Genomic DNA, 71674 nt, shown 5'->3' with positions numbered 1-71674 from the left:
AAGTGGAACATGAATATTTCACCCCAAATAAAGAAGCAATGACAGGCTAAAGAAATAATACCACCAAAGTCCGACTTGGAGAGCCAGTGAGTTTTCAGGGCTTACTCACAGGAGTGTGAGTGAAGGTTATCTACAGAGGAACCACTCAAGGGCAGTTGGATCCTCGAAAGCTCACCCATCGTGGCCCATGAAAGCTGGAAGACTAAAGGTCACCGCACCACTCTCAGGCACCCAGTCAGAGGTCAGAGGGTCTTTTAGCTGGCTGGCTTTTGTTTTCTCAGTTGTCCTTACTGCTTTTAGACCTTTGGGAGGGAGGGGTCTTGGGCATCTGGTTCATTTTAGGGCCTTCCTGATACTTCTGAGTTGTTGACTTCCTGAGTCTTAAGGAGCTCCTTTCCCTGGCGTAAGGTTTTTAACAGGGCAAGTTGCTATACAAACCCCTCATCCAGTCTTGCTCTATAAGTAACTATGTTAGTGCTCACCTTCAATCTTTTTTTGAAATCATATTTTATTATTTTATGTGTATGAGTGTTTTTTCTGTGTGTATGTATGTGTACCATATGCACACCTGGTGTTCACAGAGGGGGGGGTGGGGAGGTGGGGGGGTGGGGGGTGGGGGAGTAAGGGGGGGGTGGGGGGTGGGGGGGTGGGGGATTGGGGGGGTGGGGGAGTAAGAGGGGGTGGGGGGGTGCGGGGGTGGGGGGTGGAGGGGTGGTAGCGGGGGGGGGGGGGGGTGGTAGCGGTGGGGGCGGGGCGGGGCAGTAGATTCCTTTCTGCTCTCAGCCTCTGTCTCTCTGGCCCTGCACTCCCCAGCTTTGCATGCTGAGGGTGCTGACCTTGCTCTGACAAAATCCACCAGCGGCAGGCACCACTCATCAAAGGCCAGCAATCCTGGCTGAAGCCCAAGATGAGGAGGCCAGGCATGATGGTGACTCCACAGACCACATGCTTCCTCCCACCGTGGCATTAAGTAAGCCGCAGGAGAATTAGATACCACCTGGCAGAGAAGAAACGTCAAAACTGGACTGAGATTTCAAACTCAGTCTTCCTCTACTTCCGGCCCTCCCCTCCCTCCATGTGGCTCCTCCCACCGTTTCTCCTAGAGGCCAGGCGGTGCTCCAGCTCCAGGATCTTGTACCTCTGCCTCTCGCTCAGCTAAGCCCTTTGTCCCTGGGACTTTCTGAGCCTTCTGCTCTTCCGCTGTAGGAATAAGTGCCACCCTGTTGGTGCATTTCCTCTCACCAACCTGTATCAACCTATATAAAATGATGGGACTCCTTCATCAGCACCCGTCCTAACCCTTGCTTTTTCTTTTCTTTTTCTTTTTCTTTCTTCCGTGAACAATTTCATACATGTATACAATGTGTCTCGGTCATCTTCGCCTCCCTTAGCTAACTCTGACATTCTCCTGCCAGTTCTGCTGAACCCCCTATTCCTTCCATCAAGGCTTCTTCTAACCCTCCTATTTTCATGTCTTTGTCTTGTGACTCACTGACTTTAAACAGCCGATCACACCACTGGGGGTAAATGAGCCCTTCCCCTCCACCCTGGAATGTCGATGGTCTGAATCTTGTGCAGGTGGCCACAGCTGCAGTGGGTGCATTACTGTGTCTGCGATGTTGTGTCCAGAAGACAGATTTTTACTCTTTGCCCTCCTCACGAGTTTCTCATTTTTCCTGGCCTCTCTTCTGCAATGTTCTCTCAGCCTTGGGAAGTGATGTGGATGCCCATCTAGAGCTGAGCTCTGAGCAGTCATTATTTCCAGCTTTTGACCACCGATAAGTAAGTCTACATTAACGACTGCCCCTGCAGACAGAAAGGTCTCTGACCAAGGCTGATGGCAACACTTCTTTCTATGAAGGTATTTTGACATGTCCGTTTATACAGCAATGGTAATAGGTTCTCTGGTTCCCTGTTTGTGTCTGTGACCGCCCCAGCCAAAGGCTTTTGACCAGGTTTTCAGAACCAAGCCCCTTGCTTGGTTTTTCTTCAGAATATTCATCGCTGTTTACAGCAGTCCGTCAAAATTCATCTGTTTGCTTCTCCTCTGTCTCCTCCATTGAATTACAAGTCAAACTGCAGAGTGTAGAGATTTCATCTAACGTGTCTGTGATCACATTCTTGTTTCCTCCCCTGCTAAAAATCTTGGGACATGGAAATCCTGGAGAAACAGCTGTTGAATTAAGTCTCTGCTGCCTGTATATATCACCAGACATTGCTTTTGTATATGACATATGATGAGTAGGGAAAATTATACCTATCAGAATGTGAACCTGACTCACCTATCCTTGGAGTCGAGATAGATTTGTTTAGAATTGTTTAGGTTTCCTAGTACAGGGATCGAACCCAGGGCCTTGCTCATCTTAGTCAGGCACTTTACCACTGAGCTATGCCCCGCCCCTCTTTTTACCTTTTATTTTGAGGCTCACTTCACAGAGCAGCTCCAGCTTTGGGGGATAATTGGAAAGGTGATCACCAGGAAATTGTTTGCAGGGCGAGCATGATCTAGGCACAGCCATCACTGCCTCCAGCTCCTGCCTGCTGCTTATTTCTCATGAGCAATTATTTACACAGAGAAAGGTGGGCCCAGCCTTGTGTGATAGGTTTACGTCTCCCTACAGTACAAAGGGAGCATCCACAGAAGCAGGGATGCCAAAATCATCAAGAAGAAGGGATGGTCCTGAGAACATGGTGCCCAATGAGGAAACTAGATGGCTCCAGCCTATGATCACATAGCCACACACTCATGGCAACCTGGCAAGTGACGTAACAGCTAGTTGGGGGCCAGGCATATCTGTCTTTAAGGAGGTAGCTCTGACCAAATCTTGCCAAAAAAGGGATACAGGCCCAGTATGGCCAGATTTTCTGATTTCTCACTGAAAACCAGAAATCCAAATGTGTCCATGAAGTCTCCCAGTTTTAAATGTTGCCTGCAGATTGAGAACTTTTAGAAGCACTGTTTCCTAGCTAACATTTCCATGTAACAAACCACCCTGGACTTTAGTGACGCGAAACAACTGTTCTGCTATGCCCACAAACTCTCTGTGACAGAAGTTTGGACAGGATGAGTGGAGATGGTTTGACTCAGCTCCATGGCGTCTGGGGCTTCAGCTGGGAAGACTCAAGCACTGGCGCTCGGACCATCTGGAGGCTTCTCCACTCGCATAGCTGGTGCCTCGGCTGGAATGACTCAGGCCGTGACTCGGCTGGGACAGTCCACTAAAGCCTCTACACATGGCTTCCCATGTGGCCTGAGCCTACCATGCATGGCTCTGGGTTCTGTGACTGTGTGTCCTGGGAGTGGACTCTGCAGGAGAACCAGGCGGAAGTCTCCTGGCCTTTTACCATCTGGCCTCCAGTCTCACAAAATCACTTCCACTGTATTCTACTAGCCAAGGCAGTCACCCCTAACCCCCCGAATTCAAGAGAAGAGGAACCCAGCTGCCATCTCTGCATGGAAGCACATCAACAATTTTGTAGGCTCCACATGCTGGGTGGGCCATGCCTGTGCAGGCCAGACTGGCAAGAACATTGCCAATAGTATGCCTGCAAGGCATAAAGGGATAGGGATCCGAATGAGCCACTGAAGACCTGCAGTCAACAGTCCCGGGGCACAGATCCGGAAATGGGGCCACAAGCAGAGGAGCTTTTCTGTGAGTGAGTTTCCTTGGATCCGTGGTTCAGATCTCATGCCAGGCTCTAATACTGCCTGCATACAGCCACACAGTGGGACCGCACACTCGGGTCAGTCCCCAGCCTCAGCACAACCCCAGAACACTCCTTCAAGTTTCATGGTTTGGATCTGGAAAAAAAAATCCCCCAAAGACCATGTGACTAAAAGTGACTTCGTTACAAACCAGGGGTATTTGGGGGTACTGGTGTGATTTGTAGAAGGTGGTGGGTTTTAGCTGGAGGAAGTGGGTCACTGGAGGCCTGTTCTTGAAGAGTAGATACGGTCCCAGCTCCTTCCCTCTTCCCATATCTCTCGCCTTTCTTGCTCTCCGCCCTGCTTCCTGGCTGCCATAGTCAACTTTGCTCTTGCCGTGCGTCCCACTGTGGTGCCTTACCACAGACCCAGTAACAACGGAGCCATAGTCTGAACTATGAGCAAAACCAACTCTTTCCCCTGCAAGTTGATTTCCCCATGTATTTTGTCACAGTGATAGAAAGACGACCACTGCATTGACTACCACTAAGGCGTCCTCTTCTATAAAGATCTTCCTTTCTAGGGAGATTTTTTTTCCTTCTTTCAATTCTCAGACCAAAAAAGCCAATCCCATACTTACTCCAGATGTCATAGACTGAATGAGACCCTTGTAAATCAGCATGTTGAAATCTACCCCTCGGGTGGTGGCCTTTGGTGGCTTGGGAAGGGGATTTGTGTCCTTACAAAATGGGCCCAACAGCTCTCCCTTTCCCCTTACACCATATGGGGACATATTAGAAACCATTTTGACCAGGAAGAGGGCTTCACCAGGGCCAGCATGGGAACTTCTAGTGCAGTGTACAGTCTGGGCCACCGAGGTGCCTGCACATAAGCACTCTCCCTTCTGCCTACAAACCTGGTCTCACGCCCACCCCACCTCCGGAACACACCCTCACATGTCAGGGTTACATTTGAAGTGTTCCCCATAGGCCACACGCTTGAGACTTTTTTTTAGCTACCACCTTGATCTCAGGCTCTCAGGCTCCAGAATGGTAAGAAAGACTTCTTTATTCTGAAGCCACTCCGTTGGTGGTTGTGTTAAAACAGAGCAAGATACAAGACCATCCGACGCAAGTGCTTCTGGAGGACCCAAATGTTCTCTTGTGGCAGATATCTTCCTCACCAATCTCCAAGGAAGTGTGAAAGAAAAGGCACTTGGGGAGACAGCTGCGGCCTCAGGCAGGGTGTGGATGCTGGGCCAGGCCTCGGGCTGGCTTGCCTATGTTCTTTCATGGACTACAATGACCCCGTGGAGCAATATTTTCCATTCAAGAGATGAACAAATTAAGTTTCACGGTAAGCGCGGCAAGTGTGAGGTGAGTGCCCGGGCTAGACGGACTCATGGACGTACCCATGGGGGAAGAGTGGGCTGGGGGCAGCTGAGACGGACAGGTGAGGAGGCCAAACTGTGACGAGGCTTGTAAACTCTGCAGTCATCGACTTGACGAGTCCGGTTGGAGGGAGCCATCCAAGGTTCTGCAGCAGAGGGCGGGCGACTCCACTAATTAAGGCCAGTGAGGATAAAGTGATTCCTTCCAGGGTTTGTTTTACAGATCCTCTTTTCCATGGGCTTCTCATTTACAGTTGCCATGTAAGCGAAGAGTCCTGGGAGTCACAGAGTCCAAAGTCCCAGCAGCAAAGCGAAGGCAGCATATGAGTCCACACCCTGGTTGGTGAGAGAAAGTAGGTCCCCTCATAACATACTGTACATCTGTCCCTCGTTGAAGCCACCTACCGCTGCTTTCTGTCACCTCATCTCGTACTCCCGGTGATTCTAACAGGGCTGTCAATCACTGGCTCTATGTAGGTCCAATGATTGACAGCATGAGGTCCAGCTGATCAGTCTGAGTGACTGTCTAGGACTACATGGATGCTGGAGGAGAGTCAGCCTCAGGCTGTCTCAGGCCGGTAGTCCCCAGCCCCTGGCCACCACCTCTACTGTCACGTGGAGAATCTCTTCCTAAGAATGAGTCCCAGTGATGATACTTCAGGCTTCTCCAGAAGCCAACCAAGAGTCCAGATTCCTTCTGGCCTGGGCTGCATTTGCAGGTCATTCTTATTCTTGTCATTTGTTCCAGACGCAGCCCTTACATCTGTGCCTTGTTTAAGCTGTAGCATATACAAGTTTACTCCAAACCTCGATAGCTTCAATCGTATACGGCAAAGAATCAAAATAACAAATGTAAGGAGTTTGTAGAGAATTAAAGGCATGTCAGACTGTGAGGTAGCAAAACTGAGAAAGAAGAGGAAAACACAAGAGGAAGGTATCATGGAAATGAATAGATATTACATGCAATTATATAAATGCTTAGGATGTATATTTATAATATGTTTATATTTATAATTGTATGCGAATGATTTTCACAGAAATTTCAAATTTTGGACTGTCCAAGTTTGTTTTCTATTGCCATGATAAGTAGCATAACCAAAAGCAATGGGAGGGAGAAAGGGTTTATTTCATCTTACAGTTTATCATGGAGTGAAGTCAGGGCAGGAACCTGGAGGCAGGAACTGAAGGGAAGATGGTGGAAGAATGCTGCCTGCTGCAACCCTTGGCTTGCTCAGCTTGCTTTTTTATATAACCCAAGACCACTCACCTAGGATGGCGCCGCCACAGTGGGCTAGGCCCTTCCATATCATTCATTTTTTAAAATGCCTTATAGTCTTGCCTACAGGCCAATGATTCCTCCCATCATTCCCTCTTATCAGACCCTAGCTTAAGTCAGTAAAATTGATTAAAAAAAATTAACCAGCACATAGACATACTGTTAGAACTCTTAAGAGTTCAGCAAAGTAACTGGAGAGGTAATCAACAATTAAACATCAATAATGCTTCTATATACCAGCAATGACAAATCAGAAAAAAAATCTTTGAAATAAAACAAAACAAAACAGAACCTTGAGCTGGGGTTGTGGTAGCGTACTCACTGCTATAATCTGGTGAGACAGAGGCAGGTGGATCTTTGAGTTGGAGGCCAGCCTGGTCTTCATGGCAAGTTCCAGAACAGCTAGGACTACAGAGAGAAACTCTGTCTAGAAAAAAAAAAACAAAACAACAAAGAGGGGAGAGAGAGAGACAGAGAGAGAGAGACAGAGAGAGAGAGAGAGAGAGAGAGAGAGAGAAGAGAGAGAGAGAGAAGAGAGAGAGAGAAGGAAGAAGGGAAGAAGGGAGGGAGGGAGGGAGAGAGAGAGAGACTTCATTCACTATAAACACACACACACAAATCTCTAGAATACCAGAAAAACCTGTATGTGTGCATATATGAGCTCTGTGGTGTGTGTGTGTGTGTGTGTGTGTGTGTGTGTGTGTGTGTATGTGTGTGTGTGTGAGAGAGAGAGAGAGAGAGAGAGAGACAGAGACAGAGACAGAGACAGAGACAGAGTACAACTCTCAGAAGTCTGTTCTCTCCTTCCACCACAGGCTCTGGGGATTATTTCAGGTCATGGGGTTTACACCGAAAGTTCTTTTACCTGAGGAGCACCTGCTAGATATCAAACCTAGGAGAATGGCTGGGGTGCCTATTTAACATGTCACAGTGCACCTGGCCTCCAGGTTCTCCCAGCATCCCTCAGTCCTTACCTTACAGGGTCCTCCTGGCTGGCATAAGGCCTTCTACCCTAACCTCCAGCCCCGGGACTGGGCTAGGCTGCCCTTCCCACAGCAGCTCTTCTTTATCTAACCCAGCTCCCTTCACTCCTCGTGCCCTCTTGGCTCTGCCCCTGCATCCCTCTCTACCTCTCGTCACATGGGCAGGCTCAGCCGACCAGCAGCGCCCACTCTGTCTCTCCAAGATAGTCTTGCCACTGCCTGTGCTCTCCCTTATATCTATAAAAAAAAGCCCTTTACCACTTAGGAACAGTCATGTCCTTGTTTCTTTCCTTCCTTCCTTCCTTCCTTCCTTCCTTCCTTCCTTCCTTCCTTCCTTCCTTCCTTCCTTCCTTCCTTCCTTCCTTCCTTCCTTCCTTTCCTTCCTTCTTTGTAATTCACCATCTTGACCACCCCATTGCTTTAATTTTATTTGATTATTATTCCTGTGGCAGGTTTGTTACAGGGTCTCTGGATGTGACCCTTGCTCTCCTGGAACTCCGTAGACCAGGCTGGCATTAAATCACAGATCTGCCTGCTTCTGCCTCCTGAGGACTGAGATTACAGAGGCGAGCCACCGCTTTTAGCCAAGGTTTTTATTTTAATAAGAGAATAGAAGGTAAAATATTGTGGTTTTTTTCAAAGACTTTTAAAATCATAGTTAGGTATGTTATGTGTGCCTGTATATAGGGATGTTTGTATGTCTATGTGTATCTGTGTATGTATGTGTATATATATATATATATATATATATGCGTATGTATTGTGTATATGTGTATATGTGTTTATATATGCATATATGTATATGTTTGTGTATCTGTGTATGTGTGAATGCATACATGCATGTATGTATGTATATGTACAGGGATGTGCACATGAGTGCAGGTGCTTGTGAAAGCCCCAGGCATTGGATCCCCTGTTGCTGCAGTTACAGGCAGTTACTGTTGGGTGGGGGCAGTGTAGGCATGCAGAATTGAACTCAGGTCCTCTGGAGGAGCAGTACATACTCTTCACTTTTGAGCCATCACTCCAGCCTGAAGGCAGTTTCCAAGCCTTCTCTCTTTGTCCTTCCTGTGCCATGGACATCAAGTCTGGCTTCATGACCAACTTTGGCCAGTGACTGCATGGACGTGAGTGATGTAATGGTGCTTGGAGCAGAGTCTTCAGCTGCGCCATGTTCCCACCTTCTCCCACCTCCCACCAGAGTATCAGAATCCAAATCATGCCGCCCCTCACCTGTGCCTAAAAAGTTAGGCCGGCACCATGCCACAGCCAATTGGAGTATAGGGTGAGCAAGAGAATATATATGTGGCACAGCTAGGGAGACATGCTGATTGTTTGCCATGCTGCCATAACTTGGGGAGTCTGACTAACAGAAATATCACCCACTGAATGAATGACTGTCATTTTATTTCATTTAGACAACAGGTTCTCAACCTGTGGGTCGCAAGCCCTTAACGGATTATATATCAGATATTTACATTACAACTCATAACAAAATTACAGTTACGAAGCCATAATGAAATAATTTTATGGCTGGGGGGGGTCACTAAAACATGAGGAACTGTGTTAAAGGGCCACAGTAATAGGGAGATGGAGCGCCACCGACTCAGGCAAACAGAGGCACTTTATAAATGGCACAGTGATGTCTCCTGCTGGCTCCACACTGCTCAGCTAAGCGTGAGCACGCCCCAAAGTATTTACAAGGATTTTGTTTGTGTGCTTATTGTGACAGCATCTCACTCTGCTCCCCATTCTGGGCTTGGACTTGCAGCAATCTTCCTGCCACAGTCTCCAAAGTGTTGGGATTGCAGGCATGCATCAAGACACACAAGATTTTTTATTTAGAAAAACAAAACTTACAAGAGATGATTTTGGGGGACTGCAGCAGGCCCTCTGCAGGCAATCCACCCTTCACATTAGCGTGGGAGAGAGTGCCAAGTCTCGCAGTGAAGGACTTTATTAGATCAGTATTTCCTGACACCACTTGAGGACAGGCCTCTCAGCCGGCTTAAGAACATCTAATGAAAGTTTGCTTCACGGGTTTCTCTCAAACTTTTTTTTTCGTGAGTTGACAGACCATGGAGAATTAGTGGGTTGGTTTCAAAAGCAAAATCAAATTCTCTCATTAGCACATCAGTCATTTCTTCTTCCACAAGCGTTGTCCTCAGTCTGAAAGCAGAGTCCTGGGGAAGAGGGCTCTTCCCTGGTCTTATCAGAAGATTAAGGCCAGGGCGGTAGGTGGGTAGGCCAGTGACTGGCCTCCTCTCCAGGACCGAGGTGGTCAGCGGTCAGCGCTTCTGGCTTCCTGACATTTGTGCTTTAATCAAGTCCCACTCATCCCTCCCATTTCAAAGCCCAGTGAGGAACCACAAACTCCTACAGCCTCTGGCTGGAAAGCCGAGGGGAACCCTTTGAAAGGTAATTAGCAGCCTTTGAATCCTAGACCCTTTGATTTTGCTTCCTGGCCTTAAACAGTCACAGGAGATTTTGCAAAATGGGAGAAAAACAAGGCAGCAAGTGGGGCCCCTTCCACTGAACAGAGCCTGAGAGGACACTTGTCCCTAGAGGGGTGGGAGGGTGTTGTAGTAATGTCCCCTAAATTGTTCATTCATTCATTCACTCATTCATTCATTCATTCATTCATTTATTCACTCATTCACTCAGTCAACTGTCACCCACTTAGTTAATGGGTCAGGCACAATGCCATGAATAGAGCAAATACTTTTAGTTATTCATTCATTCATTCATTCATTCACTAGTTCATCATGATGTGACATCTTTGTGCAGACTCAGAGCTGGGGTCCAGGTCTATAAGTTTATAGTTGGTGAGGAAGACAAACAATGCGAACAAATAAAAACATCACTGTTGAGAATAAAGTGCCAGGGGCTGGAGGATTTCTCTTGCCACCAAAGCCTGAGGAACTGAGCTCAGATCCCCTTAGGCATGTGAAAGACTTAGGGGAGGCTATCAGATCTGTAACCTGTGTAATCTGTGCTGGGGTGGATCCCTGGAGCTCACTGGCCAGCCTGTCTAACCAGTCTATTACCTCTAGGTTCTGTGAGGGACACTGCATCAAAAGTAGAGCATGACGTGACGCCACATGTCCTTATTCCCAGTAGTCAGCAGGTAGAGGCAGATGTGAGTTCTAGTCCAGCCTGATTTACAAAGCAAGTCCCAGCCAAAGCTACATACTGAAACCTTGTCTCCAATAAAATAAAGTAAAATAAAATAAGGTAGAACACTGCCATGAGGACTCCTGACATCAGCCTACCCGACCCCGCAAGCCCCACAGGGTTCAGTCCCAGGAACTAAGTGAATGGATCACAATATTTATCTAGAGAGGAGCAAGGAATTGTCCTTAGGGGAGACGTTATGATTTACATATCAAGTGGATGCTGCTCTTGCTGCTCTTGCTATAGAGGAGTGGTTGGATTACCAGGGTGATGACTGCTTAATGAGTCGTCATTGGCACAAGCTATCAGGAGGCTGGGCCCAACTGGAGGAGGAAGCAGGATCCAGGGTGACAACTACAGGAAGGGAATATCTTGTCCCCATCTTATTATTGTTGTGGTGGTGGTCGCCATCATTGTCCTAGTAGTAGTAGTAGTAGTAGCAGCAGCAGCAGCAGCAGTAGTAGTTCTTTTCTTCTTCCTCCTCCTCCTCTTCGTTTCCTTCTTCCCCCCTCCTGCCCTCTACTTATTGGCTACCATGAGGAAAGCAACCTTGTCCCACCACGTTTCTGCTGTAATATTCTCCAGAGAAACGACAGAGCCACATGACCACAGATGAACCATTTGAAGTCATGAACCAAAACAGAGTTTTTCTCCCTTGGTTGATGTCCTCGAGTATTTTACCATAGTGATGAAGGTTGTGGGTGCCCAGATTCAGTGTGCTCCAATCTGTTGTGTGGCTGTACAACTCAGCATAGGAATTTGTAAAGTGGTCTCAATTATTTTGGACAAGGGCACTGTTGCAGTTCTGAAGTACAGATTGGTTGGAAGGTAAGACTTGATAAGCAATGGTTCCAAGCAGAGATACTAGGACAGGACTGAAGAGTAGAGATGTCTGAGTCCAGCCGATGACCAGGAGAATTTTTTATGCTCCCTGTCAGTTAACACAAGGATGATGTCTGGGCCATAATGGAGGGTATTTTAAAAAACTTCCTTCTTGAAGTGTAGCTGCTCTTCAACAGTCCTAGTAATGAGCAGATGGGAAAATAGGAAAGAAGCCCTTTCCCATGCCAGTGCTGATATTGGCCAGCTCCTAAGGTGCTGACAAGGCCATTGGTGCCAACTAAACCATGAGCTCACATAGCACAATGGCCTTGTAGAGGATTCTGGGAGCACTGCCCCTTTGAATACACCCTTTGCTTCCAATTCTTTCTATTCCTGCCAGGCCAGTGCACAGCTTGGGAAAGAGCTGAATTAGTGACACAGTCCACCCGTAGATAGGTACACATAGCTCATCAGCTGGCAGGAGGCAGGAGGGTGAGGGAAAGGGAGGGAGACGCAGGAAGGAGGAGGAAGAGAGCGGCACAATGACATTGTCCTCACTCTTCAGTCTGTATCCCACTCTCCAGCAACCCAGTTCCCCCACCCCCAGCCCTGCTTCTGATCCCCAAAGCCACAGCAGGGAAAATCTTTTAGCAATCTCAGCATAAGTTTTAGAGATTTCCCTAATCGGTTTTCAGTTCCCATACCCAGAGAATGGTAGTCCAGAATCTGTGATTCTTTCTGATCGCCTTATGTCCTGTGTTCTCCCTTGTCCAAGAGTGAAAGATAGAAGGTGAGGGCTGGACACTGGCTGCTCTTCCAGAGGACCTGGGTTAAATTCCCAACTCCCACCTGGCAGCGCACAACTATGTGTAACTGTAGTCCCAGAAGATTCAACGCCTTCTTCTGATCTCCTTGGGCACTAGTCACACACATGGTACAAAGACATACATATAAGCCATACTCATAAAATAAAATAAGTAAGTCTTTTTAAGAAACAAGGAAGGAAGGAAGGGAGGGAGGAAGGGAGGGAGGAAGGGAGGGAGGAAGGGAGGAAGGAAGGTAAATACTCTCTCTAAAGCCAGGGCTTTGCCAGAAGGAAAGAAAATGTATGCCCAACAAGGAGACATTACAAGCTATAAACTATCCCTTTAAGGGTCTCCTTGGTCTGGACAAGCCCTGGATAGGTTGTCCAGTCCTTGATAGTCAGCTCCAAACACATATACATAAGTGCAACTCTAAGTGGGCTCAGTAGGTTGTCTGTGTGTGTGTGTGTGTGTGTGTGTGTGTGTGTGTGTGTGTGTGTCATGGACTTGAGAACGAGTGGTAGGGCCATGGGAGGATCTGGAGGAGGGGGAAGGGTGGAAATGATGTAAATACAGTAATCATGTATGACATTCTCAAAACGTAATTTAAAAAAGAAACACCCTCTGGAGAACTGATTGGCAATCATTTCTGTCTGACTCAAGCACTGGAAGCTGCAAGTGATTACTTGACACCCACAGTGAGAGCTGAGAAGGCCTGTTGAAATGGTTGAAAAGTCCCTTTCCTGTCCCTTCCTCTCAACAGTCCAAGAAGGGAAGGCTGCACCCACACACATCTAACATTCTAAGCTTCTAAGCCTGATTCTCCAGGGCAAGCCAGTAGGAACCAGCCCCCACAGGGAGTCAGTGGGGGCTCTGAAATCCCCAGGGAATATTTCTAGAGAGCATGGAAGGAAGAAGAGTTGCTGATCTTTGAGCAAGAGCCTGAGGGTGGCTGTGTGTCTGTTTGGAGGAAGACAAGCTTCCTCTGCACTGGCCATTTGTCAGTCTCTAAGAGAATGAGGCAGAGGGGCTGAGAGTGATCTGGAACTGCAGAGCACAGTAAGTCTAGTGTACAGACTCTTTACCAGCGTGGCATCCTGGAGTCTGCCTGGTAGTAGTGATGTTTGAATTTGAATTTAAAGCATAAACACCACTAGAAACAGCAGAAGGCCTTTCCTGTGATGGAGAGAAAGCCTATACAAGCTCCAGATAAGCTGTTAGAACAGCCCGATGCTCAGCATGGATGGATGTGCCCATGGGGGTGGGCAGATGCTATGTTTGAATGATCTCACCCAAACTCATATTGAAGTTCAATCCTTGGAACTGGGAAGAGAGACATCAGGAAAAGTGTTTGCCTTGCAGACATGTGGACCAAGTTTGACCCTATGAAAACATGTGAAAAAGAAAAAGAAAGAGAATAAGAACAAAAGAAAGGGAGGGAGGGAGGAAGGAAGGAAGAAAAAAGGAAGGAAGGAAGGAAGAAAGGAGGAAAGACCCAAGCATAGTGGACCATTCTTGTAACCCAGCACTGGACAGGTCCTGACCTGGCCAACTTGGCTATTTCTAGACCAATGGAAGAATATGTCTTAAAAAAATAATAAAGTGACTGTTTCTGAGGAAGGACACCTAGGTTATCTCCTGGACTCTACATGTGTATACACAAATACACACATGTGCATACACAGAAGAAATTTTATATTTTATATTATTTGTGCAGTATTAAGAGGTGGGGCCATATAGGATCTTGAAGAGTAGTTGGGTGGTGAGGACTCTGCCTTAAATGAACTATTCCATCTATGAATTAAGGAATTGATGGTTTCTCTTAGAATTAGGTTTCTTTTAAAACACAGCTTGGTTTTAGCTTTGCCACCTGCCCCTTTCTGTACACGTCCTTTTCTAAGCATAGAAGCATGATAACTTGTGCCACTGGCAGAAAAGTCTTTATCAGAAATAACTCTTCAGCTTTGGGTCATCCATACTCTAGGACAATGAGTTGAATCAACCTTTATTGCTTATAAGCTCTTTAGTCTCTGGTATTTGGTTATAGCAACAGAACCTGGACTAATACAGCCATGAAGCTATGGTTGTAAGTAGACCTTGTGACACTGTTCTCCTGCCAAGGCTGTTTAGAGCTTTGAGTGACCCTGATCTCACAGCACTGAGGATTTCAAGATGGGGTGAGACCGTGTGTGAATAAGCAGTGGCTCTGGTCTTGGCATAGCTGGAAAGGACGCTAGGTGTGTGGACCAGCCCTCCTGCTGGGAAGGGACAGAAGGTAGCCAGTTCTAGCCTTCTTGGCCCAAAGCAGAGTCTAGGTAGGATCCTGGGGTAACTCAAGTCATTGCTTCAAGTTGTGTGTAACATCTGGAAAGAGATGACACTATAACTCGGCATGTTCTTTCTGGAAGGCAATAGGCAAGAATAGTAAATGCATTAATAACCTTCTACCTGGAAAGTTCTCTTCAAAGAATGTACCCAAAGAAAATCAGTAAAAATGGGGGAAAAGAACCTTACCTCAGCAATTCTTCCCATAGCCTACTTAGGAAATAACAGGAAACAGTGTGAACACCACCAACTCCCCTCCAACCCTTGTCTCATAATGACTAGCAGCCTGCTGATGGGTTTCTCTAGCTACTTCATCAGCTGCTAGAAAAATGGAAAATTCCCACAGAACTGGGTGAGGATGCTGTTTGGAAGTTTGTGTTAGATCGTGGTGTACTCGGAGAAATGACAATAGAGGATGTTCACCACATCTCTGCTCTTCTTCTTTGGCTTCATGGTGATGATGGATGGTTATTATTTCTTCTAAAAAGGAAAAGACCCAGTTTAATTATGGCATAAACACAAAACAAAGTCTAGAGGCAGCAAGTGCTAGTGTAGAGCTGGTGTTCACCAAGGCCTGTGAGGTTCTGTGAGTCATTATTTCTCTCAAGATTCTAAGGGATAGAGCTGCTTGTGACGTAGTTCCCTTATTCAAGGCAGGAAGACAGGCATGAGAAGACACCAGTGACATTTTCCTTCTACAAGAAAGCAGTAGCTGCCTCCCAATATCTCCAGAAACTACTTAGATTCCACAGCCTCAAAGAATGTACAGGATATAGCTGCAAGAGAGTCGGCCAAGAATTCAAGACTTCGGGCAGTGGTAGTAACTCATAGTAGTCGAGAGTGGACTCAGTGTGGTAAGAGCACATTAGCATGAAGCTATGTATCCATCAGCAGCTCTGGTCAGAACAAACTAATGTGAGAGTTCTAATGTCACGGTTCACTCATTTACAATAATTTTCACATCAACCAACTCACCTTATGTACATATACATGGTTTTTTGTTTTTTTTGTTTTTTTGTTTTTTGAGACAGGGTTTTTCTATATAGCCCTGGCTGTCCTGGAACTTACTCTGTAGACCAGGCTGGCCTCGAACTCAGAAATCCAATCTGCCTGCCTCTGCTTCCCAAGTGCTGGGATTAAAGGCACATGCCACCACTGCCTGGCGTATATACATGTTAATATGTGTGAAAGTGTGTGTAGTGCCTGTTCATATGGGTGTACACACGCATGTCAGTATGTGTGCATGCATGTGCTATGGAGACTTAGAAGACAATCTCATTTTTTTTCCTTAGGTGCCATGTAATTTTCTGAGGCAGACTCTCTCACTGGCCCAGATATCACCAACTGTGCTAGGCTGACTGGCCAGGGAGCCCAGGGATGCCCCTCTCTGTGACTCCCCAGTGCTGGGATTAGAAGCGCATTGCCACCATGCCTGGCTTCTTGTGTAGGTCCTAGGGCTTGAACTCAGGGCCTCGTGCTTGTGTGTGAGCACCATGCTGACTGAGCTCCTTCCGCAGCCCCTGTTATTACCTCTAATACCCATTTCACAGTTATGCTCACAGTCTGGCCCCATGGGCGATTAGTCCCTGACTCCCGGATATACGTGGGTGCTAACTACAGCTCTCTGTGGATCATGGGTCATTCTTAATTTTTCTTTTTCCTGGTCTGTCTTTCCTAATTTTGATAAAATAAACAGACATGGCTTTTGTAATAAGGGGGAAAGACGCCATTTTAATTAAAAAGTAATAACTATGTGGCCTGTGACCTTGTGGGCTGTTTGGACCGTGCTCCCACAGCCCCTGCTGAGCCTGGCTTTTCTGGGCCTCTGCTCGTCCTGCTTCCCTGGCTTGTCTCAAATGTGCAGCCAAGTGAGAAGCAGGGTCACTGCCCTGCCCTGTCCTGTCCTGTGAGTGGAGCCAGGGATAGACACGTTTTGAGGAGCCCTCCTGGAAGGGTTTTGAAGCCCAGCTGGGGTCTGAGGGCTTTCCAGTGCCAAGATCCAATGTGGGGCAGCTGTGCCTGTCAGTGCCAGTGGCTGTGCTCTGTCCGGAGCTGTTGATAGATATATGGCTTCGTGCTAATGTGCTGTTATCACGAGTCCACCCTTGGCTACTGCAAGTCACCACCACATCTGGCTTGAATCTTTCCTTATTATGACCTAAAAAAATAAAATGAAAAAAGTAAAGACTGCAATCGCAGCCACCCCTTCAACACCCTGTCTCCCTTGCTCCTCTCTTCTCCTCCATGCCCACTCTCTCCTTTTCTCTGGCGCTCTAGAGACTTCAAGCAAGTTTGAAGGTGGACTTTAGAGCGTATCCCATCCAAAGTACTCTTGCTCTCATTTTACAGATGGTGACCCTGAGGTCCAGGAAGAACCCTAGCTTTCTGTATCACTATAATAATTACTAAGCTACTAGGTACTGCATGGCAAGCAGCCCAGACCCTTGGGTTTCTGATCTACAGGAAAGATGGGTGCTGCTGTGCTGTGTTCGTCACTTTTCTATCACTGTGACAAGGCACCATGAACAAGACAACTTATAGAAGGAAGGGTTTATTTGGGGCTTACAGTTATAAATGGATAGGAATCCCTCATTATGGTGGGGCTGGGATAGAGAGGTAGACAGCAGCAGGCAAACAGGCATGAAAAAGAACAGCTGAGGGCTCGAATCTCAGTCCACAAACAGGAAGCAGAGATACACTGAGGAGAATGGCAGAATTTGAAGCCTCAAAGTCTCCCCGTGACACACCTCCTTCAATCAACAGGCCAAATCCAATCCTTCCTAAACAGTTCCATCATGGGTGGAGCAAGTATTCACGCCCAGGAGCCTGGTGGGACATTTTCATCCAATCCACACCACATGCACCTTGTATCACCAAGATGAAAGGGCTTAAAAGGGGAGAGTATAGGGGGTTAGGGGAGTGTGGCTAGGCGGCATGGGGAAAGGTGTCTAGGCGGGCCCTTGCCCGGACACCTCTGCCCCTGAGGGACCACACACATGTAGACATGGTATAGAATAGAGTTTATTCAGAGTAGGGGATGGGAGTTAGTGGTAGAGAGAGGGAGAGAGAGAGAGAGAATAGAGAGAGTAGAGTGGAGGCTGGCCATGACCACGTGGAGGGGGGAAGAGCCCCAGGGGCAGGGAGGTGAGAATGTGGGAGAGCAGAGAGCAAAGAGGGAGAGGAGGAGCAAATAGCCCCTCTTATAGTGGGCCAGATCTCTGGGGCGGGGCATACCTGGCTATTGCCAGGTAGGTGTGGGGTGGAGCTTAGACAAAACCCAACAGTTCCATCATGGGTGGAGCAAGTATTCATGCACAGGAACCTGGTGGGACATTTTCATCCAATCCACACCACATGCACCTTGTATCACTGTCCTCCTACGGCCCTGTGTTGAAGGCTTGGTCCTCAAAATGGCGCGACTGGTGGCAAGTGGGGCTGGTGAGGGGTCGTTAGGACATTAGGGTGTGACCTGCTGACTCTCTTCTGCTTCTTGGCTCAAAGCACATACAGTTTGCTTTGACATTGCTTCCCTCATAATGTGCACTTTTGGTTGGAGGTCCCAAGAAACAAAGCCATAAAACTAGACTGTAATCACAGAAAACATGCGCAGAAATACACCTTTCTTCTTAGAAGTTCATTAGCCCCAGATACTTCATTTTAGTAAAGAAGTTGACTCACACAGGTTCCTTACAACCAGAGAGCCATGTTGTCCAAGATGGGTAAGAAAAACTGTAGGCATGAGAGGGATGGGGATGCAAACACTGGACTTGTCATTATTGCCAAGGGTTCCTAGTTTCCAGAACACAAGTCCTCTAACTTCTAACTGTAGTTTACTATGCATTTGGGAGGAAGATTGGGAGACACAATGGTAGCTTCCATCATCCTTTGTGCTGCACTGAATGCTTCATGAGTGCTTTAGGAGGCTCCCCACCCCACCTCAGGGGACACCCCATGGCTCTGCATGCTCCAACATCCTGGGGCTTCCACTGCAATTTTGGCTTCACCTTCATGGCTTCATACAATGGTCTCTCAGGGCTACTCCTCAGGGTCTCCTGGCACACACTGACTAGCCAGACAACACTCTCTGAAACCGTGGAGGGAGACTCAATGACCCTCCCCACCTTGCATCTTTCATGCCTATGAAACCACGTGGACAGTGCTGCAGGTTCTGCTGTCAGCTTGGGAAGAGCGGGGACCACAGTGGCTGCAGTCTCCATGCTGACTCTAGGGAACAGTCTCCCAAGCAGCTGCTTTCCAGGAGCAGGGAACCCCTTAGGCATTCCAAACTCCAGCTCCATCCTTTCCAATTGGTTTGAATTTTCACAAGTTGGAGCCTTTGATGGGCAGGGTCATGCCCTGGGCTCTTTTCTTGTTGTCCCAGTGAAAAACACTTTAACGATTACATCCTCTTTATTATGCCTTAGCCATAGAGTTCAACTTGTGTGAGTTCTTTTTATGGACAAACTGTACTTTGAAAAAATATTTCTGCCCTCTTGGTTTGCTCTTTTTCACTCTAGGCCTGGATAAATTCCGTAATGCAGCTGTGCCTCAGCCTGAACCTTCTGTCACTCAAACCCCCAAGACCTGGGTAGCATGTAGCCAGGTTCTTTGTCAGATCATTTAGACGCTAGTCCTGTCTGTGATAGAGTGCATGTCCCCTCTGAAACCTCGGGAACTGAGCCACTCACTTATTTCCAGACTCCACCCCCACCAGAATGGCTGATTAAACTCTGCTTACATGGTAAGTACTGGTTTTCAACCAGTGGGTCCCAAGCCCTCAGGAGACCACACAGCAGATATCCTGCATATCAGATACTTATATTACAATTCTTAAAGTTAGCAAAGTTACAGTTATGAAGTAGCAACAAAACAGTTTTATGGTTGGAGGTCACCATAACACCCTACATTAAAGGGTCACAGCATTAGGAAGGTTGAAAATCACTGACTTATAAAAGTCAAAGGATTTTTCTTTCCAGTCAAGAGTTCCAAACTCTTCCACATTCCTCTTGAAAACCAAATTTAAAGGCCAAGAACCACATGGTCAGGGTTACTATAGCAACAGTGGCACACATGAATTTTCTATATTAATTGCATTTCCTATAGTAATAAAATACGCTAACAAAAGCAAGTTCAGGGAGAAAGGGTTTATTCTGGCCCGCAGTTTGAAAAGATCATTCTGTCACTGTGAGGAAGATATCTGTCTTTCTTCTTCCTCACTTTTTAATATATACATCCTAGTATTGTGAAGTGATACCTGATTATATCTTAAATTAATATTACTCTAATATTAATGACATTGAGCATTTTTTCCATGTGTGTATTAGACATTCCTGTATTTTCTTTGGGAGTGTCTACAAAAATTCTGTTCCCATTTTGAATTGGTTTACTTAATTTTTTTTTTAATGGTTGAGTCATAAAAGTCCTGTATATATTCTAGGTGTTATACCTTTATCAAAAATACAATGGTAAAATATTTTCCTTTTGTGTATTAGCTTTTCAGTCTCTTGGTGGTATCTTTTAAAAATGTCTAAAGTTCTTCTTCCTTTGGTTGCGTGTGCTGGGTATTGTAGCTATTGCATGGTAATAAGATGAACATTAAAGCATTATTGAGAGTTTTGATGAAGACTATTCTTTCTCCCTGAATTATCCTGATACCTTTATCAAAGCTTAATTGCTCATAAACGTATGAACTCCAGTGACCTCTCTGTCTATCCTTAGGCCAGTTCCATAGATTTTGAAATAAAGTCTTAAGAATCTTATGATTCTCCCCCTTGAAGATTATTTGACCCTTCTAGGTCTTTAGCAATTTCATATGCATTTTAAAACTGGCTTATCAGCATGTGAACTTTTTCAGCTGGGATTTTGACAGAAATTGTATTGAATCTTCAGTTCAAGAACACAAATGTCCTGTGTGTACTCAGTGTTAGGATTCTAACTAAGCTCCACCCCCACAGCTACCTAGCAACAGCCAGCTATGCTTCTCCCCATGGTTACCTGGCAACAGCCAGGTAGGCCTGGCCCACTATAAAAGGGGATGCTTGCCCCTTCTCTCTCTCTTATCCTCTTACTCTCTTAGCCTCTCTCTTGCCGCTTGGGCTCTTTTCTCTCCCTCTTCCCTTCCCCCTCTCTCCACATGGTCATGGCCGGCCTCTACTTCTCTACTCTCTCCTTCTCTCTGCCTTTCTCTGCTTCTACTACCCTCTTAACCCCCCTCCCCATGCCCTAAATAAACTCTATTCTATACTATATCATCATGTGTCTGGTCCCTCAGGGGGAAGGGATACCTCGGCATGGCCGGCTGAGGCACTCTCTTCCTCCACACACCCATAGAACATATTCTAACGCCGCTTTCTCTTTTTCTTCTGTGTTCTGATCACAACACTCAGAAGGTTTAGACATGCTCCTTTAGATGACATTTTGTACTTTTCAGTGTTCATGTCTTCGCATTTTATTCTAATTGTGTTCCTTTTAAAGTTTTGGATTGCTCACTGTTGATACACAGAAATATAGCTGATTTTTATATTTCTATCTTATAGCTTGCTGAACTCTTAATTATTTTTGAATGTTTTTTGTGTATGAGTGTTTTGTCTGCATATCAGTATGTATACCATGTACATTTCTGGTGCCTGTGGAGGCCAGAAAAGAGCATCAGATTCCCTAGAACTAGAATTACAGGTCATTGCGAGCCACCATGTAGGTTCTGGGAACTGAACCCAGGTCCTCTGCAAGAGCAATGAAGTGCTCTTAACCACTGAGCCATCTCTCCAGCCTCCAGCCCTCCTCTCTCTGTCTCTGTCTCTATCTGTCTATCTGTCTGTCTGTCTCTTTCTCTCTTGTGTGTATGTGTATTTCTTGGAATTTTCTATAAGATTATGGTCATGTTATCTGCAAATAGAAATATTTTTCATGTTATCTGCAAATAGAAATATTTTTCATGTTATCTGCAAATAGAAATATTTTTCATGTTATCTGCAAATAGAAATACTTTTGCTTATTCCCTTTTCAATCTGGATGTCTTTTATTTCTTTATATTGTTACCATTGTACAAATTGTGTCTCTATAGGTTGTAGGCTGCCAGTACACACCTATAATCAGTTATTTACATAATAATCTAAGTTATATGTATTTATACTGTGTACTTTTAATGGCTCCTTTATCTTTTAATATGGAGTTGAGTTAATCTTGTGTCCTTCACTTCATCCTAAAAAATTCTCTTTGGAATATTTGCTTGGTTTTGTCTGCTTTTTTTTCTCTAAGAAGTCAACCCATAGTCTTCCACATGATACACAAGTTCTCTACCACTAAGCCATACCCCAGCCCTTGTTTGGTTGGTTATTTGGTTGGTTGGTTATTTGGTTGTTTGGTTGTTTTGGTTTGGTTTGGTCTCAGTAAACTAACACACCAAAACCATGAAATAGGTGTTTGTTTCTTTTGGTGCTTGGCATTGACCATGGCTAGGGATTAAACTTGGGCATGCATTCTACTGCTGAGGTGTGTGTCTAGCTCTTCACTTAGATTTCTTGAAGGGTTGTTTGCCAACATCATGTTGTTTTTGTTTACCTAAAAATGACTTCATTTTTCATATTTCTAAAAGACACCATGTTTCTTACATTTTATATATTTATTTTGTTTCCATGTATATAAGACAATATGTGCATGCCGTGATGCATGTGTAAGAGGTCAGAGGTCAGACTGGGAGTTGGCTCTTTTCTTCCATCATGTGAATTCCAGAGATGGAACTCTGGTCATCAACCTTGGTGGTAAGTGCCTTAGCCAGCGAAGCCATCTTTCTGGAATCAGTCTTTGTCTTTCAGTGCTTTAAGAATGTCATCGGCTGAGCTGGGCGTGGTGGCACACGCCTGTAATTCTGGCACTTGGGAGGCAGAGGCAGGTGGATTTCTGAGTTCGAGACCAGCCTGGTCTACAGAGTGAGTTCCAGGACAGCCAGGGCTACACAGGGAAACCCTGTCTCAAAAAAACCAAAACCAAAACCAAAACCAAAAAAAAAAAAAAAAAAGAAGAAGAAGAAGAAAGCTACCGGCTGCCTCCTAGCCTTCCTGAGTTCTTAAGAGAACTCAGCTACTGAGCTTATGAGACTGGTTCACCAGGTGAACCACATCTGTCCTGTCCTTTTGTTTTTAAGGTTTGTGCCCTCTCTTTGACGTTTAACAGTTTGAGTGTGACATGTCCAGATATGGGCCTTTGAACATGTGCTATTTATATCCGTTGGCTGTGAGGATGTGTAAAGTATCTTCAATAGATTTTTTTCTTCAAATCTTTCTTTTCTAGGAATGACATGTTATGTTTAATTATGTCCCACAGATCTTTGCAATCCTGTTCTTTTTCTTTTCTTTTCTTTCTTTTTTTTTCCCCCTGAGACAGGGTTTCTCTGTGTAGCTCTGGCTATCCTGGAACTCACTCTGTAGACCAGGCCAGCCTCGAACTTAGAAATCCACCTGCCTCTGCCCCCCAAGTGCTGGGATTACAGGCGTGCGCCACCCCCGCCCGGCTTCTGTCCTGTTCTTGTTCATTGCTGTCCTCTTGCCGATGCTCAGACATGGAAATCTCACTTGGTCTACTTCAAGTTTCCCCATTTTCCTTTTTTTGTGCTCCATTTTGCTGTTGTATCCTTCCGGTGAACTTCTTCTTTTAGTTATACTTTCCAACTCCTAGGTGTCCACCTACTTCTTTTTAAAGTAACTTGTATCCCTTTATTATTGTTGTACATTTAATGGGACATCACTCCACTTTCCCTTGGCTCTTTAAAAGTGATTTCCTTGGTTCTCCAACCATATTTTAAATACACTACTTAAACTGTTTATCTGGGGAAGCTCAACATCTAAGCCCAAACATTGGAAGCCCAAACAGATACTGTCCATCGATTGCTCTCCCCGCCTTGTGCTTCTGCAGTTTCTTGTATCTTTGCACAGCTCATGATTCTTTGTTGTTAAAACCGAGAGACGTCACAGAACACAATGCAGATGCCCAGACTTGAGCTGTTCTTTCCTCTCCCCCCCCCCTTGTGTTCTTTGCTTTATTGACGTCTCTGAACATATTCTGCAAGGGCTACATCCTTTTGTGTGTATGGTACTGAATTTCTGCTTACTTTAGTCCATGACTGATTAGGTAGAGATTTCCTTAAATACTTGGATCTTGGAAGTTATCCTGTGTGTGCAGAAGAGGTTCTTTGTGTATGCTCTCAAAACTCAGCCAGGCAGTTGGTTACCTGCTGGGATTTCATTCCATGCTTATGCAGAGAGAACGTGTAGGGCCCTCTTCTGGGTCTGTGCCTGAGTGTGAGTCCTTCACAGTCCTGCAAGCATGTACTCTCACAGATTTCCAGTAACTGGTCAGAGTTTTCTGAAGTTCCCATGACGTTTCTCAATCTCTAGTTATTCAATTTAATTTTTTTTTTGTTTAGCCTATTGTTCTACCCAAATTTTATCTGCCACCAAAGTAGTCCCAAGTTTTTACAACTGCTCATAACTGCCTTGGCAAACATCCAGAGAAATAGATTCAGCAAAAGGCCTTCTGTACTAGATAAATCGGGAGTCAGGTAACAGAACAGTCTCGCCAATTCTTAGGCCTCGAAGGACATTTCACCCCATCTGTACCTCAGGCTGTCAGGGTGATTTTTCACCATGGGTGTGGGCTGTTGGTTTCCAAAACTATCACAGCATTCTAATCAGGAACACAGGAATGAGGCAAGAACCCTCCCCCCCCCCCAAGACCATTGCTTCAACTCATACTTGACCTTCTTTCTTTATGTGTATGTGTGTGTGTGTATGTGTGTGTATGTATGTATGTATGTATGTATGTATGTATGTATGTATGGTATGTGCATAGTGTGTGTACATGTGGAGGTCAGAGGTCAATGTCAGGTATCTTTTCCCGTCACCCTTATGTCTCTTGCTGAATCTAGAGTTCACTGACTTGCTATAGACTAGCTGGCCACAAAGCCAAGGGATCATCCTGTCTTTCCCTCACAAGCTCTGGGATTAGAGGCATATGCACTGTGCCCAACTTTTCCCAAGGGTGCTGGAGATCCAAACTCGGATCTTCATGCTTGTAAAACAAACTTATTTTTAAAACCAATTGAGCCAACTTCCTAAGTCCCTTAACCTTCTTCCTTGAACACATGATCCCTCAATTACTACAAGCCCCTGACTACAAAAGTTCTGAAAAAATTTGTTTCTGACCATGCTTTCGGGTTTTCTTGTTGCTTTTCTGATGGAGAGATGTTCAGTCTTTGCTCCTGTCTCTGCCCTCTGCATACTGCCTTCTTAAATTAGTACCACAGCTCCCCTGAAAACCCAGCATAAGGGCTCAGGGCACTGGGTCAAACTTCCCAGCTTCCTTCCCAACTCCTACACCAACAGGTAAGGAGTCCCTGAATCCTCAACTCCACGGTCCAAACTTCTACAATTCCTTTAGTTCCTGGTATTGTCATGTAAGCAGCTCCCAGACTTTCACCCAGCCAGGTTACCACCATTCCACTCAACCAATTCTGGATACACCAGTCTCAGTGTAGAAACCAAACATGAAACCCTTGACAACATGTCTCTCTGTTGCCACAGCCCTAGGGGAAGGTGGTCAGGCCATCACTATCACTGTTTGCAGATGAGGGGATATGGGAGCCAGAGAGGTGATGTGCATTGCCAAAGCCCCCATCCAGCTGTGGGTGGGGCTGGGGTGCCAAGCAGGGCCTGGCTGTGGGGCTGGGGTGGTGTACCAGTCTCCTCCTAGACCAAAACAGTCTTCCCTGCTCCTTAAAGGAAGTAAACAACAACAAAGCGGCCTCTTGTTTCTTGGGACCTTTGTACCTGCTAGTCCCCTGCCTATGTCATCACCTGACTCCAGTCATCACTGGGTTTCTACTCAGATATCCCCGTCAGTGTGGCCTTCTTGGCTAAGACACACCTCGCCCCTGAACCCCTTGTCCTTCCCTGGTGTGCTTTCTCCTTAGGACAGTTTTGTTACAGAAGCCATTAAATCCACTTTTAAACACACCAGTTTGAATTGCCATTCTTTTCAAACTAAGTCTCTATAAAGATGAGTACACTATCTGTCCTGTCAATCAGTGGCCTGGATCTGGGTCACTCAAGACCCTAGCTAACAGCAGGAAGCCTTACCTTGCTGCCAGTGTCAGACAGAAGTGACAGCAAGGTCACCCACAAAGAACAAAAACACTGCTGTGGCAGAGGCTAGCCTCTGCCCATCCCACTTACCCTTGCCGTCCACTTAGGTTTGGCCCAGTGGGTGAGCTATGCGTTTTTCTTTCTTTCTGTTAGAGTCCAGTCAGGCTGGCCCTGTTTGCCAGCCATGTGAGCAAGGCAGGAGCGATGGCGGTGCTGGATGGCTGGAGTGCCCGTGCTAACGCTTGAAGCCACCCCACCCTATCCCTGCCAGTTAGTTGCCATGACTCACCACAGCCGTGCCACCTGCCAGGCCTTTCCCAGGCTGCTCTGGTCTGGAAGCTTGGCAGGCGTGCAGTGCCCTGCAGAGTGGAAGAAGTGGAGAAAGTAGCATTTGGGAGGTGAGCTCTCCAACTCTCTGGGAGGAGGAGACAGGCAGAGGAAGAGATTCCGTCAGGGATGGAGACAGTCAATCAGCCCTTCCTTTCCTTGCCCTACAAGGCCTAGGGTTCCCTGTTATTATCTCTCTGACGTCATAGCCCATCCCTCTGCACTCTGGCCACACACATCAGGCTTACCATAACCTCAGGGTACACTTGCAGGGCATCACCTGATTTAATTACCATCTTTAGGTCTCCCTGTGTGGTGGGTTTCAGAGCATCCTTACAGTGCCACCAGCGCTTTCGTGAGTTTAGTCTGCTGCTCAGAGTCTCTCATCACGGGACGTGCAGAGGATGAAATGAGAGAATCCAGGGTGCCTGATCCAGGCATGAAGGGTCCTGTCAAGGATGTTAAGGAGTCAGGAAAGGGAGTAAAAGCCTGCTTATCTATCACAAGCCTTGTTCTAAGCAGTTATTGGCTCATTCTATCTCCTTGGCAACCGGGAAGGGAAATCAGTTAGTAGCCCCATTTTACAGAGGAGGAAAGCAAGACCCAGGGAAATTGAGAAGTGCCCTATTTGACTAGGATAAGAATCTGGAATCTCCAAGCCTGTAAGCCTGTCCCTTATGCTTGAGGGTAAATACCCTGCCCCCCTCACCCCCCCACCTGGTAAATTATAGATAACTAGACCTGTGTAAACTCTGTCTTATCTGGCACCATCTTTTTATTTTCCTTTGTGGAAAAACAGAGTTGGCCTTTATAATTCCATTCCCTTAGACCGTTATAACATCCGTGTGGTTCCCTTGTGGTTTTAACAAGTGAAGTAAAATCTTACAATGTAGTTGTTTTCATAGCTCTGTATGAACTGTATGATCTCAGTTCTTTCCCCCTGACAACCGTCTTTTAACAGGGCCATAGACATCAGTGGCTAATGCTTACAAAAGCAGCCAAGGAAACCGTCACCCCTCTCCCTCCTGTTCCCCTTCAGTGATGGGCCCCGGAAAGGGTGTACTTTCAGAAGCAGAACATCAGGATTCCTTCAGGCCTGCTTCTCCGGAAGTCAAGTGATGTGCAGAGCTGAAGGCCGCCCTGTGGGCAAGCCTCCTGGGGTCTTGTGGACTCCTGGGGTATTACTGTGAACCTCAAAGGGTTCAGTGGAAACCACCTGAAAGAACAAAGACGTCTGGAGATGCATGCCCCGCCCCTTTCCTGAGCTTTTGTATGGATACGGGCGCCCTCTAGTGGCTTCCCTCGCCTCTACATGGGCCTTCCAAAGTTCTTGCAGTTGGAGAGGCTATTCATATTTATACTTATTTCCCTTTCCTGTCCTGGGCTCTTCCCTCTCCCTAACCTTTCCCGCCCTCCAACTGATGCCTTTAAAATATATGAAGCTCACAGTATATGGTTCTTTCCTACGTTGACTTCAGAATTCAGGCGTGGGTTCCTACAGAGCGGGAGAAATGCTGTTAGAAGACTTAGAATGTATATTAGTTATTAATACTATTCTTTTTTGCCACGAGATAGTAACCAGGCAGGAAGCCTCTTGAGGAAAAGGGGGTTTATTTTGTCTCACTGTTTCCTTAGGAAGGCATGGCGGTGAAATTAGCTTCTGTCTCTAACCACAGGAGCTCAGAGCACAACTAACTCACAACATGGTGGGGAAGGAGGCAGAGAAAATGATTATAACTGCGTTGGGCCTCCTAAATCCTCATTCTCTAATGAAATCTGTCCTTCCAAAGGTTCCACAGGCTCCCTCATAAAGCACCACCAGCTGGGGACCAATTTAAACAGATGAGCCTCAGGGTAAGGTGGGAAAGGTGGCCCGTGGTAGGGAACAGGTAGGCACGATGGAGGCTGTGTAAAGCCATTGTGGAATTCTGCCCTCCCTGTTGTGGACAACACCATCTCAAAACCAGAGCCACTCTGATTACCCACACACTTCTCACTGAGGCAGGATAGCAAGAAGGAAATTATGGGGACAGAGGAAGGGACAGGAGCCCCTCACACCAGCATCTGATGAGAGTCTCTCACCAGTTGAGGAGCCCGAATTCCAGCACAACAAACCCTTGCTACAAAGGCTGCCGCTGGAAAATAAATATCCCTTTCATATGTAGATAAAGGAAACAATGAACCAGGCTTATAGCGGAGTGCACATGGCCCTGAGTTGGCACTCATTCCTTTCCTAGACTGTTGGCTTGGTTTACAGTAAGGCATCCTGGAAATCGTATCAATGGTAATCCTGTCAGGTACCCCCTGGGAACCATCCTTTAAATGCAGTGTGTCAGTTAGGGTTTCTATTGCTGTGATGAAATACCATGGTCAAAAGCAACTTGTTAGAGAAAGGGTTTGTTTTGCTTACACTTCCTCATCACAGTTCACCATGAAAGGAAGTCAGGGCGAGAATCAGGAGGTGTTTGTAAAAAGATGCCGTCAATGGTGCTGGGGAGATAGCTAGACTGACAAAGGGCGCGCTGCCTGAGCATGAGGATGAGGGTTTGATTCCCAGCATCTGCATGAGAAAATCAGGCATAGTGGGATACAGTTACAGTCACAACACTGGGAAGGCAAAGACTGGAAAATACCTCAGTACAGGAAAATATCTCAGTCACTGGTTAGTCAGTTTACTGAATCAGTGAGCCCCAGCTCTGAGTGAGAAGCCTCGTCTCAATGAGAAGCAAGCAAACAAACAAACCAAGGTGGACAGCTGTTAAGAAATGACACTAGAGGCTGGGCAGTGGTGGTGCACGCCTGTAATCCCAGCACTCTGGGAGGCAGAGGCAGGCGGATTTCTGAGTTCGAGGCCAGCCTGGTCTACAGAGTGAGTTCCAGGACAGCCAGGACTACACAGAGAAACCCTGACTCAAAAAACCAAAAAAAAAAAAAAAAAAAAAAAAAAAAAAAAAAAAAGAAATGACACTAGAGGCTGTCGTCTGAATTCTAATACACACACATGCACACTACACACAAGTGTGCATACATGCAAAAGCATGTACGGGGGAGGGTGGGAAGACACTATCAAATAAAGTTTTAAAAAAAGCAACCTAAAGAAAGGGAGGGAATATCTGTAAATCACACAGCTGATATGGAAACAACACTTAAAACATATGGAAAAAATCTTGAAAAACAATTTGAAGACAAGCCGAGACTTTAAACAGATATTTCGCCAAATAAGAGCTACGCCAGAGGGTGTTCAGTGTCACAAAGCATGAGGAAATGCAAACCAACAGGACAATGGATGCCATGATGACCGCTAACACAGTGTAACCTAGGAAAAGAATATCACTTCATACCCATGAGGGAGACTCCTGGCAAAAAGTGTTGGCCAAATGTGACCAGACTAAAACCTTTATGCACTGTATATGAGAGTAAAAAGCAGTATAGACCCCAGGTAAATAGTATGTATGTGGGGCCAGGTCCTCAAAAACTTAAAAATAGGGGTGGGGTTGTAGCTTACTTGGTAGAATTCTTGGTAGCATGCACCAAGCCCTGGACTCCTACACTTCCAGCATCACATAAACTAGGTGTGATGGTACGCACCTGTAATTCCAGCATTCAGAAGGTGAAGGCAGTAGGATCATATATAATGAGTTTGAGGCTAGCCTGGGATACATAAAACCCTGCCTTAAAGTAACCCAAAATAAAAATGTTATATGATTCAGTAATTCTATTTCTAGGTTTAAACCCCTAAAGACCGGAAGCAGAGTCATATGTGGATACTAAGTTCATAGCGGCATTGTCCACAGAGTCAAATCCATACAGAGAGAAAGCAGAATAGTGGCCAGCAGTGACACACGGTGGCTCTCTGTGAGTTCAAGGCCAGCCTGGTCAATGCAGTTTCAGGACAGCCAGGGCTACACAGAGAAATCCCACGTCACAAACAACAACAAAACACACAAACAAAAACCTAACCACACAGAAAGAAAGAAAGAAAAGGGCAGTGGCTACCACCCACGGAAAGAGGAGGATGTGGGAACTTATGGTTTAATGAGCAGAGTTTCAGTCCGGCAAAGTGAAAAGCCTGGAGCTGAAGGGTGGTGATGCTTACTCAATACAAATGCCCTTGGTGTCACTAAATTGTGTGATTATAAATGATTAAGATGGCAAATAAACTCTGTTCTGTGGGTTTGGCCACAATAAAAAACGATGTTTGGAAAACTAATAATGCTATATTAAAATTATTTTTCAAAAGAAAGCTGTTTGCTCTTAGTGGAAATTACGTTGTACATCCAGTCAGTGGTAAGGGGGGGTGGGAAGTTTTACATTCTAGTCAGCCGTTTGGTGGACGTAAAGGAAAAGATCTCTTATAGAGAGCTCTCTGGAGGTCAGCGGCTGAGCTGAAACCAAAGGAGAAGGATGCTCGTTGGGCTCCTCCTCATTGCTTCCCGCGGCCTGACCTGTAGCTCATATCGTAACAGTTTCCAAGGGAGCACAGAGCTTGGAATGTGCACGTAGCTATCACTCGGCAACCAGGAACTGGTGACTGCAGCCACCTACCAGTTCTTCCTGTTATCTTGTGCCCTTATCTGGCATGGGCCCTTTTCCACCCAGGTAGACTGGGCCTACTGGGAGGCCAGGGAGGCGTCTCCCACCTGCTCCTGTCTCAGCTTTTCCCAGGACTCCCAGGGCAGATTGGGACCCTTGCTGATGTAGGTAAGTCTACAGAAACACCTGGATGGACCCAAGGGAGGCACAGAGAACTTCTAGTCCAGAGAATCTTCTCACTTCTTCCTGTGGGTGGAAGATGCTGCGGACAGGATAGATAGAACACAGCCAGGCCCTCGGGGGACTTACAGCCTGGTGCAGAAGTCAGAGGTTAGCTCTGTGCTTTCAATGTACTAATGCCTTTCCAAACTGACTATTGAGATACAGACTTTCTGAGGTACAGATCACCCTTAGCTGAGGTAGGAAGACCACAGCAGATATCATGTCCTGTCAGTCCTAGCAGTCACCAGTAAGCACCAGAGCTGCCACTTCTGAATTCTGTCACTCTCCACCAGAGGGCTTTCCATGGTCTAGAAGTAGCACTTACCAGAGTGAAACACTGTCCCAGTTCCCCAGTGCTGCGTTGGGACATCTCTGAGATCTTTCACATTCTCTCCTCACTGTTTGCCAGCAAGTGTGAGTTCCCACTGCTCTCAGAGGCGTAGTGGGTACCTCCTTTAGCCCCCTCCTCCTGCGAGGCCCTGGAAGTAGCCACTCAGGCTCCCAACAGGATCTCCTGTAGCCTAGGATGGCCTTGAACTCATCACCAATTTGAGATTGGCCTTAAGCTCCTTATCCTCTGCCTCTTCCTCCCAAGTCCTGAGATTACAGACACAAGCCACCATACCTTCAGGATTGGCTTTTGCGGGAAGCCACGCTAAGACAGGCAATGGTGTATAAAAGCATGTGAGCTGCAAGCCACGATCAATGGTCTGCAAAGCGGTGTGGAATCAAGGGATAGGGGCGAGAGAACTGGCAGCTTCGGAAGAAAGAGACTGCATTACCAAAAGACAAAACAACAGCAGGACAAAGAAAGAAAGAAAGAATAAGGGAAAACCTTAAAAGCACTAATAAAGCTAACCAAAAGTTCAGCCCGTGTTTTGCTATCATCATGAACCAGCAAGCCTAACCTACTTTAGTGATAAAATTCTCACCCCTCCTGGAGCTGATAGCTTTCTCTGTTGCATGCCTGCTCCCTTGGCACACAACCAAACTCCTAGAGCACTGTGTGTGGAGCAGTGGTTCCCAACCTTCCTAATGCTGCAGTTCTTTTATACAGTATGATCATGTTATAGTGACCCTCAACCGTAAAATTACTTCATTGCTACTTATTAACTAATTTTGCTACTGTTATGAATTGTAATATAAATATCTAATTTGCTGGATATCTGATATGCAACCCCCATGGGGGTCATGACATCCAGGTAGAGAAGCACAGGTGTGGAGAGTAATTAAAGATGAGGAAGAGATGAGAGGAGCAGTGTTGGTTCTCCAGTGACGCCGGGATAGTGGCATTTCCCACCTTGGTGCCTTCGTATATGCCATACTCTTTTAAAGGAACAATTCTCCTTTATTCTTCCATGAGAGTTCTGTGTAATTGTCCATTTCTTTATGCAGGAAACTCTTCCTGATCCTCTCTTGAATCATGTGCTTCTTGTGGGCCTTGTGCAGGCCTCTAAGCACCTCCAATGGCAGACTAACTGGATTGCTTTTTGTCTCTTAAAAAGAAACACTACAAAGTTGCATCAGGACAAGACCTATGGCGTGTTCACGTCCGCATGAGAGCGGAGAGAAGTCAAGGTCGTTGGAGGCAGGAGATCAGGGAATGAAAGGACACTTGGAAGTGCTATCAGAGAGGCGGAGGGCCTGTGCCGTAGGAGGGTGGCGGACCTAGAGGAACTTCTTTGTGTTGGAGCTCTGGGTGGCTTGGGCCCAAGGAACTTGGTCTTCCCTGTGTTTTAATTGTATCTCTCTGGTTGTAGGATGAAACCAGTATAGCAAACAAGGCTGGTGCCAGGCAACCAAGCAAAAAAATGACAGTGGCTTGGGCCATGGTACAATCAACATGGGAAAACCTATTTGACTACAAAAAAGTACTGGACTTCAAGAAACGTGGAGAAATAACAGATGGTTAAAATCTTGCTGGAGATTGTGGAACAAGTGGCTGACATTAGACAATTATCTTACGGGCTCCAGCTGTGGTCAAAAGCCGTGTTTTCTTAGGTGAAGTCGTTTCAACAAAGTGAGGATGGGTAATAGAATATACCCCAGGGGTTTGTTGAGAGGGGAAGTAAAGGTTTTGGCACAGGATTTAGCATGCAATCAGCATATATATAAATGCTGTCCTAGAAACCAAATTACCACTTCCCAGGAGCACCTCTATTGCTCATTGGCTGACTGTGACACGATTTCCAAACCGATATAGTGGTATAGTACTGCCATCAATACCAACTGTATAAGATTGGATCTGGAGATTTGATAAATGCATTAAAGTTTAGCATGTAGAATAAAGTGCTATCGGGGAAGCACTGCAGGCGTGCTAATAAATTACTATGAAAACATCGAGGACAGGTTGCCTAAATCCTTCCCCGGCCTAGAACACACTCCACTTCCCAGATGAGAAACAGATGAGAAGTCTACTGCAGTTGGCAGCAGGCAGCCTCTCCCCAGAAATGAACAGCTTGGCACTCAGCATTCTCCTGCTATAGGCAGAAAGGCTTTGAGAAGCTATGCCCTAACCCGCGCGCTTCCTAACGGAACCTTCTAGTTCGGCACAGGTGTTTCCAGCCGGAGCGCCCCGCAAAGTCAGCAGCTATTTCCGGTGTGGGTTTCCGCGTTTCCGCGCAGGTGCAGAGCGAGCCGAAAGCGAAGGCAGCATCCTTAGGTGTCGCCGCCGCTCGCAGTGCCGCTACTCTTAGGCGGAGCGGCTTTCTGCACAGTCCCTTCCTTTTCTTTCCTACAGAAGCCGCAAGCATCCATGGCGGGCTTGGAGGTTCTCTTCGCGTCGGCGGCGCCGACCATGAGCTGCCCGCAGGACGCCCTCGTCTGCTTCCTACACTGGGAAGTGGTGACAAACGGCTACTATGGCTTGGGCACCGGCGACCAGGTACACCGCGGAGCCGACCTGGGTGGAGGGGAGTCTGGAACCAGAGACCCAAAGGCCTGCCCCGACCGTGCCAAGCCAGGGCCCGAGGCTTCTGACGCCGCACTTTTGCGCGCCTGGCGCTGGTGCCAACAACTGGCAGGCACAGGGTGTGTGTAAACTCGAGAACGGAAAGGGGAAAGGCGGCCCGGCACAGCTCAGCAGTCCCTTAGGTCGCGTTATGTGGATCTGAGACAGGCTAGTCGCTTCCTCAAGGTCCTCATCCACCATTTCCCCCAAAGCATCTTTATCACACAGCCATGCCCTAGAATACTCAGTGCTACACACCCAACTCTAAACATCTGGATCCAAGCACTGGTGTGGCGGTGAACTTTGACCCACGCAGCCATATTCTAGGACCCCTTCTTCACCACTCAGCATGATGGGTCGGCCACACCCCACTCATTACCCATCTATAGTCCAGACTCCTAGAAACAGAACCTAGGTAGCGCTTACCTAGTAACTACACACGTAAACCTTGTCTGTGAGCATTTTCCCTCAACTGTCTCCACCAGAATCCCATCTCCTCTCCCAGCTCCAAGTTCAGTCTCTTAACCAATGATGCCTTGCTGACACCTCCTTAATATCACTAATTTTCTGCCCTAGCATTCTCCTTTTCTCTGTCACTTCCTCATATCCCTCACCTCCATGTCGGCCTGTAGGTTTTGGGGGTGAGTGCCCTTTCATGTCCTGTCTGCTCCATCAGAGGAAATACCCTCTCAGCCACAGTGAGTCACCACATACAAACATTTGGGGACCGGGGACTCTAAGCCTGTCTCACTGTGCCACTGTCTTGGCTCTCTTAACTCACACCAATTGGATCTTATGGTGAAATTTTAATCTTCTAAATTTCTCATTTCTCATTTCTAGCTGCCAAACCCCTAAGTCCCAAACCCCTAAGAATTTTTAGCTTCTTAGATATCTGTCAGTCTTAGGACATTTTCTCTTCTAAAATGGCATGCTGGGCCCTTTCTCAGAGACACCTTGACCATCCTTGAACGCCATACCGTTCCATTCCTGTCTGTCCTATATAACTAAGAACTCAGGCCACTCAGCCCCGCCTTCACACTTTACCCCCATCAGAAGGAATCAATACACAAACATTTTTATTGATTTCCTCTCCTCTCCCCTTCCCCATCTTCTCTTCTTCCACACCACAAGTAGCTCCTCAGGACTAGAAGATGAAGATCAAGACCTCTGTGGGAAGGGCAAGGGACCTGGGAATGGGAGTTGTTAACAGCACTGCCCGCTGACTGGCTGTCTGTCTACCTCAGTATAACTCCAGCATGCCCCTAGACGGGTCAGTGTTTGGATTTCAGACTAGAATGCTGCATCTGTTTCTTGCCATCCATCCTGCTGCAGCCCTTTCAGGGCTCAAGTTGTCCTTGCCCTCCACCTGAGGGCATTAAAATTGAGAGGGTATTAACTGTTAATTTATCTATTAGAGAATTTTATTTTCCAGCCTGGGGCCAGCAAACCAGCTTGCTTGTTGTCTCAGAGGGTATTTGTGTTGTCTCTCCAGCTGCTCCTGCCACCCACCTCCTGTGGGTGATGAGAGGGAAACAAAGTGTGTACTTGACTGTGTAACCAACTTGGCAGTTAATGAGCGACGCTGCCCACATTTTCTTTGGTTTTGTCTCTAGTGCTGTAGAGCTGGACTGGTAATATTTGATTTCAAGAACATGTTTGTTGACTTGAACAAAGATCAGGTATTGAGCGGTCTCTTTACTGAGGATGCGGCTACTCCCCGTCAGAGTTCTGTAACTGGAAGATGACATCAGTGGAGCGCCATGGAGATGACCAGAGATACGACTTAGAAAATGTGGGTGTGCGTTGCCGGAGTCTAGAGTATACAGAGAAAATGACCCGTTTATATGTGCAGTGTTGGTTGGTTGGTTGCATTCTAGCCCAGAGGCACTGGGGTAAGCCCAGTGGCCATTTAAAAATGTTTCTAGCCTTAGGATTTTGCCTAAGAAGACAGCTACCTTTACCTTCTTAGGGCCAGTCTGTCTGGGAAGAATCTCCAGCCTGACCTGCTCTAACCTTTCATAGGTCTCGGCCACTCTCAGGCCTTAGAGTTTTCATCTGAGGGAGTTAAATGACACAAACATGCTTTGGTTGCCTGCCAACCATAGCCTTCTGGCTCACTTGATATCTTATATCAAGGTGCAGAGGCAGCCACAGGATGTGTTGGGCCTGTTTGGCTTCTGGTTCCTGTGCAGCATCAGTCTTACCACAGTGAGGCAGTGAGCTTTACCTGACCCCAGCCATTATTTCTTACTCTGGAATGAAGGTGTTGAGGTGGGGAGCAGAACAGGTTGTCTGCAAGCCAAGAGAGCCTGCTAGTAAGGCCAGTGTTGTCCGTGTAGGACAGGAGAAAGTCTAAGGTCTTGACTGAACATGGGTAAGGTCTGCCAGCCCTGCCTTAAACACCCCTAAGTAACCCTAGAAATGCACGCTGCAGTAGGAAGTTTCCCAGTAAGGAGAGGGTTTCTCAAGGCCGTGGCTAGTTTCAGTTTTGTTTTCTCCTTACTCTCCTGTCCCTGCGGAGGCCTCCAGTTTCCTTGTCACCTGGCCAAGTTTGACTGGGACTCTTCTGGCAAAGGCTTTCCAAGCTCCAGGAGCGGCCCTCTCTTGCACTTGCTCTGTAAAGTCCTTCATGTGTGGACCTTCGTCAGTGTTCTCCATCTTTAGCCTCACTCCTTCCCATCCCACCATGTTCTCACGAACACAGCTTCTAGTCATGCTGTTCTGTGTTGACAACATAATGTGTGCTTTTTTAAAGGTTTTATTTTTATTTTTAAATAAATGGTATTGGACTATAAACTTTCCAACTCCTCCCACTCCCCCTGTAAATTCCCACTTTGTGAATTCTCCCTCTGTACCCCACTCATAACCCACAGAGTCCAGTTTAGTGCTTCCTGACAGAATATTGCTTATCTTGGTGACTTGTTCTTATGAAGATAGTGTTCATGAGTGCATACGCATGTGTCCAGAGGAGAGTGTTTCCTAGAATTACTCCTCCTCCTGGCTCTTTATTGCTAATACACACACACACACACACACACACACACACACACACACACACAAAGTTTTCTCTAGAATACTCTAATTAGATCTAGTGTGTTCCTTCTGACTGCAGGGTAATGTGCCACTGTCAGCATCATGTGCATTTTACCTCTGCTTCAGCTGCTCAAGCTCGCACTGGGATGAAGGTTGACATTGCTTATGCATTACAGACTCCCACATGTATCCACAGGTTCCTTCTAGGAGGACGTGTGAGTCTTGGCTCATATGCTAACCTAGTAGTACTAAGTACTGCTAGGTGGAATCCCCAAGGGCCTGTGTAGCTTTGAACTCCCAGAAGTAGTGTCTGAAGGTTCACTTGTGCCCAGTCAAACTCACAGTCCTAGGCTGGTGGGTGGGTGTGACCTTCATCTCATTATTTTAGCTGCCCACTGATAGCTAGTAAATTTGAAAAAACAAACAACTTTTATACACGTAGCTGCTCTTTTTTTGTTTGTTTTCCAAGTCTTCCCTATGTCTGGTTATTAATACTTGTCATTTGTGGTTCCTTTTGGCTGTAGTGTCTGTGGCTGAACAGAAGCTCTAGGTGATGGGTAGCCTCACAAGTGGCATTATGTTTCTTTTAGTGTCCTGTTTAAAGAGCTTTATTCCCTACCTGAAAGTCACTGCTTGTTTTGACTTGAGACTGTTCTCTTACTTTAATGTGTGAAAGGGAATCTCCTGGTTGCTTGGGGTTTTGGGGGCGAGGGGTGGGGGGGGAGGAGGGAGGAGGGGGAGGGGGGACTTTTAACACAAGCCAGAGTTATTTGGGAAGAGGAATCTCATTTGAGAGAGTGCCTCCATAAGATTGACAGTAAGATTGGTAAATCTGTAGGCCATTTTCTTCACTAATGATTGATGAGGGAGAGACAGCCCAGCTCACTGTTGGCCCTGGGGTGTATATGAAATCACCCTGAACAAGCCAGCAAGCAGTGTACTTCCACAGCTTCTGCTTCAGTTCCTGCCCCCAAGTTCCTGCCTCACTTCCTTCTATGATATATTGTGGTGTAGAAAAATAATGAAGTAAATAAAAATAAACCCTTTCCTCCCCAAGTTGCTTTTGGTTATGATGTTTTATCATAGCAGTAGAAGTCATGACTAAGACAGGGAAATCTTAGAATTTTTAAATAGGGAAAGAAAGCAGACTATCACAATGAATACACAGATACATTTATAGTCCACCAGTTTGGCAAAATCAAACAAGTAGATAACAGCAATCCTGCAGGCCGTGTTAGAACCAGGAGCACGCATATTGCAAGTTGAGAGTGCCCATCACTATTTGGTACACAGTTTGCTTTAGCTCGTGGAAGTTCATCCATATGTGTGCCAGATGTGTGTAACAACGTGGCCGTAGAAGCATTGTTTATAATGGGGGGAAAATCAACTTCTAATGAACTTTTAATGTCCATCAGCCAGTGAAATTGTAAATCAGCACACATTCATTTGGTGCAGCACAGTATGTGTATGTAGATCAGCTACAGAATGCTAATCACCTTCCCTAGACAACATTGGATAGGAAGGGAAAGGGTTCAGCCAGGAAGATGGCTCAGTGAGTGACACGCTTCCTCTGGAAGCATGAGTACCTGGGTTTTCATTCCCAGTGCTCATATCAACACCAGTGTAGTGTTGAGTAGAGGAAGAGGTACTTCCAGGACTCGCTGGCCAGCCAGCTTCTGAGTCAGTGAGCTCCAGGTCCAGTGAGAGACTGGCAGAAACTAAGGTAGAAAGCGACTGAATTCAACAGTATTGGAATGGATGGATGAGTGGGTGGGTGGATAGATAGCTTATACTATATTTAAATATATATTTAGTTTATTTAATGTTATTAAGTGTTTTGTCTGCATGTATGTCTGTGTGATGCCCACTAAGGCCAGAAGAAGGCGCCAGATCCTTTAAGATCTGGAGTTACAGATAGTTGAAAGCCTCCTTGTGGGTACTGGGGGTCAAATCGGTTCCTCTAGAAGAGTAGTCCGGCTGAGCTGCATGTATAGTGATGTAATGTGAAGGAAAAGTAAAAATAATACAAGTACAAGAGTAAACACACACACACGGAATATTGGTTGTGCACAGGTTTTAGTGCTAATGCTTAGTGACTGATTGACATTGAACTTCCAATGCTTGTGATGACTACATAAGTATCTATTTTACAACTTCTACATCTTGTTTGTTTGCCTCATTTAGGGTATACAGTAATGATTTTTATCAACCTCAGTTGGTTGGAGAGTCTCTGTTAGGATCTGTGCTTTCAGTCATTTTGTGATGACTACAGATAGTCCAAGGTGGGAGCTGTGGAAACAGTTTGAACAGTGTGATCTACTTTTAATTTCACACTGGTCTTATTCTTGTTAGGATGATAGAGTAGAGAGATGATTATTAAGCCAAAACTGTAGTTATTTTAATTTTTGGTGGTCTGGGAATTAGGTCCTCATACATGCTAGGCAACACTCTATTACTTGGCTCTATTCCTAGCCCATGACCTTAGCTTCTTGACAGGTTTCTCCTGTATTGTCATCAAAATAACCAAATAGCTGAATAAGAGTGTTAGTTCCCATACCTCTAACCAGCTGTGTATCCCTGGGCACATCTGTGATGGGAGGGATGGGATCAGGTTCTGGGTTCTGAAGCCCAGATCTCCGTGTTCTTCAGTCTGGTGTCATCTTCTCAGCCAGGTCCCAATGATAAGAAGTCAGAACTCCTACCAGCCAAGTGGAACAGCAACAAAGAACTGTACGCCCTCCGGTATGAGTCTAAGGATGGAGCCCGAAAACTCCTTCTGAAAGCCGTTTCCGTGGAGAATGGCATGATCATCAATGTGCTGGTGAGTCTGAGCCCAGGTTCTGCAATGGTGTGGGGTTGAGATGCCTGTTTAGAAACTCATTTTAACAGTGAATTCAGAAATGTCCCCAAAGTTCTTACCTAGCAATTCCACTTTGGGCATTTTTTTCTGAGGTGAAAAACCACAGTATATGTAGAAGAGTTTTGTGCACAAAGGTATTCATTAGTACTGCTGTCCACAGCAGTACTCACTCACTGACAACACAGGAAATAAAGGCTACTGTAGTCCCAGCATCTCTCTCAGTTTCATAAGTAAGAGGTTTACTGCCTTGAACCCTCTACATTCTGTTTCTTCCTCTGGAGACTTACCCCCTCCATTATATCACACACACACACACACACACACACACACACACACACACACATACACACACCCTCTGCCATCATTCCTTTAGCCTGCCCCTCCCCCATCTTGTGTGTGTATGTGTGTGTGTGTGTGTGTGTGTGTGTCCCTGACTATCCACCCCACCTTCCAGACGAGTCTAAATGACCCCACCTTCCAGACGAATCTAAATGATAGCTTTCTATTCCGTTTTTCCATTTGGTACATACCATGTCTTGTATTTATGTACTTATCTGTGCTTGTATTTTCCAACTGTGAACACCCTGAGGTAGATGACTTTCTTTCTGTTCCATTTCATCTTGGTTGTGTGTGCGCACAAGTGTCTGGTTGTGTTATTTGTACTTGACTTTTTCCATTCAACGTGTTGGAAGGTCTTTACATAACACAGATAGCTATACCTCATTCTCTTTCATTAGTCTATTACTTCATTGTCCTTTCCCTTATTGATGAACATTTAGTTCTTTTCTAAGAATTGGGTTCTTAGGTGCAAACAATTCCTTTAGGTTAATTTAAACAGATTACAAGAATGGAGCTAGCTCATTAAGGTGGGTGCAAAGCTAGGCTTCCTAAAGCAGTGCCAAACCCCAGAAACCACTGTTGCTCCCTCCCTCCAGGGTGGGTGTCGGCTAGCACTCAGGCTGCAGGCTCCGTGCTGTGTGCTGCTCCCCTCCTGAGGGAGATGCCGCCCTGCGTTTCCATGTTGCTCCAGATTATCGTTGCGTATTCATTGGGTACCTCAGTTCCTTGTCCACCTTCCCCTGCTTCAATAAACTGGGAAATATACCCCATCTCTCATTTTCTGTTTTCACTTTTCTAGGAACATGGCACACAGCAGGTGGCAGACTTGACTCTGAACTTAGATGATTATATTGATGCAGAAGACCTGAGTGATTTCCACAGGTACTTCTACAGGATGTCTTTTCCATGAGAAAAGGCAGAGGGACTCAGTAGCAAGAAATAAGGAGTGGTATCAAAGTCCCCGGAGACAAGTATGGTTGACAGAAGAACTTGCCCTAGGCACAGTCAGTTCTCAGTTCCCTCCTTTTTACATATTTGTTTGTTCGAAGACAACATTCATATAGAAAATATCTCATGAGGTAAAATCATGCATTTAAGAGTCCACAGATGCTACAGTGGCTACAGACTTGGGGCTAAGCTAACTGCTTCAGTCAAGAATAAGGTCCCTAGGGGCTCAGCGGGTAACGATGCTTGCAGGTAAAGGTGCTTGTGCACTGGCATGCCAACGTGAGTCCCACAGTCGGCAGGAGAGAACATGACTCTGCAGATTTGTTTTCTGATCTCCACACATGTGCCATGGCCTGCGCATATGTGTGTGTGTAAGATACTTTTAAAAAAAAGAGTAGGTTCCTTATTGAAAGCATGTTTAAATCAAGTCCATCTTCATACCACTTGGCTCTTTTTTTTTTTTTTTTTTTTTTTTTTACAGTCAAAATTTAGTTTCCACTATTGTGTGGCACCAGAGAGATTCCTCAGTTATAAGCCATATACCTACACACATCACCTTGATGTTGGGGCCACTCTTAGTGGTGTGCAGTATGTGGGTTTGGGTATACATGCAGTGGCCTACGCAGCATTCCAGTGTCATAGGCCACTGTTTTATCCTGTAAGCATCCTTGTGTTCTTCCTGTTTGTTCCCCTCCCCCACTGTCCTTGAGAAGCATTGATCCTGTTGTTGTCTCTGTAGTTTTACCTCTTTGCAATGTCGTGATTGGAAAAGGAGTCCATACAAACATTCCCAAAGGGACTGTGCTGCCCCGCCTCCCTGCCCCGCCTCCCTGCCGACTGTCAGTGAATAAGGAGCGCTGCTGCTGCCCAGCCCTGTGCCAGCATCTGGCAGTGCAGCAGTGGCTTCGCATTGTGTACATGGGGCAGGGTGTGTTGTCTTCCTTATTTCTCTGTGTAGTTCTTCGATGAGGCTGTTTAGATCCTTTGCTTGGTTTCAACTTAGGTTGTTCCCTGTCTCACTCAGTTTTAAGAGTTGGTTGTGTACTTTGGGTGGCAATCCTTCACTGGTCACTTCTCTGTGTGTTCTCTCCCCGTTTGTGGAGACTTCTGCTCACTTCCTAATTTTGAAATTTGTGACCTATAGAAGAGAGACAGTTGGCAAAAATACACAATGGGTAGCCGTTTAGCCATTACCCAGATTGACCAATTTCTAACATTTTGTTTCTTTTGCTCAATTTTCTTACGTTTTTTTATATATTATTATTTATATTCTTTAACCATCTGAGGGTTATTTATAGACTTTATTTACTTTGCTCTCTAAATTCTGCAGCACAGAACAACTGTGTGTGTGTGCGTGCATGCGTGCGTGCATGTGTGTGTGTGTAATGTATGTGTGATGTGTGAGAGAGGGGAGAGAGGAGGGGGGGAGAACAGCCTCAGGAGTAAGTCCTCACTTATAACAGGCTCTCTCTGTTGTTTTGCTGCTGTGTACACCAAGCTAGCTGACCTACAGGCTTCAAGGATTCCTCTGTTTTTCTTCCTATTTGGCTGTAGAGTCACTAGACTTGCAGGGCATGCTACTGTGCCTGGCTCTACAGGCTCTAGGGTCCTCACACGTGAGAGGGAAGCACTTTATCCTTCTTCCCATACCTCCACCTAAGATGTCTCCTAGACTAGCAGTTTCATAAGAATATCATCTTTCTTAACTTTACAACAATAATCACACTTGAGAATGTAGCACCAGTATCTCATTTAATATGCAGTCCACATTCTGATTTCTGCACCTATCCCAGCAGTGTTCTTCAGAGCTGATCTTTTAGTTTTTTTTTTAAATTCACCTAAATATTTACCATTACATTAATTTTTATGCCTTTTAAATTAATTTTAGCTAGCATAGTTCCTAGACATTTAACTTTCTTATTTTTTCAAAACTTGAAGTGTGTGTGTGTGTGTGTCTGTGTGTCTGTGTGTCTGTGTGTCTATGTGTCTATGTGTCTGTGTCTGTGTCTGTCTGGATCTTGCTAAGTAGGACAAGATCCTTGGGCCTCCATGGCAATTTGTTCTCCATCTCTAAAATTTTTTCACTTCAAACATTTTTAAGAAACAGAATTAATATGTAGTCTTGGGCTTGGCATTTTTACTCGGCATGATACTCTGTGACCCATCTAAACTGTAGTGCGCTTTGTTAGTTCCTCTCGTTTACTGAGTATCCTTTGTGTTGTGTGTACAATAGTTGATCTGATCACTCACTGGTTAGTCAGGCAATCACAGATGCGGTGCCCTAGCACTTGAGCGCAGGCTGTGAGCAGTTGTGCTTCTTATTTCTCTCTGGGGGCAGGCCCCCAAAGTGCCACAGTAAGTTCATGTTTGGTTTAGTTTTGATGTTTTCTGTACCATTTATATCCACTCTTGTTACAAGTTCGCCCACTTGTCTGCATCTTGTCCTAGCATTTTATTTTATAATATTAGTTGAATGTGCAGTCATCTCTCATTGGGATCATTAATTTGCATTTCCCAACGAGTGAATGAAGTCTTGAAGAGTTTTGTCTTGTTGAGGCAGGATTTCCTTGGAGATTTGTCATAGGCAAAAAGTTCCATTCCTCACCTTTTAATCGCAATGATTTTCTTCTTTTCCCTTTTTACAGTGCCTGTAGCTTTCAGCATTGTTAAATAAGAATTGCCAGAGAGCTTCCTTGTCATCGTTCCACAGTTCGGGGTGGAGGACTCAGTGTCCACCATTGATTGTATTGTTAACTATGGGCATTTGGTAGACGCTTTTAGTAAGCTGAGGACGGATTCCTGTATTCTTAGTTCCTTTTCTAGTGCTGTTTCTATCAGGAGTGTGTTTATCATGTTATTTTGTGCTTTATCAGTTGGTATAATTATCTGATGTTTATTTATTTGTTAGAATGCTGGGCAACATTGATTTGTGAATATTAAACCAGCCTTGCTTACCTAGAATAAATTTTTTGGTTATATTTTATGATTTGAATATATTTTAAGGTCAGTTTTAATATTTTTGAGAGGATTTTGTTTTGAGTTGGTAAAGAAATTCTGGTCTATAATTCTATGTTTGGTTTGTCTAGTTTTGATATTGATTAGCACTGGCTTCCTGAGACAGTTTGGAAGTGCTCCCACCTCTGCTCTGAAAGTGACTTTTTTTTACAGTGAAAGTAAAGTTTTGTGCCTGGGCTTTACTGTGTTTATGTCTTGACACGTCTCTTTGGAGGCAGGCTATGTGTTAGTTACTTGTTAAAAACCGTAGCCAAGGCAACTTACAGAAGAGTTTATTTGGGCTTATTGTTCCAGAGGGCTAGGGGTCCATCATGGACAGGAGGCATGGCTACAAGTACAGGCTGGGGCAGGATGCTGAGGACTTACATACTGAACCACAAGCAAGAATCCAACAGAATAAACAGAGTGGTGCACTTCCTATTGCAGGGCCACATCTCCTAAACCTAACACTGCTACCAACTGGGGACCAAGTATTCAGATGCCGAGCCCATGGGGAACATCTCATTCGTAACACTGTAGTGTGGGGTTAGCTTTTCCCTCTTTAATCCTTGCATTCTCTGGAAATGATGGAGTTCCACAGGTTCAGAGACTTGTTTTGAGCTCTGATGTGCTTCCATATGGTCAGGAGGATGTCAGCTGTGGATGTGCTTTATGGACCAGGCCTTAGTTCATTTTAAAGCTGCCAGTTTTTAAGGTACCCTAGTGCTCTGCCCACCACACCTCAGCTGTAGCTGATGGTACGTCTCTCTCTTGGTGAGAGGAGACACCTGGTAGGGGCATCCTTCCCTGGATCTGGCTGAACTGAGCCTCAGACCCTCCCTCCCTCTACCCCAGGACCAGGAACGGGGTTCATCCTCCCGCAGAGCCTTTTCCTTCCATGACCCTTTCCATGACACGTGATGAACACATAATGAAGCTGAGGGGAGGGGTGGCATGGGAGTAGAGAAGCAGCCAGTCCAGGCTGTGCCCCTACCCTCACCTCTTTCTGATGGGGTGGTAAATGAGGAGGGGCAACTCAGATGCCTAAGAAACTTAGGCCCAAATCTCAAAGACAGCGTCAGGCTGTTGCCCCCCTCACCCAGGTCCGCCGGACGGCCCGTTCCCACCATAGTAAACAGGCCAAGCGCAAAGCCAAGACTTCTCAGGGCCGTCGCCGCCGTCCATGCCATCAGAATACTATACATGAGACTCCCAGCCAACTGCAGGAAACTGATTTCTTGTCTCAATCCTGCAGGACCTATAAGAACAGTGAGGAGCTTCGGTCTCGGATCAGATCTGGAATTATCACACCTATCCATGTGCAGTGGGAGAAGGCTCGTTCAAGCAGTCCCCCTCGGGAGTTCCCACCTGCCACTGCCAGAGAGGTGGACCCACTCCGGATTCCCTCACGCCATCCTCATACTAGTCGGCAGCCTACTTGGTAAGTATGGAGTCCCCAGTGTTCAGCCCGTGGGTCCATGGTAGGATCCCACTGTCCTTCCCGTCCTGCTGTTGACCCTTTCCTGGTCTCCCTAGTGTCTTCAGCAGACTTGTTGAAAATATTGGTGTGTAGAGGTCAAAAGTAGAAATAAGAGTAGATTTGAGTTCCGGTTCTACTAATAGTTAGTCTGAGTACCAGCATTCTAAGCTGCCTGCCTCCTTTCTCGGGCTCACACAGCCCCTCCGTGTGCAGGGTTGCAGGGTCTGCCACTGTGTGGAGCTTGAGAAAGACTTTTGGGGGAATGCATAAGGACAGAATGCCATCCTGGAGGAGATGCAGCTCCAATGTCTTCTCCATTTCACTGCATTTTGTTGATACCCTTTCCTCTGACAGCTTCAGAAGATGCTAGAATAGCTGCTATATGAATGAATGAATGAATGAATGATGTCTAAGGTCTTTGCAAACTAGTTTAGCAGCAGTAGTCCTAGAGAATTCTACTCTGATGAAGGAGACAAAGACCAAGAAACTGTGATCTGTACAGACAGCATGTCCTGGTCTGGAGCTGACAGTGTGGTTAAGTCAGAGACTGGCATGTAACAGAGAGGCACTCACTGCGTGGCATGTGATAAGCACTCAGGTCAACTACCACTGGCTTTTTATGTTGGCTAGGAGTTGTATGCTTTTGGTTAGTTGACAAAGGTAATCAATTAAATTCTTATAATTAATAATTGGCAAGTCAGTTTAGTGAAATCTTTTTAAAAATATTGGCTCCTATAGAGAGAATGAGGAAAACAAAAAGTGCTTGATAACTCTAGGAACTGCTTGTGCTGTAAAACCTACTTATTTCATGGAAGGGGACAGGCAATATGTCCTGCCTAAGGTCCCTAGCCACTCATAAAGCAGCAGAGTTAAGGTTGGGGTCCAGGTATCTTCATTCCCACCAAGTGCTCCAGCCATCGTCTCAGTATGCTTGCAAGATTAAGACTAATTGCTGGACAGTCACCAAAATGGGTGATTTTTAGACCTGAAGATCACCCCCATCACTGGATAGATTTAAACAGTGCTAGGAGCTTCTGCCCCTTCACATATGATGCAGACCTGAGTTTTGCCCCACACCTGGAAACCACCACTCTGCCCTCAAACGTGGATCTGTTTTCTAAAGTGTGGAGTGGCCTGTCTGGGGCTTGATGGGGATGTCGGGTATATTCAGCTACGAGTGTAGCTGGAGAGGTCAGTCTGCCGTCATGGAGAATGCCAGGTAGATAGGGGCCTCCCTCCTAAGGGTCAGGAGTACTGAAAGCTCTCCTAGTTTAACTCTACTGTATGTACACACACACATACACACACACACACACACACACACACACACACACACGCGCGCGCACACACGCACACACGCATGCACACGCACACAAGAGGAAGAGATTAAAAAGAAGATAACCTGATTCCTTTCCTCTCTTCTTTGTCTGATAAAGGGAGGGTTGTTCATTGTGTTTTGTTTTGTTTTTTTTAAATCTAAGCCTAACTTTTTGTTGTTGGTCTTTTCCATCTAACCCACTTACGTTAGCTCCATTTGTCCGCAGATAGTCAGGAGATTGTCTGCCTCAAATCCTGTCCATTGTTTTGAAAACAAATTTTCCTGTGTTTATCTAGCTTCCCTAAAGTAAAGCTTTAGTGTAAAGCCCTTATTTAGGTCATTCTGAATTTATTTTTGATCCTTAAAAATCTGTCCTTACATGTGATGTTTACAGTTTGTGTTCTGCATCTTCTTAATAGTCTTGTTTATTAGAATGTTAAATATGTCTGTTTTTAGTATTTGCTAGTTTATTTTATTAGTGTGCTATGATTTTCCTGACCTCTGTGTCTACATAAAATATTTGAAGTATTTCAGGTTTTCGCTGAAGTAACCATAAATACTCCTTATCAAATTGTGTACCTATCTGTGCATGTACACACAATAAGAAGAATTAAATTTAAAAAGAAGATATCTTGATTCCTTTCCTCTGTTTGTATTCAGTCCCCCCTTTTCTTTTTCTTTTTCCTAGTGCTAGAGATGGAACCAAAGGTCTTATACATGTGCTGTACCAGTGAGGCACACTCACCTGGATTCTTTTTTTTTTTTTTCAAAGATTTATTTATTCATTTAATGTATGTGAGTACACTGTTCTTGTCTTCAGACACACCAGAAGAGGGCATAGGATCCCCTTACAGATGGTTGTGAGCCACCATGTGGTTGCTGAGAATTGAACTCAGGACCTCTGGAAGACCAGTCAGTGCTCTTAACCGCTGAGCCATCTCTCCAGCCTTCGTCTGGATTCTTATTTCTACATGTATATTCAATCATTAGGTGATGTGGATTTTGTTGAAGGTGGCACAGGTGTGGGGAATAAAGAGTCACAGTGTTGCAGCTCTAGTTGGCAGTGGGTCCTAAAAATGAGGTAGATTAATGTCTCATGCAATAACCAACTTTATTTAGATTTTTAAAAATTTTTATTAGATTTATTTAAATTTATACTCAGGGTTAAGAAGAATCACATGTATGGTGTTCAGTCACAAGGATAAGCCATACATGGCAAAAAGGTGTTTTTCCATGGAGGGTTATGAATAACAACAGCTGAAGTAAACTCCTATCTGCTACACCTACCCCTGGGAGGAGCACGAAAACATTCTAAAACCAATTCTGTATTTCAGAGACACTGAGGTCACAAGCCTCTCGTTCTCTTAGACTTTTCTCGCAAGCTCTGAGAATTCTCACAGACTCCGTTCTGGGGCTGTGTTCTGACAGCAGAGTAGGAGCCTTTCCAAATATCCTCTGTAGTTATCCTCTGCTGTTACACTAAGCATTGATTGAGAAGTAGTAATTTTCTTTATGAGTTAGTTGCAGTATTGAATTTTCATCTGTATCAGTGAACTTTCTCTGTGTCTTTGGATCATGTCAAACTCTTTGAATGAATCTTTTCTTCCATTATATTGATAGATTATTTGAACATTTGAAAAACACTAACTCTGAGATACATAGATCTGCAGAAAGCTCATATATTCTATTTAAAAATATCAAAATCACATTCAAAACTTAGTAATAAAAGACTTGGATTTTTGTCACAAAATGGTGAATACAAATTTCCAGTTTGCTAGTTTTTACTTAAATTTTTCATTTTCTGCTGGGCATGGTAGCACATGTCTTCAATCCCAGTACTTGGGAGGTAGAGACAGGTGGATATCTGAGTTTAAGGCCAGCCTGGTCTACAAAGCAAGTTCCACAACAGCTAGACAGAGGAACCCTGTCTTGAACAAAACCAAAATATATATATATACACACACACATACATATATATTCATTTTCTAATTGGTAACATATACTGCCTATTGTTTTCCTTGAATTAATGTTTTTCTTTTGAAGAAAGTGTCAAGTATATACTCACTTCTGAATAACCACTGCAGTTTGTTATTCTATCAGGTAAAAGATGGTTTTCATTAAAATAATCTATTCTATTTATAGCTAAAAGCAGCGCGCGCGCACACACACTTTCTAGAAGGACTTTGGTACATATCTTCCTCAATGAATCACATAGAATATAAAAAGACTTGTTCAAAGATAGATATTAGAAAACATCCTTGAGTATAGTTAATATACCCAGTAAGGCTCCATTGGAAAAAACGAATTTTTCATTTGCAAAAGGATATTAGTTGAAGATAGCCCCTTGGTTAGGGTTGGGGATTGTGTCTGTTCCCCCTTGCTGTGCTGGGAGGGCCATAGCAAGCTTGAACATGTGTGTAGGCCTGCGTGTACTGCCACAGTCTCTGAATTCATATGTCCCTGAGTCCTGTTGTGTCGGGAAGACAGTTTCTGTGGTGTCTGCAACATGTACCTTGCCTGCCTGGATGCTGCCATGCTCCCTCCTTGATGATAATAGACTGAACCTCTGAGCCTGTAAGCCAGCCCCAATTAAATTTCCTCCCCTCTGGCTCTTGAAATCTTTCTGCTTCCTCCTCCGAATAGCTCCCTGTGTCTGAGGACAGAGAGTTAGTGAAGACAGCCTACTTAGCACTGAGTATTCCACAGCCTCTCTGTGTGAACCTTGTCCAGTTGTGTGCCTCTGTTAGTTCCCATCACTGAGAAGCTGCTTTTCTGATGATGGCTGAGCAAGGCACTAATGTAGAGATAACAGCTGAATGTCTTTGTGGGTCATTTTATTGCTTTGTTCCTTTAACAAAACAATCATTTTATTTGGTTTTCTCTTAGGCCCTTGGCCTATTTGTGTCAGGTTCTTGGCCACCCAACTGTGTCAAGCATGGTTTCCCATCTTGCAGAGTGGGACTTAAATCCAGTCAGAGAATGGTTGGTTACGCCCACGTTTGTGCCACCATTGCACCAGTACATACGATTAATTTTTTGTTCTTTTTGTTTTGTTTTATTTTTTGTTGTTAATTTTTTGTTTTTTGTTTTTCTTAGAACCAGAGAATCTTGAATACTTTGATTTTTTTTTTAATCCAGGGATAGTAAATTTTGTGCAATAATAGTCTTATATTGACTATTGGCGTATGCTACATATTCCAGATAACATAGTATAGTGATTTGTATATGCTCAGCCCAAGGAGTGGTACTATTAGAAGATGTGGCTCTGTTGGAGTAGGTGTGGCTTGTTGTCTCACTGTGGGTGTGGGCTTTAAGACCCTCATCCTAGCTGCTGAATATTCTCCTAGCAGCCTTTAGATGAAGATGTAGAACTCTCAGCTCAGCCTGCACCATGCCTGCCTGGATGCTGCCATGCTCCCACTTGATGATAATGGACTGAACCTCTGAGCCTGTAAGCCGGCTCCAACTAAATGTTGTCCTTGTAAGAGTTGCCTTGGTCGTGGTGTCAGTTTACAGCAGTAAAACCCTAGCTAAGACACATATTCCATGTGTTAACCCTTTTAGATCTGTCATTTTAAGGAAATAGATTAATGTATAATATGCAAATAACAAAAAACCCAGGATAACAAAACACTATTTTCAACAGTAAAAGAATTTCTGGGGGAATCAGTATCCCCGACCTCAAGCAGTACTACAGAGCAATAGTATTAAAAACTGCATGGTATTGGTACAGTGACAGGCAGGTAGATCAGTGGAATAGCATTGAAGACCCAGAAAGGAACCCACACGCCTATAGTCACTTGATCTTTGACAAAGGAGCTAAACCATCCAGTGGAAAAAAAGATAGCCTTTTCAACAAATAGTGCTGGTTCAGCTGTGGGTTAGTATGCAGAAGAATGCAAATCGATCCATTCTTATCTCCTTGAACTAAGCTCAAGTCCAAGTGGATCAAGGACCTCCACATAAAAGTGGACACACTGAAACTAATAGAAAAGAAACTGGGGAAGACCCTTGAGCACATGGACACAGGAGAAAAGTTCCTGAACAGAACACCAATAGCTTATGCTCTAAGATCAAGAATTGACAAATGGGACCTCATAAAATTACAAAGTTTCTGTAAGGCAAAGGACACTGTCAGTAGGACAAAACAGCAACTAACAAATTGGGAAAAGATCTTTACCAATCCTATATCCGACAGAAGGCTTTGCTTTTCTTATCCTAAGTTACTCTCTGTATCCATCATATGTCAGGCACTGAAATAGGCTCTAGCTGTGTATGATGAGATGTGCCCTATCGTTTAGCAGCTGCCAGGTGATGAAGACTAATTGCCGTTCAACCTTATATCCTATGTCTGTAAAACAATGACAGAAGTACACCTGAGGTACCCTGAAGCAAATAGAGCAGTGAGTGACCTGAAGTATTGAGGAGAGCAGGAAAGGGCGAGAGAACTTCACAAAGGCAATACTTTAGCTGTCATTTAAAAGTATATGGAACTGAAGAGGTGACTCAGTGGTTAAGAGCACTTACTGCTCGTACACAGGACCTGGGTTTAATTCCAGTGACCACATAGTGACTTACAGCCATCCATAACTTCAGTTCCAGGGGATCCAGTACCCTCTTCTGACTTTCGTGGGACTAGGCATATATATATGTATTTGTATATGTATTTGTATATGGATATATAATCATACATATAAAATTTGTCTATATATTTTTAAAAAGGATCAGTACTAACTTGATGCTATTCAAAGTGATTAGTTTTTATGGTCAAGGAAACAGTAGAGGCAGTGGAACTATGAATCCTCTTGGGTGGGAGTGACTTCTGCCAGTGCTAGCTCGTGTAGGGAGGTGTGTGTGAAGCACACAGCAGTAGACAGCATGTGCCTCAGTGCTGGATTTGATCCTGAGGTCATGGGAGCCATCTAAAGGCTTTAAATGTAGTCTGGTCGTAAACCGCTTTACTGATTTTTTTTTTTTCACCCTTCAGTGAGTCTCAGTGAGACTATGACAGTTCTGATTCTACAAACATGGTTAATATTTAATTAGCCCTTATTGTGTCCTGAATAACCATATTAACTGTAAAGATGTTATCAGACATAAGCTCTTTAATTGCCAAATAAGAGAAAAGGGGGTAGGCACTGTTATTTCCTGTGTAGAAACGTGAGGCACAAAAGTGACCCGGAGCAGAGCAGCTCACGCGTGCTGGGCCGTGATTCAGCCCGTTTGTGTTCCTCTTTTTGACATGTGCATCAGCAGCTGTTTCAGACGTGATGATCATGGTGTGGGTTATTCTGAGAACAAAGCTTGGTTCCTTCCAGGAGCATGGGCTGTGTACAGCTACTACACTGAGGAAGCCTCTGCCTGTCTCCTGCCTCAGTAACTGCTGTTCTATATCCTCAAGGGAAGGAGGAGCCTGTGTGCTCTTGCTTTCTTACTGCATGAAGCCTCTTGAGCAGTGGTTCTCAGCCTTTGGGTTGCTACCTCTTTGAGGTCAAATGGCCCTTTCACAGGGTCGCATATCAGATGTCCTGCATATGACATATTTACATTACAGTAGCAAAATTACAGTTAGGAAGTAGCAATGAAATAATTTTTATGATTGGGAGTCACCGCACATGAGGAACTGTATTAAAGGGCTGTAGCATTAGGAAGATTGAGTCCACTCTTGAGCCTCCCCTCTCCTCTGTGAAGGAACGTTGGTGAGCACAAGCTTGTGGGAACCCTTCGAATAATGATAGCTTCTGAGAGACTTCCAATGGGCCACAGCCACATCCTGCCACAGGACAGTAAGAGGTTGACACAGGCAGAGAATCAGGGAGGGGGTGACAGTGTCTGGTAGAGTGTATGGAGCTGAGATACTCTTTTGGAAGCATGCTTGACTGGGACTAGAAACAAAGGATGACGCCATGGACGATACAAGTTTGTTTCTGGCTTAGTCACTGCTATACACTCTTTGAAGCTGTTCCTGTCAGCAAGCCCTTTGCTGTCTAAAGTCTGGTTCACCGTCATTGTGCCTTCTCGGGTGTTACTGTTAGACTTAAGATCTTAGAAGTTGGAGATGCCCGGGCAATGGTGGCATATGCCTTTATCCCCAGCACTCAGGAGGCAGAGGCAGGCAGATCTCTATATATTCGATGCTAGCCTGGTCTACAGAGCAAGTTCCAGACAGCTGGGACTACACAGAGAAACCCTGTCTTGAAAACCAATCGATCAATAAAACAGAAGAATTTAAAAAAAAAAAAAAAAAAAGGTTGGGGATGCAGAAATTTTGTGACAGGCCCCTGCTGCCAACCTGTTATAAAATCTTTCACTCCAAGTCCAGAACACAGACACAACCCTGACTGCCTTGAGGTGTACAAAGTGATTTTTTTTTTAATTAAAAAAGGAAGTAAAAACATTTTATGATAAAATTGAAGATTTACATGGGAAATATTTCCAATAAAATTGAAGAAATATATAGAAAAACACATTAAAATTGAAAATTTTCATGGAAAATTAAAGAGTAAAATGGTAGACATAAAAAACATTGCTAAATTAATTGAAAAAGGAAATAGAAACATTTTATGATAGAATTGAAGATTTATGTGGAAAATATTTCTAATAAAATTGTAGAAAAATATAGAATAATATGTTAAAATTGAAGATTATCATGGAAAATTATACTGATAAAATGGTAGGCATAAAATATTTTTAATTTGAAAATAGAATTATAAACATTTTCTGATAAAATTGAAGATTTACATGGAAAATATTTCTGATAAAATTCAAGAAAACACCAAATGCACTAAACAAAGACTATTAAAAGCAGTAAGGGAAAAAAGTCAAGTAACATATAAGGGCACACCTTTTAGAATTATACCAGACTTCTCACCAGAAACGATTAAAGTAATTATTTTTAATTCCCTAAAATATGTAAGGATCCGTTTAGCCATAGGGAACAGTGCAGCATGACGGCTCCTGTGATGTATTTTAAAGGGGTTCCCAGGTCTCACAGAGCTCTTAAAAGTATGTTTGCCTTGTAGTAAGGGGGGAGCGCCTTCCTGAACGCCCTGACACCCTGAGTATATAGTTATTGGGATGGGCCTACCAACCCTCCCTTCCCCTGGCAGCTTGGAGTATACAGGTTGGTTAGTGGGCCTTGCAGCTCCCTGCCTTTGTTCTGTTTTTGTTTCTCCTCCCCACACTGGCCGGGAGAGAAGACCGGAAATGGGTCTTGGGAACCTTTAGTTGTGCTCTGTACTCATTCTCAGTTTTGCTGTGGTGCTCTGGCATTCGCAGAGGAGGAGGAACTTAATCCTGTGGAGGGAAAGGGGAAATCCTAGAGATCGCAGAGGTGTATGGCCAGTGGCCATGCAGCAGGCTGTAGTGCAGAGACCCGCAGTAGACAGTGGGGTTGAAAGTGTGCAGGGCCGTGATGAATAGAAGGCCGAGAAGCACATTGCACACTGGCTCCCATGCCTCTGTCCGTCCCACCTCAGTGGCCGGTACTTTAGCTGCCAGATTTTGGTTTTGAAGTAATATTTTATAGATCCAAGTTGACTTCCATAAAATATAGGAATTTTAGCAAAGTATGAATACAATAGAATATATCTGGGTTATTTAATAGTTTATCTTAATTCAGACTCTGCTCTTTATTGTTTTATCTTTTTAAAGATTAATTTTTTATGTTTGTGCCTGTGTGAATGTATGTGTACCTCATGTATGCACGTGGCCATAGAGGCCAGAAGGTGTCAAATCCCCTGGGACTGGAGTGACAGGTGGTTGCGAGCCATCTGATTTGGTGCTAGGAACCAAACGTATGTCTTCTGCTGCTGCAGTATGCTCTCTTACTACTGTGCTATCTCTGCTGCCTCAGTTTTAAATTTTAATTCTTTATATCTATATGGGTGCTTGGGCTGCATGTATGTATACCATGTATGACTTGTGACCATGGAGACCAGACAAGGGTACCGTATGTTACAGAACTGGAGTTATAGATACTTATGAACCATGATGGAATGCTGGAAATTGAACCCAGTCCTTTGGAAAAGTAGCCAGTGCTCTTAACCACTGAGTCCTCTCCAGCCCTTCCATCCACTTGGTTTTACCTTTCGTTCAGCTCTCCGTATTATTTCCAGTTTAATGTGGTCAGTATTAATCTCTGCTAAGGACCACTTTGAAGTATTCCTTATGCTGTGATCTTATGAAGTTGTCTGGGGTTCGGTGTGTCTCCACTGCTTTGGCTTCAAGCTCCTGGGAGCGTAGATGTTTGACTGCTCTGGGATTTGTGGTAATTGTCCTTGTTTGTTTCAGGCGTGATCCCCTGAGCCCATTTGCTGTCGGGGGAGAAGACCTAGACCCTTTTGGGTGAGTATTTCTGGGGAGGCAGCAGCAATATAATTTGCTCAGTGGCTTGCAGCCCAGCTCATCCTATTTTAGAGCTTTCGTCAGCCTCCCTTTGGAGTGAAGGAGGTAGTTGCTGAGTGGCTGAGGAATCATTGCTACCTTCTCTGCTCTGCCATACCTAGAGCAGCTCAGAGAAAGAACTGGACCCTCCTCTCTCCAAAGAAAGATCACAGCCCCTCCTGGATAAGAGTAATAAGGATGCGAAAGGAAAGCCACAGGCTGTAGAGTGACAGCTCAGGCTCTTTGGTGATTACCTCATTCCACAAAGGGCATATCCTCTGATTCTCATCCTGTATCCAGCACAGGTTCAGTAGCCTCCTCTCTGCACTCTGTTCTCTGAGTGAGTCAGATGAGGTTTAACTCCTGCTGAAGAGTGACCCCACTCTTAGCATCTCAGCTTTAGATCATAGGACTCACTTAGCTCTACAGAGCAGCTCAGACAGTGACCTCAGCATGTAAGGAACATTAGCCTATTCATCCCAGCTTGAGTGCATGAAGTCAGGTCTGTAGAACTCAGTGAGGGACAGAGAATGTCAGGAGCCAGGCTTGGGCAACCCACAGGCAGTTAGCAGCTGTGCTGAGGCCCTTAAGAAAAGAGCAAACCCTCACCATGGTCATGATGCTATTACTTCTAGGCTCAGGGTAAACTCTGCAGAGCCAGAGAGTTCTGTATTGATCCTTGCCAATTCTAGCTCCGGTTCTTGACCAGTTGATCTTACTAGGTGTAAGATGTGGCAGAGATCTCTATCCTGTGGGTCACAGAATTCTAACAGAACTTTCTAGCTGCTGCAGGCCCTTTGGCTTCATTGGTGCACATCTCTGTGTGCTCTTTGTTTTCCTGGTCACTTCTGACTTAATCTAATGTGTCTTCCTGCACCTTCTAGAGTAGTTATCCTGGTCAATTTAATTCACTATACTCCTGTCTCCCTTCTTCAAGGGCAGAGAGTCTGTATCATCTGCTTACCCAGCTTCCTTCCTGTCTCAGGTGTCAGCGAGGTGGCATGATTGTGGATCCCCTGAGATCCGGTTTCCCAAGAGCACTTATTGACCCATCCTCAGGCCTCCCAAACCGGCTTCCTCCTGGTGCTGTGCCCCCAGGAGCTCGCTTTGACCCCTTTGGACCCATTGGGACCAGCCCATCTGGGTAGGTATTCATTCAGGTATGCTAGAATGGGACTTGATGGCAGCTCCGCCTAGCTGAGTCTATCATTGCAGTCTGGGTATCTGACTCCAGGCATAGCTACCATGCTGTCACCCTGGAGGCCTTCTAGGAGTTCTCTCCTCACCTTCTTCCCTTGGTGTCTTAGTTGGAGTTATTGCTATAATGAACAAAACAGATCTTGGGAGGAGTTTATTTGGCTTACACTTCCACATCATGGTTCATCATTAAAGGAAGTCAGAACAGGAACTCAAAGAAAGCAAGAACTTGGAGACAGGAGCTGGTGCAGAGGCCATGGAGGAGTACTGCTCGATAGCTTGTTCTCCCTGGCTTGGTCAGCCTGCTTTCCTATAGAACCCACCAGGTGGCCCCACTCACAATGGGCCGGGCTCTCCCCCATCAGTCACTAATTAAGAAAATACTGCTCTACAGCCTTGCCTATAGTCTGATCTTGAGAGGCATTTTCTCTCAATCAAGGTTCCCCCCTCTCAGATGACAATTATTTGTATCAAGTTTATGTAAAACCATGCAGCACACCAGTGACCCTGCAAGGAGGACACAGGGGAAGAGATGCTTATATCAATAGTCCTTTTATAGATGAGAAGGGCAAGGCCAGGAGACTGGGTATTTGAGCCATGGTAAGATTTAGTTCCAGGCCATCTGGCCCTAGAGTTCATGATCTTAAACTCCATGTCACTCTGTGGGCTCCTCCTACGGGACACGTTTCCTGTGTACTCAGCCTCATCCTCCAATTCACTAGACCCTCTTTACATTGCAGACCTAATCCTGACCATCTTCCCCCACCGGGCTACGATGACATGTACCTGTGAAAGCCTCAAGAATGTAACATCTCAGCCTCCCTTTTACTCTCCAGGAGCTACCACCACTGGCCCCATCAGCGTCCGTGTTCTTGTGGGCTTGGGGCAGAGGATTCTGCCCATGTGTTTGCAGGCCTGCTGGGGTTGCATCCCCAGCCCTTGTCAGAGCCGAGGTGCCTGCTGCAGCACCCCACCAAGCTGCATATAGATCACAGGGAGAAATTAGTGTGTCTCAATCACCAGCTCCTCCCCACTTGCAAGGGAGACTCCGGCAACCCTCCACCCGATGCAGTCGCGGTCACAGCGCTATAAGAACAGAATGCATTTTGGATGTTATTATTAAGAACCAAATGTCAATACAGAATTCATGTTGCCGGTCTTCCACTCTCCTTTTTATGTTAATGCACAAACTCTTAAGAGTTTGAAACTTCATAGGACTACAGGATTCCTATAAGGGCATTCTTCTCAAGTCCCCCCTTTCACAAGTTACTCTTGCTCCTGACATCACTAAGATGAGCCCCACCTAGGCTTTCTGGGTGGAAGTGTGACTGGAACCCATGAGCCACAAGAATTTCACAAAAGCAGGCACACTGGAAAAACTGCCATCTCCTCCCAAGGGCATACTCAACCAGTTGCTCCTGTCTGAGCAGCCGGTTGACTGTCTCCCTGGGCTGCAGTGGCCTGTAAGTAGAGGATTAAACAGAACAGACATGTAGGCTAATTTCATTTTCTCCCTATAGTGACCCTAAAGAAATCCTTGCTCATAGGAGCCTAGTATCTGCCTGTGAAATCAGAGGTGCCTTCACAGGAGCTCTGTAATGAGCTATGTATATGGGAATAGCCCTGGGGACTAGAGCACAGAAAAAGCAGGCGAGTTGTGTCTATAACTGCACTTCTTGTCCTTGTGGGATTGACAAGAGCATAGGAACATGGGTCCAGCCAGGAGGAAGGGGAGCCCCTGTCTCTGGAAGCCTGTGCCCAAGCTCTCCCAATCTGTAGAATTATCTAGATCCGTTGAAGCCCAGCTGACAGGCATTGGCAGTGTTCTGTCTGTGCTATCGAGCTGGACAGAGCACTATGGAGTACTGTCCAGGAGACACCAAATCAGAGCACTAAGCACACAGCCAGCAGCCCAGCCATGTGTGCTCCGGGATAGATGGGGAGATAGACTGGACTGACAGGACTGGGGCCTGTCTTGGGGAGGCTGGGCCTGGGGTCTAGCTAGTGTGAGCAGATTCCCTAGCTGTAGAAGGTCAGGCACTGACTGCCTTGAAGCTCTAGAGTATCCTGTGCTCTGAGGCCACAGACCAGGCAGGGACAAAGACAAGACATTTGTTGTGCATCAACTTCATCCTTGAGAGCTGGCAGATGGGTGTTTAGGTTTTGTTGGTAATTGGGTACCTGCAAAAGAGCTTAGGGTACTTTGCTCATTAAAGCACCGCCTTTTTAATGCAAGGAAACATTTAAAGGAACAGTGGCTAGAATTCTCCAGATAGGTTTGGGAAAGTAGATAGCTTGAACCCTGATAGAAAAGGTAAAAATTGAAACATTATTCCATTGGGCTTTTTAGTAGCAAAAATAAAAAAGATAGTCATACATTAGTTGTGTTTTCTATAAACAAAAGGCACAGTGTTTTTAAGAAAGGACTGGTTTGATTGGCTTCCTGTAGGTCTCCTTATAGAATATCGCTGAGGAACACAGTACCGTAGATGTGGGAAGCCTGGAGTGGTGCCTCCAGGAGCTTCTGGTCACAGTGCTGGAACTTGTCTGGGTCTCTGTCGCTTACCTCCTCCCAGCTGTGTATAGCCAACAACAAGGAGATATTTCAGGTGTTTGTCCAATAGAACTGCCAAATTGGAGCCTTCATAGTAAATAAATAGCACTATATAACCTGTTTTTTTTTTTAAATAGCTTTATTAAGAGAATTTACATAACCATGAAATTCATTCTTTTAAAGTACACAGCTCAGTGGGTTGTGGGGTATTCACAATGCTTTGCATCCAACCCCAGAATCCTCCAAAAGAAATATCCCCACTGGCAATCACTCCCATTTTCCCTCCCGTACCCTAGTCTGTTTGCCTATACTGGACAGTTTTCATAAATGACATCACTCAATGTGTGGCCTTTGTGTCCAGCGTTTTCCACTCTCTGTCCTCACTGTCTCTGTGATTGTAGCATCAACATTCCCTGTGGCTGTGAAATCATGGTATGTCTTTGTCATATTTGTTAATATATCAGTTCATGGATACTTGGATTGTTTCTCCCTTTGGCTTGTTATGTTGAATGCTGGTAACATTCATGCACAAAGTAGATCTTGTTGGTTTGCATGGGGAGGTGTTTTCAAGTTATTGAATGTGTCTGGAATGGATTTTCAGGGTCCCATAATAACACGTTAAGTTTTTTGAGGAACTGCCATTGTTTTCCACAACAGCCACACTATTTTCATACTAGAGGTAGTGCTCCAGTTTCTCTGTACCCTCGCTGTGACTAGTGGTGTCAAGTCGTATCTTGTTTTTATTCTTGTCCTATTTGTTTTTGTTTTTTAATGGAAAAATTTGACCAAGACCATGCAGAGCAGACACCATAGCCGCTTGCTCTGGGGGAGGACTTGTGCCTTTGATAACAGCAGTGGCTATGACCACATGGAGTTGGGGGTGACTTTGGGATGTTCTGGGCTGGCTGGGATACATGAAGGTCTTTGGGGGAAATTCCTGAGACCTTTGGATATCTAATAAGATTCACAGCATCATTTTCACTTGGTTTGAAATTTCATAGCTCATGCAGTGGCTTACAAATAGAATCAAGGTCTACTTCTAAATCATTGTCTTTTGGTGCTAAATAAGACCACTCATACTATTTCTAGGATACACCGGCCCACATCCCACCTTCTCTTCTTGGCTTGCTGTCTTTTCTATTCTTAGAGCTGGCTGAGTTTTGCATTGCATTTCTCTCCTCAGTCATGAGCCAACCTCCAATCTAAACCATGAGCCTCCTAAGACCTCAACCCCAGGAGTGTACCAAGTATTAAATGGAGCTACATTCCCGTGCTAGAGTTGGTACCTGTTGATACAGCTGGAAAACAGGTAACACACCTGCACAACCTCCCTCTGGAACCCAGATTCCTCATGACTTTTGTCATTGATGACATTTTGTCATTGATCCATAGCTGTCTTCTTCACAGGAGGAAAACCTATGGATCACTTTATATTCTCTGTCACCTGATTTTGTACATACATTTTGGTGCAGTTCCAGTAGAAACAGGTCCCACTACCAGTGATAATCCCCCAGGCATATCCCCCACTTTTATCTATCAGTAATACTCATTTGCCTGCTGACTACTGTTCATCTGTAGAACAGATGTTCAGAGGCAGGCATCCCAGCCAGCAGACCTAGGCCTTGTTTGCCCTTGGGATGTCATACCCTAACTTACTTCAATGGGCTTGGCCAGGAATCTGAGAACAGGTCAAAGGGCAAGCATGGCAGAGAGTGCGGGTGCAGGCAGTGAGGACTGACAAGGCTCTGGTAACTCTCCAGATCCTAGAATGCATCAGAAAGTCTAAGCACCCCACCTAGGCAGTTCTTGTGGAAGCGGAAGGCCCATCCTCTACTCACAGCAAAGGACCCTGGGAAACCACATGCACAGTGTCATTCCAAATGAGCTACAGAAAGCAAATGATGGGAAAGTCACAGTGTAATGGTTCAGGGCAACTGAGTAGGAGGGGCCAGCCTGGAAATTCCAGGCAGTAAATACTCATTTAACTGAGTGGCCAGATAGCTCATCATCATGCTCTAAGAAGTAGCAACTGTACAATAGCAGCTGTCCAGGTCTGCATCAGGAAGTGAATGCTTTTCCCTGTCACCTTGTGCCCAATTCAGCTCACATTCAGTTCCTAGTTCAAGGCTCAATGGACTGACTTCACCTGGTTGCAAGAACCTATCACTCATGCTCTTTTCCCATCTCTGCCACTGGGAAGGTGCAGTGGAACAGGTCTGCTCGGCCTCCTGTCATCGTGTAATACAACAATGTAGATGGGTATCTCCTTGCTATCTCCTGAGACTCCTGTATGTACACAGTACATCCTGAGCCCCAATCCACAACTCTAAGCAAAAACCTTCAAGGTCTTGTTTGTGAAGTCCAGTTGTAATTCATGGATCACAAGGTTGGAGAACAACAGTGAAGGGAAGTCTTTCTATTCGGTGCCACCACCAACAAAGCCCTGTTAGAAATGAGTAATCTCAGGGACCACCCAAGGCTTATCACTTGAATTATTTTTATGTGTATGGGCATTGTGCCTGCATGTACGTATTTGTACTAGATGCATGCCTGGTACACACAGAGGCCAGAAAGGGTATTAGAGCCCCTGGAATTGGAGTTTCTGATAAATGTGAGCTGTGTTGGGTATTGAACTCAGGCCCTCTGGAAGAACAGCAGCTGCTCTTAATATTGAACCTTATCTCCAGCCCCAGTGAACTTGCCTTTTGACAAGTTTCCCACCTTCCATGTGCACACTGAATTTGAGATGTTCAAGTGTAGAAATAGCCCTTTATCTTCACCTGGATAAAGGGAGCAAAGAACTGAGTCAGTCAGCCTTAGTTGATAGCATATATGATTAGTGAATTCATATTTTCATTTTCCCTGGTTGAACCCCTAATATATACTCCATTCCCTTAGCCTTATGGATCATTTAAGCATATTTATTTCATAAATGTCTTTAAACATTTGGGTGCCCTTGTGGGATAACATACTCCAGCTCATTAATCATTCAGCCTCACTTCTGAACCTAAGAGGGGTAGGAAGGTCTGGTAGTTTGACAAACCAAGTGTGGAAATGGCTCCAGCACATTATTGGTACAACCTTCCTGATGTGTGAAATGGTGTTACCCTGCCTGTGTGGTTACTGGAGAGTCTCACTAAATGTGTCTTATCAAAGGTAGAGGGAGCTAGCTCATTGGGTGTCAGCAGCTATCATGGAAGTCACACTGGTTAGAATGGAGCTCAAAGACAAAGGGGAGGAACTCTGGGCCAAACCAGTGAAGGAGACAAGTGTTTATCTGTATGCACAGCTTCTTAGGCCAGGTTGTGCTTACTACAACCTGAAGTGAAGATTGGGGCATTAGTCATGGATGTACCCCTGAGGGGTGACTGATCTAAATCAGCCTGGCTCTAAGACATTTCAGTAGAGCATGAGCATGGTCACCAGGCAAAATCAATCCCAGAATCTGGAAAAAGTCAGGACCTGACTGAGAAAGAAATTCTACCTAATCCCAAGGATGGGCATAGACTGAACCAGACTGTTTTCTGGGTGTTCCTCATATTCCTGAGCACTAGCAGAGCCCAGGTTAGAGGTGGGGGGGGGGCATCTGATACTGCCTGGCACAACCTCCACTCTACAGGAGACATGCCCAGTAAGCTCCTTTGAGGATGTGGTCTCCAGGCTGGATTTGGGATCTGCTGGGCCATGCCACATAGCCCGAGGCGCCACTCACCCTGGTCCTCTGGGGTTGGCAGCCAGAAGCTACTCTGCAGTAAACAAATGAAGAAAGCTAGTCCACGTCAGATGCATGAGAAAGATTTCCTGAACACCATAGAGCACAGAAACTCTTCACACCCAAGGCTTCCCTGCTTAGTGTGGACTAAAACAGTCGGGGTCCTTGGTCAGAACAGGCCAGTTCTTCCTCCTAGCTAGCCTGTATGGCAGCACCATGTCAATTCAGCACCCTGGTCAGCACCCCGCCTCTGTGGTCTTGGGAGACCTCTAACTTCATAAGCTAGACTGTTTTTCAAGCCAGGATAACCTAGTTCTGGAGGTAGGCGGGCATCTCAGAGTGCAGAAAGGACCTGTCCCTCTCCCTGGTCCCTGACACCACCATATCCTCAAGCCAGTGCTTTTCATCTTGGAAATTCTCCAGATAAAAATAGACCTGAACTTTAGAAGACAGTCAGTATTCCTTGGGCTTTCATTTCTTGAATGCTAAATAAAGCTCTAGAACTGGGCATAGCAGCTATTCAAACCTGCTGAATGGATGAACAAGGGTTCTTGGGTGGGAGCCATGGGGGTCATATAGTCTCTGGTCTGTAGTGAAGGCACCCACCTCGATGAATGATTCAGTAAGCCCCAGGAAAGGGAGTTCTGCATCCCTGACCCCAGCAAATAACCCAACAGAGCTCACCTCACCATATCTTTGTACCCACAAAGTCCAACTGCCAGTTGTGATCGAAAACCATGGGATTCTGGTGACCACAAAGCAACAGCTGGCCAGGGCCTGAGCAGACACTCCCCTTTAATCTTAGCGCCACCATCAAGGCCGTCTACTGTGTTCACTGATGTCACCTGCAAAACTCTGCAGGAATTTGCATTTGGGCTCCTGCTTTACTCTCTGATGGGAGAGAATAGGGAGGGACTCCCGGGAGAGTGTCAGCACTAGTGACAGCTCACCTCTGGACACCTAACCCCCCCCCAACCCCACCCCACCCCACCCCAAATAACTTCAATGAAAGAAGATGTGGACACAGGAATCAAGGGGAGGAGACTAGAAGAAAGGCAAGAAGAGGACAGAGATTTCTCTGAATGTCGCTGGCCCTGGAGTCAGTACTGTCTCGGATGCCACACCTCCCAGGAAGAGGTTGGCATGGCAGCTGCCTTCTTTTCCTGTCCCTTTGTTCCTCTGGGCCAGAAGAATAGGTGAGTCTCTTTTCGCTTTCTGCTTTTCCTTAAGCCCAGGAGACCAGCAGCTGCCACCTTAACCTTGGAGACTCAGAAATCAAGTGGGAAAGGGCTGCCAAGTTGAGGCCCGGAATCAAAGCCTGGCTGGAGTAAGAAGGGCCTTAAAGGAGGGCCAGGGTGTGCTGCACTGTTGCCTCCACAGTGCATCTGATAGAGAAGATTCTTCCAGACAAACCTGCAAGTATAGGGAGGACAGATGCTGCCACCACATTACCACACTCATGCCTGTGCAGATGCCTCACAGGAGCCTGCATCTGTCCCTCTTAGATGAAGCCCAAGCACCCACTGTGAGTCCCACTGCACGCTCCTCAGTCACCACCTGCCTACTGCATCTCTCACCTGACGCTGAGGCCTGAGCCTCTTGGTCACATGTCTGTCTGTGTGTGTGGGTGTGTGTGGTGTGTGTGTGTGTGTGTGTGTGTGTGCCTGTCTGTCTATCTGTCTGTCTGTGTGCCCAGAGTCCCTACCACCAACTCTTCACATCAGTACTTTCTATTTGTTTAAGATTCCCATTAAGCACCCCCTTTCCAAAAGAACCTTCCTGACCCCCACATCACACAGGTCTCCCTCAGTACACACACACACACACACACACACACACACACACACACACACTGTGATCTGTGTTACAGCACAGCCACACCATCCTGCACAAGTGAGCTAGAGCTGTGTGTGTGTGTTGTACCATGGAAGGATACCATGAACAAATGAGATAACAGATAGCTGGTATTTACTGAGCTATTGGGAAATGCAGGGCACTGTGCTAAGTGCTTTAAAGGCATATCACTTACTGCTCACCAGTCTTAAGGGGAAGGTACTGTGATTAGCACAGCCCCTTCCCAGGAGAAATGGGCCGGGAAGCACTGAGCATTGCCAAACACCTGCATACTCAGCCCTTATACTGATGAATCAGCCTCCATGGACCCTTGGGGTTTGACTCTTGCTCCTATGAGATTCATGTAGGAACAATGCTCCAGCACCGTGTGCCACCCTCTGAACTATGAAGGTGTCATATACTGCCCATCTACTTGGGACAAACCAATTTAGGAAGAGGAATGATGTAGGTAAGAGGATGCACAGGGGCTCAAGGGCAAGAAACTAGAACAGGTCTGCCCATAAAGACCTTAGTTCTTCTCAAATGAGCAATCTGGAAGCTTGGGCGAGCCTCAACTAAATCTAAGTAACTCCACTCTAAAGATACCTAACTGCTGGCAAGTAAATGTTAGCATACCTCCACTAACAGGCACTCCTTTCACTCCAGTTCAGCCAACACCTCAGGAAGCTTCTTTCTCCCAGATGAATCTAGCCCTGAGGAAATGAGGGAAAACCAACACGCAGATTGGGAGGTACCGCTCCACCAATATCAGGCCCACTGACATCCCACTTCCCCTCGAGCAGAACCTCACCTCTGACTTTTTGAAGCCTCCCTCCTACCCTTTGTCCTGCGCTGTGCTGGCTGACACCCACAGAAGTGGTGACAAGTAAGACATGGCTCTCCCAGTTCCCAGCTCAGTCCCCTTTTCAAGTACCAGGTCTCTGGAATCCCCCAAGAAAAGAGCAAGAAGGCAACTGTGGAGGGGATGGATACTGGGCTGTTGCTGGGAGGATGGCATGCTAGAGGGGAAGAAACCATCATCAGTTTTCCAGAGGATGCCCTGGTTTAGAGCTCTGCAGCCAGAGGGGGAGTCCTTGGCTTCTGAACAAGGTCAAATGAGAAAGCTGCAGAGGTGTACACAGGGCGCATGGCTCATGAGAGAGGGAGAGAGGGGGAGAGAGGGAGAGAGGGAGGGAGAGAGGGAGAGGGAGAGTGCATGCACACACTGCAGAGGTGTGCACAGGGCGCATGGCTCATGAGAGAGGGAGAGAGAGGGAGAGAGGGAGAGGGAGAAGAGAGAGAGAGGGAGAGAGGGAGAGTGCATGCACACACTGCAGAGGTGTATACAGGGTGCATTACTCATGAATATGAGGATGTGTGCTTGTGTGCACAGACACATTTGAATGTACACAGAAATGTGTATATAGGGAAGAAGACATTTGAAAGAAAACCCCTAGGAAGGTGATGCTATTCCCAAGAAAGGGGACAATCAATGGTGGTGGAATCAACCATTGATACCTGTTGGCTGGGACGTCCACATCACACATGCAAGGAAACAGGCAGTGACAGTCTGGGCCTAGACACTCTAGGGCCTCGGATGAGTAAGGGGAGTCAGGACTTACATTCCTCTACTGCCAGGAAGTATCTCCTGGGTCTAGTCATCACTGGGTTGTGTCATAGCAGGGCTGGGAAGACACACCTTTCTCTATCAAGAAAACCCCTAAAACTAAGCTGAATGAAGGCCCAGAGAGGAGGTTCCAGTTACAGAGCCCATGACAAACCACACCCATTCTTCTAGTCATGGGATCTTCTGTGTCATTTATACTGACCCCAAGGCAAGGGCTCTGGAAAACTGGGCAGGGATTGTGGGGCTCCAGGACCTTGTATGAGCCACCAGCTGCCCTGACAGGAATAGAAATCTTTTGTTTCATCCTTTCCTTCAAACATGAATGCCCATTATATACGCCAACCATGTTTCTTACCCGAGGGCATGACCCGGGTAGCCCACTCAAACAGAGAGGTAGGTTAACTTGCCCACACCGCCAGCAAGTGACAGGGCTCCTATTCAAACCCAGATCTTCTCAGTTCTGAGGTCACTATCTGTTGATACAATGAGAAAAGCATGATTTGGGGGTCTGGGGGCCTATGGGATGGCAGAGGGAGTTCTTAGAAGTGAGGCAGGCACTTTCCTGCAACCACAGGGACAACTACATCTAAACCCCAAAGAAAACCCACAGGGAACTTCTCAGCACTCCTCTTCATCCTTCCCCAACTCCTTCCTAACCCTCGGTCCACCGGCTGAGAGAGCTCAGCTGCAATCCTGGGGAACTGCTTTCAGCATCTCTCAAATCTTCTTAGTTCATGGACAAGGCAATGACTGCCTTGATCCACTTACCTGTGGCTTCTAAAGAAGTTTCCCTATAGGAATGCGAAGCAGATGCTCCAGCTTGGAAAACACCTGCTGTGCCTTATCTTCTAGCAGATTTAACACTTAAATACATTTCACTGTGTTTAAACTCATCTGAGTGGACTGCTCTGGGCATATACTCACAGTAGGTCCTGTGGCCTCGCCTTCCCCCTTTCCCACCACAGGACTCCACATCGCTTGGATTGATGCATTTATTATCATTGTCAGATTTGGGAAGCTGGGGCCATCACTGGCAATGTCTGATTTTACTGTAATTCACTTAGATTGGTTCCTGCCACTTGGTCCAGGATTTCCCTGCTCCAGCTGGGCAAAACTGACCTCTCTAAAGAAGCCCCCGGCCTGGGACCTTTGGAGCTCTTGAGCTTTGTTCTTTTTATGCCACACCCTCTCCACACCACGGCAGAACTTCCAAAGCCAGGCTGCACCATGTGGTCCCCTTCAGCCTTCCCCCCCCAGCCCTCTGCTCCAGGCAAAATCTGCCAGCATGAGCAGACATTTGATCTGTCTCAGGAGCTGTGGTATCATACTACCCAGGTGTCAAGCTGTCTGGGCTGAAGGTTTGTGTTCCACAGTCAGGACCTCTCCAGCCCATGGATCCCATGCTACCCCATATTCTGCCCCCCCTCCCCAAACAACTAGGATCTCAGCTTATACAGCCAGCTACGAGGGAGGTCAAGGACTCATGAAATGACCCTTTTAGAGTCTTCCCATAGCCTAGATAGTATGTGCTCTGGAAGTCCTCAGGAACCTTTTTGACTGGACAGTGCCTCCCCCAAATGTCTGCCACTATCTCCTCAGCCCCTAATGCCTACTTCCATTGTCAGAAGTTTAAATACAGTTGAGTCCTCATACCCTACTGCCCAGGGGAAACTGTGCTTAGTAAATGTGTCACTGCAGGAAATTAGCCACTGTAGGAAATCAGACCTCCAAGACCAAGTCATACGGTGCCAAACCTACTCACCCGGGGTCTGTCATGAGATTGCTGTCCCCTGGCAATGGTAGTCACCAATGCTAGGCCAGAAAGTGACACTGACAATGGCCAGTCCCTACCAAATACCCTCATCCCTTGAAGGATGGCCAGAGGCAGACTGGCGTCCTATTCTCAGGGCAGATGTGACCCATGCTGAGGCACCCGATCCTGCTCCTCACTGCAGAGACTGAGCAACTGAGGTGTGGAGTGGGGGTGCTGCAGGGGGCTCACCTCAGAACCAAGTTTTCCCATCATCGTGAAGCTACACCCTACTCTAGATGGTCAGGTCTGAAAGGTGCCCATACGTAGTCAGTCAGCCAACCCTCTTACTTGGCTAATGAAGACAGTAGAAGTCTCAGAATTCCTCAAGGCATGAAGAATAGAGACCACCTTTCACATGACTCCCAACCCTGAAAAATGCCAAGTAACCTCATCTTCACTCATAAATCTAAGTGATTTCCAAAATGTATTTTTAGCAGCAGAAGCCATCCTCAAACAAAGCCTTATGCAAAAACTTCAAGCTGCAAACACGTCAGCAGTGCTTGCCTGAGTACCACCTAAGCCAGGCCCCAGGCTGCCCCCACCCCAGCACCAACACTCTATCCACAGCACCCTCTGTGGATGCCACTTTGAAGCCCCAGGTTTTGGGAACCTCTGAGCTCTGCAGCTAGAGCAGCAAAATAGGGTGAACTGTCATTTAAGAGCCCTGGGTGGCACAGCTGGTCTCTGAGACTGGGACACCCTCGTTCTCCACTAGGACCTGGCCTCCGTCCCCAGTGAGCTGCCTCATACGCAGGTTGATAGAGCCGTAGGTCTTTCTGGATCCCCTGCCAGGGACAAAGGTCTGCCTGCGGTACAGCTCTCCCTTGCACAGAGAGACCATGAGCAGCACAGACAGGAGCATGCCACCCACTGTGAGAAGCCCGAGGCCCGCGATGATGCATTTGTCCAGATGTGAGCCCAAGCGGGCGTAGTACATCTCTAGGCGTTCCATCTCCCTTGCTGTCACTGTGTCAGGGTTGACTCGGGCCTCTCGGGGTATGGCGTATGCTGTCACCACCAGGAGGATTCCGCTCACCAAGAAAACCAGAGCAGAAACAAAGCCATAGTCCACTGGGCGGCTCACAGGTTCCAGGCCTGGTCCCTCCTCTGAGTGCATAGAAAGATCATCCCGCTGGGACCTGGACAGTGAGGGGACGCCTCCAGGAGGACTGGGGGAGTTACCCAGTCTGGCACCCCCAGGGTTCTGGAAATGAGTCTCCTGCTCCTCAGAGAAGAAGCAGGCATTCTCCACACCCATCCTGGGTAGCTCCACTGGGCCCTGTGGGGCCGGCCTCCTTGGAACCTGGGAACCATTGCTCAATGTCTTCAGTTCCAGACCAGGGGGAGATGCCATTGGAGAGAATGACCCCAGCTCATCCCTTGGCCCCTTGGCAGCTAGAAGAAAATAACAGAATGTCAGTTGAATTTGCCTGCTGGCCCCAACTTCACACTTGTCCCTAGCACAGTGGTGGGTAGCTATGGACAGTAGAGCAATGTGACTCATCCTAGGGTCCCACCTCACAGTGACTGGTATCCTTATGCTCTCTTGGCCTCAGTTTCCCCATTGACCAAACCCCCCCAGTGACAATACTAGTACCACTCTATTCCACAGTGCTAACAGGTTGAGGTCACCTCTGTGTAAGTATTAAAGATGGGATCTCATTGTGACGATGGAAGAATTTAGAATGACCATGGGGTCCGTATCACAGCCCCCTTGCTTGTGTTTAGGCAAATGACTGAGTTTCCTCTGCAGGAACAGTGTTCTCATCTGTAGCACGGGAAGCCTCTCTCATAAGGCTGTGGTAAGGATTCCATCAAGTGATGCTCATCAGGCTGTGGCCAGTGCGGCGAACAGGCAATGTTGGATGAACATGTGTCAGGTGAGGTGATGATGCAGGTGTGGCAGAGAAATGGCACAGGCACTAGTGGATGGACGCCTGATGTGGGGGTGATGGTACAAGTGGGAAACGCCCTAGCAGCCAGAGCATGGGGGTATCCTAGAGAGGGAAGGGGGGACCCCAGAGACCAGCTGGGCCAGTGCACAGAGGACTGTGAAAGCCAGGCCAATGGGTGGTCAAGTTGTTGGAGCCAGGAGGGCTGGGATTGGTGTGGGTTTTAGAAGGTGGCAGATTCATGGAGGATGGGGACCAGAGGTGGGGACCGGACAAGGAAGGTAGAGGACGGAAAGCCCTGACTGAGGTCAAAGCCAGACGCCTTTGTGTAAGCATGGGAGGTGGAGACAAAGAGGAGACACTACCAAATACCTGGACACATGCCACAGACTCACCACACATGCACTCGTGTCAAAAGGCCACCAGCCTAGAGTCATCGGCCAGACTGAGTTCACTAGAGTTCTGCTTATTTCATTTCCAAATCTATTCATTGAGTTTTGGCGAATCAGTTGCATACATAAACACACACACACACACACACGTATATGTATATATATATATATATATACAAGTAATTCATCAAAACATATGTGCATATGCACCTTCCTATAGGGAGCAAGTGAAGTCCTCAATGAATGTGATTGCTGACATGGGCATGACCCCATATCGAGGACCCCAGTGCCGCAGAGGCATGGCAAAGCCTTTCTAAGGAGCATATGCAAATATAGACAGTGCATGCAGAAAACGTCCACTTTAGCTTTCTCCCTCCCCTACATGTTTATGGCCTGATGACTTCCCCTAGAGTCTGCTCCTACCGAGATTAGCTAAACCTGTCTCCTTGTCCAGCTGTATATAACAGCCCTGCCTCCATGTCTATCTGTAATAACCCTGCTTCTTTCTTAGCCATAGACAACAGCTCTACTTCCCTGTATATAATAAATACACTGCTCTAGGATTGCTATGGGTTCTCCACCAGAGAGCCCAGGCCACCTGAATCCCAGCTCTTCTGCATGTCTGTGTCTGTCTTTTCCTCATTTCCTTGGTACCCCAATCAGGCCGATCCCCAAAGCCATGTAAATGCAACAGATACCCACTCCCAACTTCTCCTGCAAGTCTGACTGCCATGTCTCACCATCCCCTCACCACACACACCTGGCACTGGAGACTGGGCTTCCCCCTTATGTGGCTCTGAACTCCTCACAGATACACCTTATTCGCATATGTCACTTACTACCCCACAGCAGAAGCACAATACATACTGAGGTCCCGAGGGCACATAATCCACAGTCCTGGCACACAAATGCCCAGGCAGCAGACCCCCCAGGTGTGGAGTGGCTCTCCTGCCCTGATGTGTCTGCACTCATGAAAGCTGACTTTCTGCATTCTCTGGTCACTCTCCAGTGTTCTGAGGATGCCTGTGTTTCTGTGCAAACACAAGCAAATAGCTGAAGTGGTGGATGAATAAATGAACGAAACTCGGAGAGGCAGAGGTGAGAAGTTTCTCTGACCTTCCCATGTGGACGTGTTCTCTTAGCAAACACGCAACCTTTTATCCCAGTTCAAAGGCTGCTACTGCTTACAACTCCTTCCTCTCAATGTGTCTCCTTCTCTACCGTGTCTGTTTAATACACGCGGAGCATTGACTACTTGTTAGACTTTCCTGTTAGCACCTCATTCAAGAATAACTCAGCTCTGTCACCATTTTAGAAAACACGATCAAGATCCCATGGTATGTATGGGGACCAGAGACCAAGAGTTGAATACATGCACCCCAAGAATCTCTGTTCCCTACATACGTGTGAAACCCATACTCCACCTTCCTTCCCTGACTCTGGGAGCCCTCGCCTGAGACAGCAGGCATGGCATCCTAATCTCTCGGAATCTCCCTGGCTCCCCAGTCTTCTCTCAGTCCCCAGAGGATGGATAGTAAGGACAGGGGTGTTAGTTGGCTTTTTTACTTTTGGCCCCCAAAGCTACTCAGAGCCTGAAAGTAGTGCCACTTCTGGCTCCCACCATTACACCCTCAGCAAGCCTGAAGAGCGTGGGAATGGCCCACAGCACTTTTCCTAGATGGGTTCATTTGTGCCTCCATATCCCAGG

General features: G+C 46.0%; 2 protein-coding genes across 2 annotated transcripts; one reads left to right on the top strand and one right to left on the bottom strand.

The window, feature by feature from the left end:
- Nucleotides 1–33240: 33240 nt before the first annotated feature.
- Psmf1 (proteasome inhibitor subunit 1) lies at nucleotides 33241–57302 on the top strand. The gene is made up of 7 exons (XM_052183886.1): nucleotides 33241–33523; nucleotides 39291–39443; nucleotides 40621–40703; nucleotides 45019–45204; nucleotides 54854–54907; nucleotides 55932–56090; nucleotides 56884–57302. Exons 1-7 carry the CDS (start codon nucleotides 33395–33397, stop codon nucleotides 56933–56935), a joined length of 816 nt encoding a protein of 271 aa, XP_052039846.1. The 5' UTR covers nucleotides 33241–33394; the 3' UTR covers nucleotides 56936–57302.
- Nucleotides 57303–68166: 10864 nt separating this feature from the next.
- Tmem74b (transmembrane protein 74B) lies at nucleotides 68167–69073 on the bottom strand. The gene has a single exon (XM_052183887.1). It carries the CDS (start codon nucleotides 69034–69036, stop codon nucleotides 68338–68340), a length of 699 nt encoding a protein of 232 aa, XP_052039847.1. The 5' UTR covers nucleotides 69037–69073; the 3' UTR covers nucleotides 68167–68337.
- Between the last annotated feature and the right edge of the window lie 2601 nt (nucleotides 69074–71674).

Source organism: Apodemus sylvaticus, chromosome 5 (genome assembly GCF_947179515.1).
Source record: "Apodemus sylvaticus chromosome 5, mApoSyl1.1, whole genome shotgun sequence".
NCBI lineage: Eukaryota > Metazoa > Chordata > Mammalia > Rodentia > Muridae > Apodemus > Apodemus sylvaticus.
The sequence above is the reverse complement of the archived record's forward strand: the minus strand, read 5'-3'. Positions and strand labels throughout refer to the sequence as shown.

Bases quoted from the DNA above. Each gene is read 5' to 3' on its own strand.
- Tmem74b (XM_052183887.1), bottom strand. From the start codon at position 69,036: ATGGCATCTCCCCCTGGTCTGGAACTGAAGACATTGAGCAATGGTTCC.
- Psmf1 (XM_052183886.1), top strand. From the start codon at position 33,395: ATGGCGGGCTTGGAGGTTCTCTTCGCGTCGGCGGCGCCGACCATGAGC. The intron at 39,444-40,620 runs GTGAGTCTGAGC...TCACTTTTCTAG, and splicing joins GCATGATCATCAATGTGCTG to GAACATGGCACACAGCAGGT. The intron at 40,704-45,018 runs GTACTTCTACAG...TCAATCCTGCAG, and splicing joins GACCTGAGTGATTTCCACAG to GACCTATAAGAACAGTGAGG.